Source organism: Durio zibethinus, chromosome 7 (genome assembly GCF_047325235.1).
Source record: "Durio zibethinus cultivar Kanyao isolate XHJ-2024 chromosome 7, ASM4732523v1, whole genome shotgun sequence".
Classification (NCBI taxonomy): domain Eukaryota; kingdom Viridiplantae; phylum Streptophyta; class Magnoliopsida; order Malvales; family Malvaceae; genus Durio; species Durio zibethinus.
In genome coordinates this window covers 18,077,674-18,149,762 of record NC_143168.1, presented here as the reverse complement: position 1 = coordinate 18,149,762, position 72,089 = coordinate 18,077,674, and the positions used below count along the sequence as shown (strand labels likewise).

Sequence of the window (72,089 nt, the reverse complement as noted above, 5' to 3'; positions counted from 1 at the left end):
TAAGCAACAATGATCATATAATGGGTATCATGGTAATAACAAGAACAACAATAATAATAATGATGATGATGTATGTAACAGACTATTTTAACATTTATAATACTTAAGGCTTTCTTTTCTTTAAAAACAAAACATCATCATTTTTTTAAAATTAATTTTTTTTAATACATAAGCCATTCATCTAGTTTAATGGTTTAAAAACAATTGGATTTCACCACAATAGCTTCAAACTTTCTAGTAGAAACAAGCCTAACGTAAGACTTGATCCAAAAACTACCTAAGCAAATAATGTATGGATTAAACCAAATAGAAACTTTAAAACAGTTTTTGGGCACTAAAGAAAAGCCAAGTTTTACACCTTTAGCATGGATTCAAGCCATTGCATAAACCAAAAGAAGGAAGAAACAACAAACACAAACCTCACTGAGGTTTCCAAACTCCATACAACCTTGATATACTAAGCATATACAAAAGTTAAACAGAAAAAAAAAAGCACAACAATTTTATAATGAAGATTAATTTCATGTAAATAGAGCACATAACGATGGAGTTTTAAGCTCCATATACAAAGGAGGACATTAAGAAACACAAAAAGGTGGAAACTTTGGGCTTCTACAAGTCATCCATACGTGTAGGCAATAAATGAAAAGAAAAAACTTGAGCTTTGAAAACTCAATTTTTTTTTCAAAGCACTATTATCCCTTATTTCAACTATTTAAAGAAAAACATTATTGATTATTCATTTTAAAACCTGAGGACTATTGTCTAAAAACAAGGTTTAGAAAGCTTGAAAGTTGAGATGGATTGTGACTAAAAGCCACTAGTTATTTCAGCTTTCATGTCTTCCCAATAAAAAAAGATCGACCAGCATGGCTGAAAAGCTCCTAACTTTAACCTTTCGACATTATTAGCATCTCGAGCCATAAGTGTAGCTAAGATGACATTTTGGTGCCTTAGAAAGGCCATGAACCCTACTTTTGTTTGGTTTTTATGAAAGTTTTACCATTTTCTTTCTAAAAAAAAAATAAAGCCTGATTATTTCATAAGAATCGATTACCATGTCTTAAGGGAACAAAAAAAATCAAACATTTTAAGTAATAAGGTAGCTGAAAGCCAAGCCTGAAACATTATGAGAAACAAGAAAGCCAAAAGCTTTTAATCTTAATGCACCAGAGATGAGCTCAGATTGAATGTAAAAAAAAAAAAACCTCTTTTAGATTTTTTTAACTTAAATGAAAGCCATTTCACATCCAAAAAGAAAGTATGAACCATTCTGAGAAATAAAAAGCTAAAGCTTTAAACCATATGAATAGAGACTTAAGGAAAAAGGGCACAAAAGTTAATCGAGTTTGGTTTTTATCTTTTCCAACTACATATGTCAAGCAAAACATACATTACATGCATTTAAAAAAGAAAGGAAATGAAGAAAAAAGCTAATTTTCCTTTGAAACTCCTAAAGGTGGCAACGTTTACTTTCTTTTTTGGCCAAACTAATTCGAAAAGTTTTTTTTTCTTTTTATTTTTCACCCAACTTCCTCATGTTTCTTTACTAAAACTTCTAACTTTCTTTTTTCTTTTTTTTTTTTGTTTTTACTCTCTTTTCGACCTTTTTTTTTACTTGAAAACTATTTCTTTTTCTCTTTTTTCCTCCTCCCAAAGCTCTCGACCCTTTCCCTTTTGTAACAATCGAATCAAGTGAATATCTTCTATACATTTTACTTATTTTCTCCCCCAGCTCCACTACCAGTTGTAGATTCTATATTCTTTATTTTCTTATGCAACCACTTCATTTTATTTGCATATTAGAGTACCTCTTGTGGGTTTTTTTTTGGCTAATCATTAGTCATATTGTAACAGAATGTCTTGCATGTCTTTACATGCCATGCATTCACATGACCTTTAGAAGCTATAGGTTTTTTCTTTTTTTCTCTTTTGGCCTAGTTTAGGCTCTTATCATTTTTTGCTTTTTTTTTTTGTTGTTTTATTCAATTTGGGTTTCCCTCTTTTTATAAGCCTTTTAATAAAGGGTATGTTTAGGCGATTAAGAAAGTTATCAATTTGGGCTCCATTATGGGCCATGCTATAGCTAATTTAGGTTGTAACATGAGCCATACAATGGGTTATTTTATGGGTCACTATTTAATGGGCTATGTAATGGGCTTTTAAAAGGGCCACATTATGGGAAATGGGTCATATATTAGGCTTTTAAATGGCTTTGGTCTATGTTGGCCACTTAAGTTCTTTTGCCCCAAAACTGAATTAAATTGGGCTTTAATTGACGTAAAAATGAGTTTGAATCAAATATGCAATCAAAACAGCTATAATGGCTCGAATAGATATGCTGGAATCAAAATTACATTTATGTTGTCAAATTGTTCAGGATAAAATTAATTGTCTGTAATAACATTCTAAGTTCGTCATTGGATATTCTAAATCAATTTTTGTAAAGTAAAACCCACATATATTATTCATTTTCAAAAATATTTTTTAATATGTTGATAAGATTTTTTATCCAAAAATATCATCTAATATATTAGTAAGATTTTCTTGAAAATTAATTTTTTTTCAAGATATATTTTTTAAAATTAATAAGATTTTATAATATATTGGTAAAATCTTATTTTTTGATTTAAAAAAAATCACAAACCTTTCAATATGTTGGTAAGATTTTTATTTCCTAAAAATTATTTTTAAAATTTTAATCTTGCAATATGTTGGTAAGGTTTTATTTTTGTTTTCTTCAAATTTTATTTTCCTAAAATTATTTTTAAAAAATTTTTTAAAACCCTCTAATAAGGTTTTGTTTCTTTCACTTTTCAAAAATTTTAAAACCCTCTAATATGTTGGTAGAATTTATCTCAAAATTAATTTTCAAAAGGAAAAAAATAAATTTCAAATCACTTTTAATTTTATTTATTTTCAAATAATCAAACTTCATGAAAATATTTTATCTAAAAGAGAAGAAAAAAATCAAATAAAAAATAAAAATAAAACATTTAGAAATAAAGAAAAAGAAAAACGTACCAAAATTTAAAAATGTCAATTCTAGTCAACAGGTCAAGCCAGTTTGGGTTTCGGTTCAAATCGATTTGGCTTACTCATCTTTTAAACAAAACAACATCATTTTTATGGGCCTATATAAGGCAAAAATAATTTTTTTATTTTCCTTTCTTCTTTTTCTTTTCTCTCTCTTTCTCTAATAAAGCTTTCCTCTTTTCTTGGATTTTTAGCCATTATTGTCGATCATTGCACCCCAACAAATTATTGTACCTTGCTGCCATTCGACTAATGTTGAAGCTTAGCTAAAATTCTTGATGAACTCCTTATTTTAGATTTGGGGTCATGTTCTAAAAAATTATCTCTTAATGTAGATATGAAGCCAAAACCATGACTTTTCCCTTATTGTTTTATTTTCTTCCTATCGTTTGATCTTTTTGAGTTTTTAGTATGTTTTTGTCCTCATCATTTTTCTTTTTCACAGTTCAATCTCTTAAAATCACATTGGCCATTGCTAACTACCATAGCTATTATCACTTTTGTCACTGGTGTTCCCTTCTGCCAATTATCGCCATTGAGAAACAAACCTTTGCGATCAACCTTTCACCTCTTTCTTCCTTTTTTTAGTTGAAGCTAAACCTCCTAAATACCCTATTTGAATCATAGAGAAAAGTTTAACAAAGAAGAAATTTTGAAAACTCAACAAAATTGAAACAAAAAAACTATTGCCAGAAACAATTTTGCCCTTTTTGTTTTTTTTTGCTTTTTTTTTTTATTAATGTTATCAAATTATGTATGGTTGTTGTAATGCAATTTTGTTGGCTTTCAGTTATGTTGCATTTGATGATTGCATTCCAAGTTTGGTGGGATTTCAAACATAGGTTGGGGATTTGATGGTTCTTGAAATTATGTGAGACTATGTATCTGTGAGTTAGTTTTTGGGTAATGTTTAAGGGATGGCTCAGTGTAGATGTTGGCTATTAAATTATAACTATTTTGTCTGTGTTTAAATGGTTAACGGTGATGAAGAGAGGGTGTCAAACTAATTAAAATGGTGGTTGGTGAATCAATGGTTAGGGTCAGTTTCTAATTGCAATTAGAATTTTCACTAATATTTTCCCTGATGGATTCTTATACTCTTATTCCCCCTTCAATATGTATTATTGGTTTGCTTAAATAAAGAACACATCCAATCCAATAAGGATCTTGAATCAAATAAGATTTTATATTTTTAGGTAATCTATTATGAACCTTATCGATTCAGTTTCAAGAATGATTCATCGCTAAAGGATTTATCACCAAATGAACTCAATCTAAATCTTTTAAGATTATCTCAAGATTTTTCCCTTTTTATTTTTTTTAAAACTAGATGAGAAATAAAAATGAAAATAAAAGCAAAAATAAAAAATAAAAAAGTTCATGTTTAAACTTGAAAGCCAAATAGAAATTAACAATAAAAAAAACCTTAAAAGCCAAAGGCCCAAAATAATCCAAGTAGCAACACAACTAAAGTTAAAAGTTAGATTCCATGAATGCATCTAAATGAATCCTTCAAAGCCTGAGAATAGTTTAAACTTGAACCTAAGATTAAATGGGGTGTTTACACTATAATTTCATGTTTGTTGTGTTGTTCATGTGTTATCAATGATTATATAGTAAAAGATTTTATTAGATAATCTTACATTCCTCTAACCAAACACAAAAAAATCATAAATTCCCTAAGGTCAATAACCCTAGGAATTACTTATTCTTATTTAATATCACTTTTCTTAGAAAAACATTTCTTCTGAAATTTAAGAATTCGTAAACCATATGCCCCCTTATATTTTAGCAAATTCAACTATTTTCTTCTTGTTACGCGCCTTACAGAAGAAATGTTTGATGTAATTTGAATAAAGAACTTGCTTATAAATTATATTTTCGTCGTTTTCAATCAATTCAGGCCGATGATAGATCTAAATGGACACTTAGGTGTACGTGGACAATTTCAAATGATGGAAAGTAAAAAATTTTGAAGAAAACTTTTCTTTGAACATTCTTAAAATTTTTTCCTTGAACCCCCGAAATAGAGCAAAACAGGAAACTTTGAAGAAAAATTTTTTCCTAGCACCCTAAAATTTTCCCCTAAACACCTTTTTCATTGATAAAATTAGTAAATCCTTTGTATTATATATATATATATATTATAAGTTGACACCTTTGAAAAAATATTAGATTCACCAATGATTCAAGCAATGGATTAAGTAATTTGAGTGAAAAAAGTGGTACCATTTTTTAAAAAGGATAAAGCCTAGAAGAGTACTATTACAAGAGAAAGCAATGGTGCAACTTGCAAAGCTTTCAATTCACTACTATTTAAATAGAATTTTGTCAAGGTCGACAACAACATTAATGAACAATTTTTGTTTTGTTAAGTGATAAACATCTACCATTTGAACTTCATTACTTGAAAATTTGAGTCCAAAATGGTAGGCCAAATCACATGGCTCTTCTATATCTAATTATATATCTTGATCATGTTAGAAATATTTTTAAAATATAAAAAATAGTATAATTAAATAAAGTACTTAATAAAAAATTCATATTAAATTATAAATAATTTAATGAATAAAGTTCAAACTTAAAATATCTAATTAGAATATTATACATGTAGGCAATCGACTACCATGCACATAGAAGTTAGTTGTCTTAGCTTTCCAAGAAAAGCAATTGACTGTCATCAACATGAAATCGATTGTTTTGACAAATAGAAGCTAAATATAGTTTTTATTCAAATTAGTAGTTGATTGCAAGCCTAGGGCAACCGAATGCTATGGCTAGAAATTAAACTAGTCGATTCCTAACCCTAGAGAAATCGACTGCTATTGATTAAAAGTCATATGGAATTTAAGTTAGGCCATAGCAGTCAATTGCTACCAAAGAAGAAGTCGATTGCTTTGATGGATAAACCATTTTTGAAATGAAAGAAGTCGACTATTGTATAAAGTAGTCGATTGCTGACTGCTGAATACATTTTGTATGTTGAAAAAAGTCAATTACCTTACTTTAGATAACATTTTGGAAAATGAAAATACAAAAGATTAGTTGATTGGCATATAGGTGGAATGACTACTTTGCATAAAAAGTTATATTTTCCAAAAACGTGAAAAATGGTTTCTCTTGGTATGAAAAATTTGATTGGATTAATGAACCAATTCATCCTTAATTATTCCAAAAGGACATCTTTATAATTAAAAAAAAAAAGTGATCTTTGATTAAAATAACACAATAAAAAAGTCATAATCTTAGGATTTAATCTCCATAAATAGATGCTGTTGTGAGTTCATTTACATAATTCAAAAGTTCAAATTTCTTTTTTTCTTTCTCTCATTCTTTAAAAAATAAAGGATTGTTTCTATGGTATTAATTGATGCAGAAAACCTTGTTAAAGATAAGGTATTTCTGTCTCATCAAGGGACTTATAGTGGTTTGATTTACCAGTGCAAAGTAAATTGAGCATAGGCTTCATTATGTGTTGGAAACATTTCATTTTAACATCTTTTGCATACCATCATTAGTAGGGAGGAAATATGTTTTAAGGATATTGACATTAACAGCACGTCTTGAAGTCATTTCCGTCTTACATTGAAGATTCTATTTTGTTTTGCTCAAGCTACTAAGGGGAACACTACAAGCAAATCATAAGTTCATCAATAAAGTCATATTATTTGTTTACTTAAATCCTTGTATTATCTAATAGAGCATATTTACAATTTACAACAGTGTCCTATTACTTTTCATAAACAAAGTTCATATTGTTTGTTGACTTTAAGCTTTGTATTCTTTGTTTGAAATAACACAATCAAAAGAACATTTTTATAATAATAATAAAAAAAAGTGATCTTGATTGAAATAACACAATTAAAGAGTGACAATCTTAAGCTTTAATTTGTATAAATAGAAATTGTTATGAGTTCATTTACATAATTCAGAAGTTCAAATTTCTTTCTTTCTTTTATCTCATTCTTTAAAAATAAAGGATTGTTTCTATGGTATTATTTGATGCAGAAAATCTTGTTAAAGATAAGATATTTCTATCTTTCATCAATGGGCTTTTAGTGGTTTAATTTTACCAATGCAAAGTAAATCAAACATAGACTTCATTATATCTTGAAAGCATTTCAATTTAACATATTTTGTATATGATCATTGGTAAGGACGAATAGCATGTCTTGAAGCGATTTCTACCTTACATTGAAGATTCCATTTTGTTTACTCAAGGTGTAAAAGGAAGAGTACAAGAAAATCGCAAGTTCATCACTAAAGTCATATTATTTGTTTACTTAAAGCCTTGTATTATCTAACAGAACGCATTTACAATTTACAACAATTTCCTAGTATTTTTCATAAACAAAGTTCATATTGTTTGTTTACTTTAAGCCATGCATTGTTTGTTTATAACATAACATGTTTACAATTTATGGTAGTTTCCTATTACTTTCCTGTCTTTCTCATTTTGTAGGTAGATCTAGTAATTTAAAATATGAGACAATAATACGACATGAATACTATATAAAAAATGAATACGAAAGTGATATGATTTAAAATTTTAATAATAATTATTTATAAGCTTAACAAAACTAAAAAATGAATATCATGTTTTTGTGTCGATACGAATTGTGACATATAATTTTCATATAAAACATAATACAAGTATACAAATTTTAATATTTTACACTATTACCTTACAAATTAAAATTCTCTCTTTTTCACTCAATTAAGAATTTAAACTCATATTTTTATAATATTTTTAAAACTGTTATTAATGAAACTAAAATTTAATTTAATTATTTTATAAAAATATTTTTAAAGAGTAATATCTAATAATTTTAAATTTTAAATTTTAAATTTTAAACAACAACAATCCTTTTTATAATTTTTAGATTCCAACCTCTCTTGCACTAAAAAAATAAAATTGTTGTTAATAATAGTTAGTGTTGAATGCTCTGAGGAACTCAAAAAAAATTAGAAAAGATCACCAGGTTGAAATAAGGTGCAACCATTGATTAATGAAAGATTGGATATCTAAAATAAAATCAAGTTTCAGTTGTCAAGGCTGTCTTATTTTTTTCTAGCGTATTTGTTAGAGCTTTTGATCTTTTTTTTTTTTTAATCTTTACGTTAGCTTCACAAAAATTTTGTACTTTGAGATGATGTTGCAAAGAATTATTAAAAAAATACCGTAATTGGCTCAAGTCACTTTCATTTTGCTTGAAAATTTAGAGCCGTACTGTTCACTCTTTCTTGTCCACAAAAGTTTATAAAAATTAATAGAATGATTGGCTCTTTTAATTGCATTTTAGTTCAAAATGTTTTTCTTTTTTTTTTACACATTTGACTTTCGGCTAAATAAAAAATGGAAGGTAAACTTCTATAATCCTATAAAATATTCCATTTACGTTGAAATTCCAAACTTTAATAACTTAGAAGTTACATCATTGAGATTTCATGTCATTTATAATATATATATATATATATGTATAGATTATAACATACAAACTTATGTGATAATGTTTGCCATGTAGATAGTTAGATGAACATCTTCTTTTTTTGACACATAAATAATACCTATTATATATTATTCAAACTTAAATATCAAAATTCTCAAAAAAATAAAATTTTATCCAAATTATGTATGATTAATTATCTATAATTTTTTTAAAAATAAAAATCTAAATAAATTGTAATTAAAATATAAAACTAAAAAAAAATCTTTTTTAATTAAGATTTTACCTAAAGATATCTCTTTTGAAATTTAAAATTTTCAAATGAATTTTTTATACTTTGGTAATTTTCTTTATAATCATTTAGTCTTTAATTTTTTTAATTAAAAAACACAAATATCACTTATTATATATATTTTTTAAATTCAAACGATATTTATCATTAATTTAAAGTTCAAACATCTTAATTATCATCCAACGCCTATAAGTGGTTTAAGGTGCAGAGTTTTTTTATTCAATTTGCAACTTTTTTGAAAGGTATTATTACTTTTATGATTTTATTTTTATAAAAAATAATATTAATTTTCAATTATTTTTCTTTTGACACACATTTATTACTTTTTATTTTCATATTTTTTCAAAATTTTTTCATAAATGAAGGTACTTAAATAGTATGAGCTAATTTATTATTCAATTATGTATAATATTCTTTTTAAAAAACAATAATATTTTTATATTCTCATTTTTTCCAATATTTATATCACAATTATAATAGTGAAGGCATAAAATTTTTTTTATTATTTAATTAAATTTTTATTCAATTGCTTTGTAGGAAAAATATTGGCACAGTAATACACTTTCTATATAATAAGGTTAAAATTTTACTTAAGACCCACTTCTTCCCTTTCTTTTCTTATTTTTTCATTCTTATCACACTTTGTCTTATAATTTACTTATTGGCACAAAAATACATATATAAACCAATCCTTTCTTTTCTTATTTTTCATTTCTATCATACTTTGTCTTATTATCTACATATAATCCAATAGTTATATAAGTTTGATATTTTAAGTAATGTGAAAACTCATGTGTCTCCTTTTCTTTTCATGTTTTTTTTTTTTTTTTTCCATAAGTTATATTTGTTTTCTAACTCAAGTGTAGTCTAAAACAAATATTGATTTGAATTTAAATTTATTTTTTAATTTAGATATATGTAAATTCATTTTTTAAATTTAAAATTTTTTATTTGAAAATGCATCATGCTTTTGTTTTCTAGGTTAGTTTCTCTTTCTTTCTTGGTTAAATTAGTAACTTTTAATTATTTTATATTGCTACTTTAATGGTTTTTATCAGGCATTGTCTAAATCTTGATATATTTTTTATGAAAAAAAAACTTGATTTATTGCTTAATTGCCTATTATTAAACTACTTTCAACCAATAGCATAAAAGTTTGAGTACAAGTTTAGGATTGTAAAACTATTGAGAGTTTTTTAAGGTCAAAATCATTAAAGTTATGTCATATTTTATACCCGTTATATATAGGAGGTAAATATATATATATATATATATATTTATACATTAAAAAGGACAGTAAAAAAAATAATTTATGTTGGAATCAAGACAACTTTATACTAACCTTTACAAACTTTATAATAATTATCAGATAAAAATGTTTATACTAATTATATAGATTAATACATATTTCCATGTAAATATGTAAATATGATAACTAATTAATATAGGCCAAATTACGTAAGAGGAGAATTAAGTAAGAACCCCATTTTTTAAAATCCTAAACAAAGTAAGCATAGCATTTTATAGAATTTAAGCCTCCTAGATTCAAAATTTTGGTATGCAATTTTAATGGGAAATGAGTTTTTAGTTGTATTATTTCATGATAAAAATAAAAAAATTTTGATGAGTAAGTCTCCTCACATATTTGAATTCAAGACTATTCAAGACTATTCAAACTATCATTTAATATGTAATAAACTAGTGATTTTTTTAAAAATTAGCTATTTAATCTTTTATCAAAAAATGATGCATTTGTTTCCTATTTTCCCTCTTCACGTACTTTTAATTTGATTTATTTTTTCTTTTTAAACATTTAATAATATTTTCTTTTATCAATTTAACAAGTTCGGAGTTTTTTTTTTTTTTTCACTAAGTATTTGTAATACGCTATCATTTTGAATTATAGGAAAAAATACACTTTAATATAAAATATCTATTTTAATTGAATACATTAATTGAATTTAATGCTTTTATTTCAAATTACTATGATAAATTGATTATTAAATAATAATAATTAAAATTCATGTATTTATATATATTAATCATATAAGAATAAAATCATTATTCATGCATTTAGAAATTGTTTGGATATTTAATTTTATTATGATTGTTGTTTATAGTATGTTTTAAATTTTATGAAATTTTTAATTAAAAATTTTAATTTTATTATGATTTGATATCTTAATGTACTATATATAGTTTAAATAAGTGATTAAATAGTATTAATTTATATTTTTATACACATTTAATTAAGTAAAAATAGTACGTACATTCACTACAAGAAAATGAAAGATTAATGATAGTTTTGTAGCGGCATTTCACTTACAAATGTCGTTAGATTTCATGTTTTTATAAAACTTAAGATGTTTATTATCAAAATGTCACAAATATTCAAATAACGGTGTTTTTACTTATAAACACCACCCAAGACTTGATATTAGTGGCATTTATTGACTAAAATGCTTTGAATAATTCTGTCTTAAAAATTTGAATGAATATTGAAGGCGTTTTTGGTAGAGAATGACTTAAATAATTTAGTTAAAAAAATAGATAGGGGATTACTAAAGGCATTTTTGGCAGACAATGCCTTGAATAATCCCTTCATAAAAAAATGTATGCGATTATTAAAGGCATTTTCTGCAAGAAACGCCTTTAATAATTCCACCAAAAAATTTCATAAGATTATTAAAGGCATTTTTGGTCAAAAACGTGTTCAATAAATATCCTATCAAAATTTAAGGATCATATGGTTGTTAACCATAAGGTTATAGGTTCGATCCCCCACTTTAGCTTATTTTGGGTTTTTAAAAGGATTATTCTAGGTATTTTCTAGATAAAAACGCCTTCACCAATTGATTTAAAAATTTTTGCAAAGAGAATATTGAAAGTATTTTTAGTAAAAAAAAAAACTTCAATAATTCATAGAAAAAATTTGAAACAGATTCTTAAAGGCGTTTTTGGCCAAAAGCGCCTTTAATAATCCAATCAATAAATTTTTATGAGGGATTATTGAATGCAGTTTTAGTCAAAAACGCCTTCAATAATCCATACAGAAAAGTTGGAATGGATTCTTGAAGGCATTTTTTACCAAAATGCCTTTAATAATCCACACAATAAATTTTTATTAGGAATTGTTGAAGGCAGTTTTAGTAAAAAAACACTTTCAATAACATTTTGTTAGTGATTATTCAAGGCGTTTTCATACAAAAATGCCTTCAATAATCCTATCAAAAAAACTTTGGTTTAATTATATATGTGAAGTCAGCTGTAAGTTTATGCCCAAAAAACATTTGAAGTCAATTGTAGGTTTATGCCCAAAAAACATTTGGTTTATATATGTGATACTATGAATTATATTTGAAATTAAATTATGAACATTATTGTATTTTAATAAATTGACCACACATTCGAATTTAAAACCGATAACATTGCCATATTAATATACTTTTCTCAAATAATCATACTCAATATATGTGTATTCATATAAAACAAATATATACCAATAATATTAAACCAATACCCCAATCTACAAACTTAAATTATTCAGTTAACATGGCATGTTAAAAACATTATAACTAATGATCCTCATATATTTACATTTAACCAACAATGTCTAACCTTAAAGTTTATCAATATATGATAATACACCTCACACCATTCTTTACAGACTTTATCCAGTTCCTTTACCGTAAAGCTTTCTTTACTCTCCCACTAAAAAAAAATTTAAAGTAAATGTTAATAATCGAGAACATAATTTAGCTTTTTATTTTTTTGAAGATATAATGACTTTATGAAATTTATACTAACCTTAAATGGTGTGGTTATAAAATCATATAAAACTATCTTTCGTATAAAACGAAGGACATAATATCTACATTCAATATTTTCAGGTTGATGAGGTACCTGAAAATTAAATTGAGTGGGTTTAAGAAATATTTATCTATACAAACTCAGCATAAAAGAATAAATTTCATATTTACCGATAATGACACCTATTTTTTCTTTGCCTTTTTTATTAAATGTAGATATTACCCTAAATTGAAAAGAAAAAAATTACTTAATACATAAATAAAATTACTTATGAAGAAACAGAAGATATATAATATAATAACATGTAATACCTCTTTATAAAAGTTTGAATTTCGAGGTTAGGCATCGTCGTTGGATTAGCTGAATTTAGTAAGTATAGCGTTAAAGATTTGGTATCAATCACAATAAGCACCCAATGATGACTATAAAATAATAACAATGATATACTCAGATTAGGCATTATATTAGATTTAGGTAAGGTTGGAACAATTATTTATATGAATATAACTTACTACAAATTATATGGAAGCAAATAATAATCAGTCAATTTTTTCATATATTAAATCACATGATTAGCACGATAAGTGACTATACCACTCTACTCATTAATGAAGTTGAGATCAATGAATCTAAATCTATGGGTCAACTGTCTCACCTTGACCTCTCTATATAGGAAACTACATGATAACAATCAACAATACTAGTTAGTATTACACCGTAATATAGATTAATACATATTAAGTGTGCATATTTGTATTTATAAGCTAACCTCATATAAGCAATAATATCAATAGCTGATATTTCATCCAGTTCATAAAATTCTTTAACCTCATCCACACCAATGCAAGAAAATGATGGTTTATGAAATAACCTTTTCTCAGACTCAATGGTTAGACAGTTTCCTTTAGATAAATGCTCGAGCAAATAATTAGATAACTCATCTATGGTAGCCTGAGCAAGGGTTATACTCTAAGTTCCAACATCCTGTTACAATATATAATGAAATATAAATATTAAAACTAAATCAATAAATATAATAAACAAATTAATATTAAACTTATAAATAAAATCATACTTCATGACTGGTAGCGAAGGTTGGGTTCCCTGTCTGACTTGCAACGGAAGCTTTTCCTATATGGATGATGCTATCTGACGGGCCTATAGGCATGCTATGCTACATTGCTACCAACATGGCCTTCAAAGCAATGAGTCTTTGCTGTTACTCATTGAGGTGTTGCTCTTGGTCATCAAGTCATTGTTGGTGTTGCTCAATGATTGCTTCATATTGTGCATTTGTCATTCATGGGGTTTTGGGTTGATTACTAAAACACTTTTATGGCAATACAATTTTATCAACCCCATAAACTCAACCAGGCCTTTCTTTAGCTCCTAATGGTAAAGATAATAGATTTTCATCATACTAGGTTACCAGTTCATCAAATTTAACTTTGACAGCATAATCATCCCGAAAGACAGTAATAAGATGAGCTATAACAACAAATCTATATAAACTAGTATAGAGTCATGCATACAACCATAATGCCAATCATACATGATATTAAACAAGTAGTTACACATACAATCTTTTTAACTAATTTTTCAGTTGCTTCATCTACAAAGGATCTATCTTTCGTAAATGTTCTTATTTCTAAACATCCCATCTAAAAACTTCGATGTTAGAGCTCGTTAATTCCTAATAAATTACCATAATATAAGAATCAAAATCTATGAAATGAATGTTCATAAATATTCATTTATGAATATAAAACAAGTGTGCGAATACTTACAAGCTCATATTTCACATTTGCATATCCCTTTCTCACTATCCGATGGTGATATATTTGTCCAACCTGAATGTTTCTTTGGTTTTCATTGATTTTCTACAACAAAAAGAAAATTATATCAACCACATATAAAGATATCAAATATATTGCATAAAATCTTATAAATAATTTTTTTGGAAATGGGTTTGCGTATTGAGAAATCTTCTGATAGTCGATCTTTAATAAAATTTCTTTAATCTTCAACATTTATTACATCTGCATATGACGTAGGTGAAACAGCCAATACATCACCTTGATCAGCGAGTGATAAAATATATATGATTGTCAATATACTTTTAAAGTCTTTGAATATTTTTCTAGCAGATTGTAACATAATTTTTTTACAGTCAATTGGGACATTGAACCGTTCATAAATAATTTAACACAATTAGTATGAACACATTGAATTTCAATTAAATGATCATTTAACAAATTTTATGAAATAGTTGAATAAACATACCACAACCGACTGCCATATACTATCTTTTAGATCATCAAAAACTCATCGCCAATTGGTGTAAATAATTGAAATGCTACTACAGACAATGGCACAAATATGAGTAGCAAACTTGGCAACTCTATCAAACACAGGCTGCCCACTTTGATTGAAGTCTACGTAAATTTTTGTTTCATTCACTTTAATTTGTTTAGTTCATCCCTTTTTTTTTTCTTTTTTGGCTTACAGGTGTGTCTTGTGCATGTTCAATAAAAGGAGAATTATGTTGTTTGGAATCCATAATACTTATGGTGTTGATCATAATTATATGAAATACACAAAAATGACTATTTAAATTTAACACTGTATGTAATAAAATACAACCAATATCATACTCGTACAGAAACACCATTCAACAAATCATTCAAAAATATCATTCAGCAAACCAATATCATACAATACCATTCAGCAAAATAATATCATACAATACCATTCAGCAAACCACAATATTTAAAGAAAACTACACAAAAATACTATACATGCAATGAAAGGTGCTTGGATGACTAAGGCTATAGTGAAATGAATAAAAATATATATGCATATGTAAATAGTAAGAAACCGAAAAAAAATACCTTTATTGAATAATATAAGTAATATAGTAAACAAAAAAATAAAGACATGCCGAAAAACAGAAAGGTGTACGTCGTTGAGTTATTGAAGGTCAGTGGTGACAATAGAGATAAAGAAACCAAAAGTCAATCTAAAAGTGTTTATGGGTTTTGGTTTAGTTGATTAATGTAACTTTTAATCATTTTTTGTACTAGTAGTTTGTGATTTCGATGTTCAAGACAAGGGAACGAATATAAAAATTATGAGTGAAAGCATTTTTCTGACAAAAATATCTTTAATAATCCCCTAAAAATTTTACTAAGAGATTATTGAAGGCATTTTTTAATTAAAAAATACATTTAATAATTTCAAAATATTTTTTAAAAAAATTATTAAAGGCATTTTTCTTCAAAAAATGCCTTCAATAATTATATACAAAAATTATTGAAGGCGTATGATACAAAAAATGCCTTTTATAAATTTCTCTTAAAAATTAGAGTGAAATATTGAAAGCATTTTAGTAAAAAATCACCTTTATTAATATTCTTTTGATAAAAATGAAGGGAATTATTGAAGGCATATTATGCAGAAACACCTTCAATAAATTTCTTCAAAAAATTAGAGAAAATTAGTGAAAGCATTTTTCTGGCAAAAATGCATTCAAAAATCCCCTTAAAATTTTACTAAGAGATTATTGAAGATATTTTTTACTAAAAGACACCTTTAATAATCTTAAAAAATTTGTAAAAAAAAATTATTGAAAGCGTTTTTCCTAAAAAAATTCTTCAATAATTTTTTTTAAAAATTAGAGTGAATTATTGAAGGCATTTTTAACAGAAAATCGCCTTCACTAATATTCTCCTGACAAAAATGGAGAGAATTATTGAGTGCATATTATACAGAAAACAGGTTCAATAAATTCTTTCAAAAAATTAAAGGGAATTATGAAGGCATTTTTCTGACAAAAATACCTTCAATAATCCTTTTAAAATTTTACTAACAGATTATTGAAGATGTTTTCTACTCAAAAACATTTTTAAAAATCTCAAACAATTTTTAAAAGAAATTATTGAAGGTGTATGATGTAAAAAATGACTTCAATAAATTCTTCTTAAAAATTAGATTGAATTATTGAATGTTTTTTTAGTAGAAAATTGCCTTCACTGATATTCTCCTAATAAAAAATAGAGGGAATTATGGATGGCATATTATGCAAAAAAATACCTTCAATAAATTCCTTCAAAAAATTAGAAGGAATTAACGAAGATATTTTTTTTTGCAAAAACACCTTCAATAATCCTTTGAAAATTTTACTAGTAGATTATTGAAGGTATTTTCTACTAAAAGATACCTTTAATAATCCCAAACAAATTTTAAAAGAAAATTATTAAAGGCATTTTTTCTAAAAAAAAATACCTTTAATAATTCTGTATAAAAATTATTGAAGGCATATGATACAAAAAATGCCTTTAATAAATTCTTATTAAAAATTAGAATGAATAATTAAAGGCATTTTTAGAAGAAAATCGTCTTCACTAATATTCACTGATAAAAATGGAGGGAATTATTAAAGGCATATTATGCATAAAATGCCTTCAATAAATACCTTCAAAAAATTAGAGAAAATTAATGAAGGCATTTTTCTAGCATAAACGTTTTCAATAATCCCCTTAAAATTTTACTATGAGATTATTGAAAGCACCTATAATATACCTAAAAAATATTTAAAATGAAATTACTGAAGGCTTTTTTCTTAGAAAACACTTTCAATAATCTGGTCCAACAAAATTGTCCCCAAACTTAGCACATCCAATCACCAACTTCAAGCTTCATCTTCATTATTCTACTCTTTCTCTTTTCAGACCAACTATAATTTGCTTTCCCTTTACTTCAGCTTTTAGCATTCGAGCTTTGTATTTTAGAACCCTATTTCGACTATTCATTAGTTATTTACTTTAGCTTTTACTTTATTCTACTATTTCTTTAGCTTTTGCAATTCGTGATATTCTTTTTGGTTTTAAAATTTTTTCCAAAACCCATATTTTTCAAATACCCATTTGGAACCTGTCATCCACTTCCCTTTCCCTTTCATTTTCTTATTTTTTTGGGTTTCCTCTAAACTTATTGTACCTTATTTCAACCACAACTACAAATACTCTAAGGTAATGTTTAGGTTAGTAGTAGAGTTTTAAATGCCTTATATTAGATAGTTGAGAAAATACTTCACAATAAGGAGTTTTGGTCTTCTATAAGTACTAGTCTTGTTATTATTTTTTGTTTAAAGCATAGTAAACTTAAGTTTTTTACATGTTCATTTTCATATAAATTATTTATATAAATTTGATCTGAGAATGTAAGACTTACTAAATGGATAAGAGTTGGATAAAAAAGTCAAGATTAAGTCAAGAGTATAGAGATGGAGTGAAAAAATTTTTTAATTTTGCATTTAAGAATACAAGTGAAGATAATATGATATTATGCCCATATGTGAAGTGTGCTAATATCGATTGACAAATGCGTGAAGTTATTTTTGAATATTTAATTTGTATTGGATTTGTATCAGGTTATGTTAATTGGTATTTTCATAGAGAGTATATACCGTCAAGGTCTTCCACTAGAGTTCTTTCAACTTCAAGGGCTCTCCAATACCAACATGATCCTTTTATAACAAATGATATTGAAGGCATGTTTTGAAATGCTTTTAACATTCATAACCAATATTTTAATAATTTATGTCCCTAAAATAATGGATTTAATCAGTTCAACATTGAAATGAATGAATTTAGTGAACATGGGATAGATGTAGGTGACCAACAACCTAGAGGATAGGCATCTTTTATAGGTTACTTGAATATATGAATGAAGAACTTTATGAGGGATCAAAGCATTTAAGGTTATCTTTCTATATTCATCTTTTTCACTTGAAATACTTATGTGGATGGATAGGAAACTCTCTAACTTTATTATTAAAGTTCATGAAAGAAATGTTTCCTTTTGTAAAAATCTTTGAATCTTATAAGGAATCAAAGAAGATGATCAAGGATTTGGGTCTCGGATATGACAAAATTCATAGTTGTCCCAATGATTGCATGTTGTATTGAGGTGATAGAAAAAATGAAAAATCTTTTCATTTGTGTGGTATTTCTCGTTGGGTGGACAAAAACTCCGATGAAAAGTTGAATGAGGATGGTGATGAGGTTTATGTCAAAAAGAAGCATATTAAAGTTTTATGCTATTTTCCATTAATACCAAGACTTCAATGACTTTTCATGTCTTTCAAAATTACAGATTTAATGAGGTGACATCATGAGAAATAGACGAATGATGGATCATTGAGGCATCTTATAGATTTTTTATCATGAAAATAATTTCATTTTAAGTTTTTAAACTTTGTATCTGATCTTCGAAATGTTTTGCTTGGACTAGCATCTGATGGATTCAAGCTATTTAAAATAATGAGTACTTCTTATAGTACTTAGCCAGTTATATTGATTCCTTACAATTTGTCACAATGGATTGCTATGAAGCAACAGTCATTTATCTTATCTATGATAATTTTTAAGGAAAAAGGTCTGGATAATTATATAGACATCTATTTATAATCTCTTATTAAAGACTTAAAGAATTTACAGGAAAAAAGTTGAGACCTCTGATGTATAAAAAAAAGAGAACTTCAATATACGTGTCGCTTTATTATGGACTATCAATGATTTTTTTGCTTATATGAATTTATGTGGTTATAGTACAAAAAGTCATTATGCTTGTCCATGTTGTACTACACAGACATGTTTAAAGTGATTATCTAATGGTAAGAAGTTTTGTTATATAAGACATTGTTGATGGTTGATGATAATCATCGATTTAAATTCCAAAAACATCTCTTTAAAGGAACTAAAGAGTTGAAGAGATTACTTTTACCAATTAGTGGATCTAATATCTTGTCAAAGTTAAAAGATATCAATTTCACTTATGAAAAAATGATTCTATTAAAGAAAAGAGTGAAGGATGTCTGGCCTCATATTTCGTAAGTTGGTGATACTGATACTCAAGTTAGTGATCTTGTTATTCAAAATGATGAAAAAGACGATGAAAAAGATGATCCCAATGAATTTGAGTTATGAGAAAAAAGTATCTTTTTTGAATTACCTTATTGAGAATATAATTTATTATGTCATAACCTTGATTTGATGTACATAAAGAAAAATATTTGCTAAAATTTTATCAGGATAATTCTCAAATATGAATAAAAGATTAAAGGATGACTTAAAGAGTCAGCTTGACCTAGTTGATATGAAGATTCACCCTGACCTTCATCTAAAGTTGCTTCCTAATAGCAAATATTGATTGCCTCTTACCCATTTTGAGATTTCTAAATTTGAGAAAGATGTGTTTTACAAGGTTTTGAAAAATGTTAAAGTTTTAGATGGCTATGCATCAAATATATTGAGACGTGTGAATCTGAATAAGTAAAAACTTTATTCATTAAAGTCACATGATTATCATATTTTGATGTAAGACTTACTTCCCATTGCTTTACATTCATCAATGTTAAAGCAAGTCACTTCTATGGTAATTGAATTGAATAATATATTTAAATCTCTATGTGAAACATGTTTGAATATGAAAGAGCTTGACAAACTTGAAGATCAAGCCATGATTACTTTATACCATTTAGAGAAGATTTTCCCTCATACTTCTTCACTATTATAATGATTTGATTATCTACCTTCCATATGAAGCAAAAGTCGATAGGCTGATTTATTATCGATAGATGTATCCTATCGAAAGGTATTATTTGTTAATAGATTGATTCTGTTTTTATTGTTGATCATGCCACTCTAGTTAAAAAGATATATGACTAATGTTTTATGCGATAGATTTTTGGGGACGTTAAAGTCTTATTGTTTAAACAAACACTATCCGAAAGGCTCTATCACTGAAGGATATTTAACGAAAGAGTGTATGACATTTTGTTCTCATTATTTGGAAGATGTTGAAACGAGATTTAATACACCATCGAAAAATATTGGTATACAGCATACTGACTTTATCTATAGTTATCCTTTTAAAAGTTTTGGACAAATAATAGGCAAAGCTAAAATAGTGGAGTTAGATGATAAATCTTGGGCACAAGCATGTTGATATGTTCTTTTCCATCATGACTCAATTGAAACATTTCGCACGTAAGTTTTTTGTCAAGGAAATTATTCATTCCATTAAGCATAATTTATTGTATTTTTGTTATTGTTAATACTTTATCATGATGCTTTGTAGTGAGTATAGAAATAATTTTAGAGCTCATGCACATTATCAATGATCAAACCCTCAAGAGCTTGATAAGTTGTTCATTGAATGGTTATGAGTAACTGTAAGTAAAGCCATACTTTTCATTATGAGAAATCTACATAGAATGCTTACGGTATAACTAATATTAATAACATATATATATTTATTTCATCTTTATAGGTTTGGAGTGGAAAGCTAATTAGTGAAGAAGTGAAGTGTCTTTCACAAGGTCTTAACAAGATTATGAAATGATACATAGGTTTCATCATCAATGGATTTAGATTTCACACTAAATCTCATGAGAGATTTAGAAGTACACAAAATTCATGAGTTGTTGTTACTTTATCAATTACTAGCTATGCTAGTGCCAATGACACAAACTCTTTAGAGGGAAATATTGACATTATGGCATGATTAATGACATCATTGAATTGGATTATTATGGCAAGTGGAAAGTTGTCTCATTTTGGTATGATTGGACTAATGTCAATAGTGTGAGGGATATTGAAAAAGATCAGTTTAGATTTACACTTGTGAATTTTTCTCGATTAATTCACACTAGACAACAGCTCATTGATGAACCTTATATTTTTTCATCTCAAGTCAAACAAGGTTTTTATTCTGAAGATCCAAAAGAATTGGGTTGGTTTGTTATTCTTCAAAATACACCTAGAGACTTATTTCATATGGGACTAAATACTAGAGATGATGTTGAACATGGAACTAAATGTTATCCTTTTGCTGAACAAAACTTGGACAAAAATATCTCCAGTACCTATGCTCAGTGGGTCCATGAAAAAGTTAATGAGACATTTATGAACCATGATGGATCATCTAAATTTTATAATTTGAGTGTTTAAGACATAATGTAGTAAATGCTTATATGTAAAATAATTTCGCATTCGTTATTGTATATTTATTGTATTATAAATCATATATTATCTTTTAATATAATTAAATCGATATGTTCTTTATATATCGTAGGTTATGGTTTCTTAACTTCTCAATGTCTTTATATATGTTCTAAACTAATATCTTTAATATATTCATTTTTATGATGCAGGTAAGCTATAATGCAAAAGAATGGATTAAAAGGAATACATATCAGAGATATTAGTTCAGAACCGTCTGTGGCACCTATTACTATTGGCTATAGACTAATCCTTTAGAGGGGAATGAATGTACTATCGATTCTAACTCAATCACTTATAACCTTTCAACTGTTATTGAATCTGATAATACAAGAGGTTCAGGTTTAAATAATATCCCGTCAATTGATTTTGCTTTAAATTTGAATATAGGTATCATATACCCCATATTTAGAATTCGATTATAATGATTAAAGTATTGGCATTTTGCAAATTAATTTTTATTTTTTGCAATTGATAACAATGGTCAACAAAGGACCAGAGGCCGAACAACGATGAAAGAATTGTTTGCACTACCTTCAAGCAAGCGTATTGTAGTGTCTGCAAACTCTGATAGGCAACCAATTGATGAAGAGACTCAACTATTGGCTGGATTTCTAGGCATACTTGCCCGTAATGGAATGAAATTGCTTATTCATTATAAAGCATGTCATAAAGTTCCAGCAAAAGTTAAGGCCGATGCTTTAAACTTTATTAAGGTATTAGTATAATTAATTACATATAAAAATATAATTATTTTACATTTGGTTTACTTATTCAAACTTTTCTTATTGTATTATTACAATCAAGATTTGTACTTGAAATACCAACTTCATTTGTGCTTAAGTCATTAAAAAAGAAATGGAAAGATTATAAGCATAATTTGAAGAATAAGTATTTTGATCAAAATACTACTACAGAGGCCATAATGGAAAATATACCATGTAATGTGATTAGGTGACAATATGAAGAATTAGTTAGATTTTGGTTCTCAAGAAAGGAGAGGTATTAATTTATAACTTTGTACAGTAGAATGAAATAATAAAAGTGTTTTATGCTTTAAGTTGGTGATATTTGTATTTCTACCATATATGCAATTATTTTTTATGATAGAAAAGAGAATAGATTGGGATTGGTAGTAGAAAACAAAAAAAATATAGCCACACAAGTGGATCAAAAAGTTTGCAAGAAAGCAAAAAGAAATAGTAAGCTTATGATTTTAAACTTATTCCAATGAATGAACTTTTTGTGTTGTTAAAAGGTAAAAATGTAAATTAATAGTTATTATTCTGTTTTAATAGTTTTGATAGTTTCAATACATGATATTAACCTTATCAAAAGTATTAAACTTAGTTGCCATGGTTGATATGTATGAAAAAGTTATTATTTATGTCTATTTAGGTAAAAATACAAATTTGTTGTTATTGTTCTATTTTAACAGTTTGGATAGCTTCAATACTTGATATTAAACTTGTTTGATTGATTGAACTTGGTTTTTATGGTTGATATGTGTGAAAAAATTGTTGTTTATGTATATTTGGGACTATTTTTTCCTTTAAAAAGCAAAAATACAAATTAAACTTTTGGATGGCTTTTAACAGTTTTGATGGCTTCAATCCATGATATTAAACTTGTCCAAACAATTGAATTTGGTTTCCATGATTAATAGGTGTGAAAGGCCAAAATGCTTTTATTGTTTATGTTTGTTTAAGAATATTGTGTTGTTAAGGGGCCAAAATATAATTTTATAATTATATTTATATTTTAACAATTTAGATAGATTAAATACATGATATTAAATTTATTCAAAATTTTTGAACTTGATTGACAGGCTTTATGTCCATAAATAAGTTGCAGTTGATATGTATTTAATAATAACATATGTTTTTGTATAGGAGATTGAGATGGGTAATAAAATTAGACATGTGAATTTTTTCACTTAACACACACAAAAAAGATAGATCTTACCTGAATATCAAAACATAAGAAATTGTGATAATTTGTAACATATATTTTAATAGAAAGTGAATATTTACTCTTTTTAACATATTATCAATTAATTATTAAACTTGATAATTTTATATGATTAATTTACAAAAAAAAAAAAGGCAAAAAAGAAAATGGCTGCCAAGATTGAAGTAGCATCTGATGGTTCTATCAACATGTAAGAATTGGAAAATTGAATTTTCACAGAAGTTGCTAGAAAAGAAATGCATGGACGGGTCCGAGACCTTAGATTGGTCCAACACCATCTACCTACTATGGATGTAGCTCTCAATAATTTACATTCTCAGTAAGTCAATCTTGACATTTTCATATTGATAAAAGAGTTGCAAACTATACAACAATGTTTCTAGCAAATAGAAGCAGAAAGAGAATAGGAATGTGCCAAAATTGAAGAAGAATATGCTAGAATGGAGCAAGAACATGTAAAATTTCAGCAGTTACATGATCAATTCAATCATCTTATGAATTTTTTGTAACAACAATTTCCAACAACTAAACTCAGTAGTCCACTAACTCAGGTATTATATTTAGTAAATATTTATATTTTTAATATAAAAAATGCTTATTATTAAGTATTAAAACTTGTATGATATTATTTAGTATGTTCTTAAGCACGCTAGTGATCAAGGTGAAAAAAATATCTTCATCAAATGGCAATCTTCCAAATCTACGCAGTAATCAATTTCATATATTTTAATTTTTTTTGTTAATGTATTAAAAAAATTTGAATGTTATTATACTAATTATTAAACTTTGTGTTAATTAGATACACATTTGAATGTGAATTAAGTATTTATTAATTTCAGTTTTTGAATTTAAGTTCATTTTTATTTCTTTTAACATTTGTTATTAATGAAAATAATAAATATTAACAAAAAATTTTTATAAAAAAATAAATTCTTAATTTCACGGTGTTCGTGTTCAAATTTAATCTTCATACTATTTTGATTTAATTATCTTGATCTAATCACTAAATTTGTCAAATTTTTACTATTAAAAATGCTAAAGTGATAGTTGATTTAATGATATGATTGTTGATTTGATGAAGTGAGCATTGACTTTGCTGACATGGCATTCACCTTGCTAACGTGGTATTCACTTTGCTAACATGGCAACTTAAATGGATAAATTCCATTGTCAAAATATGTAAATGGCCCTTATATTCATGCAAAATTTCAACTTTAGTCTTTCTAATATAATTTATAAAAATCTTGTCCTCATTCAAGTGGAATTTGATAATATTGCTCCAAGTAGAAATAAAAATCATTTTTATGTTTTAAAAAAATTAAATTTTAATTTTTTTAAAAAAATTAACATTTGGAATTTTTTAGAATCTTTTCATATTTTTAAAATATTAAATTTCATATTTGTTAAATATTTTAAAATCAAAATTTACTTTTATAAAAAATTCAACATTTAAAACTTTTTATAAATTTTCTTAATATTTTAAAAATATTAAATTTAATTTATCAATATTTCAAAAATTTTTAAATATAATTCATTATTGAAAGTTTTTCATATTTTTTTCAAAAATTTACATTTTTATTTAATAAAAATTTTTAATTTTTATATATATTTTTAATTTTTTTCAATATTTAAATGAAAAAAATAAACAATATGGAAGACACAAGTATTTAGAATTTATTCTATTTTGATATAATTGTGGTGGAAGAGAATTAAAATCTAGAGTAAAACAAAGTAATGGCAAAACACGAAGAGCTTTTGATTTCGATTTATTCTTCATTTCAAAAACATAAAAGACAAGTAGGAAATTTTTAAAATTTATAAACTCACTTTAAAAAGTAAAAAAAGAAAAAAAAAAAAAAAAAGAAAATTTTTTAAAAAGACATAAAAATAAAAATAAAAATTTTATAAAAATTTCAAAAAATTAAAATAAGTAAAATTAAATATTTTCATTAAATAAAAAAGTTAAAATTTTAAAAAATACAAAAACTTTAAAAATTAAATTTTAAAAAAATTTAAATATTGAAAAAAAATTTAAATTTTTTAAAAAATCTAAAAATTTTTTTAAAAATCAAAATATTTATTTTTTTAAAAAAATAAACTTGATTTTAAAATAAACAAAAAATATGATTTTATTTTTTAAAAATTAAAATATTAAAATTAACAATTTTAATATTTAAAAATATAAAATTTTAAAATATTCAAAATATTGGTTTTCTAAAAAAATTAAAATATGATTTTTTTTCAAAATTAAAAAAATGATTTTATTAGTAATTGGACCAACATTATCAAATTTACCTAATACAAGTATGAAGTTTTTATAAATTATATTATACGGACTATAATTCAAATTTCGTGAGAATATAAGGACTAGTTTCATAATTTGACAACTAATTTTATCCATTCAAATTGCTACATTAGCAAAGTCAATACCACGTCAACAAAGTCGGAACCCACTTTATTGAGTCAATTGCCACGTCAACATTTTTAATAGCAAAAGTCTAATAGAATTAATGATTAGACTAATATTATCCAATCAAAATAATATGAAAATTAAATTTGTATGAATTACATAATAGGGACTAAATTTTTAATTTTCGCAGAGTATAAGGATTTTTCCCATAATTAGACCTTTTATACAAAAAAGATTGTAGTAAAAAAATAACAAAAAGAATTACTTGTGTTAAGATTTAAACCACAAACAAGCTAAATGTTACGTTTTAAAAATGACTACATAAACTAACTAAACAAACTTCAAATTCAGCCTTCAAATTTTTATTACAAATGATTTTCAACTAGCTACACATTGCGAGGTACGTACTTGATCTCTCTTATCTTAAGCCTTAAATTATCATTTTAAGATTTGAATTTGATACTTTTAATTGAAATTTCAAATACTAACTTTTGGGTTGTTTGTTTTTTTAATACGTCTTTCAATTTTCCTTGAACATATAAAATTTGGGAAAAAAGCAAATATCATCTTATATCTTTTGTAGTTATCTAATTAACAAATTCAATAACCAAATCTATTATATATAAAAATTATCCCTCTTCTCCTGATTTTCTATACACATATGCAATGTCATAAAAACAAATTAGAGGATAGATTTGGAAAAAAAAAAAGCTAAAGCTTATCTAGAAGCTTCTTCATTTTTGTTTATGATTTCATTATTGATGAAATAAATTAAAGCTATCTAAAAGCTTCTCTCTTAATTCCCTTTTTTTGTCGCATCCTTTTTTACTATTTTTACTGTTGTTGAAATGGAAAGAGTTTCGATTAAATATTCTCAATTTCCCATGAGGTAGTCGTTGGATAAAGTGAGAAGATTCGAAAAGGAAAAGGAAGGGGTTTTCGGTTACTTCCATCTTCCATCTTCCACACTTCAGCTTCATTTAAGTTTTCTTCAAAGCCAATGGCCATGCTAGGAACTGCAAGCTTCAATGTCTCATTAACTACTTCCATCTTCTATATTTCATCTTCACTTAAGTTTTCTTTAAAGTTGTTGGTTCTTCCAATGTGTTTTTCTCCAAAAACATCCTTTTCTTTTAGAATTCTCAATACTTTTCCACTTTTCTACTTCATATTTTTCTATTTTAAAGTACCTATTTTTTTAATAATTTATTTTTTTATTTAGTTGCAGGGATTTATGCTTTGTCTAGCAATGATATCAAAGTGGGTATAAACCTTGAAGTTGATAAAGCTCATTGGTGAGTTTTAGGTACACTTTCTATTTATTTATGCAATTATCATTTATTATTTTGTTTCTATTGGCTAATGCAATTACTTTGTTAATGAGTACTAAATAGTTTAATATGTATGAAATGTGGTTGATTGTTTTGGTTATTTGTTTGTATTTAGTCTTTCTTATGTGAAATATTGGCTCTTTAAAAAGTTTCTTCATGTGAAATCTAGAAAGAAGGTTGCATTTTTTAAGATTAAAATGTGCAACTATATTGTATGTGACTTTTTTTTTTTCATTTTCAAAACATTTTTTCAGGAAAAAAGGAAAAAAAGTGGAGTTTACATTGGTGATGGCAGCAACAAAAGCATTAGCCATTTTAGTGAGATGATTTTGGTTTTGGGTTGGTTTTCTCCATCTACTTGAATTTTTTTCTTTATTTTAGTCTTGGTTCTTATGTGGGTTTGTTATTTCTTGTTATTTTTGTTATTGATTTTCACTTTGGTTGTTGATATTATTTTAGATTTAGCAAGGTTAAATTTGGATATAGTTAGTTTAGTAATAGTAATAATTTAATAGTATTTTAATTGATTTTGTTTTATTAATGGGGAAAAATTTTTTACGCGATAAATCTAATGTATAATGGTCTTAGAAGCAAGACCCAAAAGTTAGTTTTTTATTCTTATTGCTTATATTTGGATGTGTTATGTTTTGGCAATTTAATAATTATTCCATCCAAAACTGAAATATTAATATTTGGTTGTCAAGATTATATAAAGTTTCTTATTGCTTAAGATTTTTGTTTTAATAAAGATATAGTGAAGTTCAATTGAAAGAATGTTTAGGGGAATATGCAACCTTAAATGTGTGGCAAATACATCCTCAGACTTTTGATATTCATTTTATCAATGCTTGAAGTTTCTATTAATCAATTAGAGGCAACTTGAAACACAAATTAAGTTGTATCCTTTAGCACACGAGGGAAAGGTGAGTGAGAATGCTTATAATCACCTCATTTTCTTAAGTTGTTAGATTTAACATATAATAGTAGTCCACTGTAGCTTTTGTTGTTTTAGGTAGTCAGCATTATAGGCTTTGATGCCTGTTGTGTTAGAGTTTACACCTTATTTCTTACCAATGAAATTGAAGTATTGCATATCTGTATTAAGCACTTAAAAGTGCCAATTTTTTTGGTCTTTTTGGCTGAAATAAAAAGATTCATATGTAACTAAATTGAAATGATATGTAATCTTTTCAGAATTTTGACTATAAATCAGTAATAAAATGTTAAATTATTTTTTCATTTTTTAGAGATTCAATTTCTTTTACCTATCTCAGAGGAAGCTTCTAAGAGAAAAAACAAGACATAAAGGTCATTTGGCTGTTACAATAAAGGTACTTCTCTTTCAATCTTTATCTTTTAAGTATAATTTTAGTTTCAACCACATTAAAAGTCGTTTGAACATGGTTATTGGTAATCCGGTCTGTAATCCCCACACTCATCCTTTTTCCCTATTCTGATTTTTTAAATGGCTCTTCCACTTTGCATGGTTAAACTTAGAAAGTTTGAAAGAGATACCCTAGAATTTCATAAGTTATTAAGCCTAACGTTAGTACCAGTGCATTGTTTACTTTTGAAAATGCTTACCTGTTGAATGGAAATTCTAAGTTTCTTTACTGTTAATACGATGGATACTTCATTTACTAATTTTTTGATAATCATGGCCACTTTATCTTGCGAAGGCATCCAAAGAATATCAATTTGTATTTCATGATTCGAAGTTAACTTGAATTTTTTCCCTCTTAGCTATATATATATATGTATACACCTTGAATTTATACTCTGCTTTCTTAGATTTACAATTCTATAATAATCTATTTACTAGGTTAAAAGATATTGTTTGGAAACTGGCAAAGGAAGGAAAAGTGGAAGAAAAAGATAGTAGTATATCATACTAGTTAATAAAGCAAGTATTGCTTTTTTTAGTTTTTTTTTTAATAAATTGTAATTATGATGTGTTTTTGGCAATTGAAAAATTACCAAAAGGAACTTGAAGAAATGAAAACCTATGACTTCTTTCTCCCTCTAAATGTGTTATCTATATTCACTACATCTCTTAATTTGTTAGTCTTGATATTATCCATTTGGATTTGATTCTTTGATAAACAAGAAAGATTGGTAAGCTTCCTTTTCTATTTGGATACTATTTATTTCCCTTTTCTTTTTGCTTAGATTTTTTTATGTTTTGTCTATTTTGTTTATTCTAATGTTTTGTTGAATGTGTTGCGTTGTTTCATGTTGGGATGTTTGTGTTCATAGTTTGATTAAAGTTTGGTGGTTTTTCAGTGATTTGAGAATTAGGTTTTTATGAATAAGTTTGTCAATAAATGTGAGTTTTATTGAAATGGGGTTCTGAGTTCAATGTAACTTGAATGTGCTATGCATGGATTGAGTTTTTTAATATGATTTTTCAGCCATTTATTGATGCATTTATTACTAATATTTCTTCAAGACAATTCACAAGCAATGGCTTTCTATTCTTAAAATATAGGCATTTAACAAATTAGGAAATTGCTCTCATGATGATCAAGGCTTATTTGTCATATATGTTGGTTGAGGTATAATAAGAGAACATCAAAAGTATTCCTTAATTCCATTTACTTTTCTTCTTCATTTGTAGAAAGAAAAAATAACAAATGAAATTGCCACAGGAAAATCATGACTTATTAAATGTAATAAACTTATTTTCTTCTTGCAATTATTGATTTTGAGTGTGATTTTGACAATTTTCTTTTGTGGCATTGTCATGTCACACTATACATGGCATAATGTTACTAAAAGCTTGAGGATAACAACAAAGTAAAAGTATTCACCATTAAAATGCTATAAAATAGATATTGATTACATGCTTAACTATAAATGATTTTAATGGATTTCTTCTTGACATGTTTTAATCCTTAGTCTTCATGCTGGTTGATAATTTTAGACAATCATTTTCACTAATTTCATTCATTATAGAAACATTTATATTCCTATATGTAGGCACAGATGCCTTGGATATTGACAAATGGAAACCAACAATGTAAGGTAATTTTCTATTATTGATGTATCCTTTAAGCTAATTACTTAATTGCCTCTAAACTATATAGCTCATAGAAGCTACCTGTCTCTTTCATCTTTGCCTTGGTCCACATTGAAAAGTCTATTTTCTGCCAAACTATCCTTCGGCTAACCTTTGAAAATGGTTATTGTCTGTTTAGTCAAAGATTGTCGTCACTGTCCCATTGTTTGCAAGATTTTGGAGTTTTTTACCAAAGTAAACATACAAGTCACTTTACTATGGGAAAACATAGTTGTTTCATATCATTTTAATTATTCAATGCTTTATTTTATTTCATTATCATTTTAAATGTTCTCACATTTTTATAGATTAATTTAATCAAATGTTAATAATATACGCAAAGCAAAGCTTGGACATTCTTCTAGTTAATTAAAATGCTTTTAGTATATAAATACCTTTTATCCCTAGTCCTTTAGTAAGTGATGTTTGAATTAGTTCAAACCACCGAAGTTCCATTCATAATGACCATGAATACGAAAAATATGATGTTTGACTTACAACAATTATATATACCTTTGATGTTTTAATTTAATTATATCATCTATCATTAGACTTGTTCAAGGGTCGGGCTACTGCCTAAACTCGAACATTCATCCAAGTTTTGAGAGGGCTTGAACAAAAAGTTAAAGCCCATTAAACGGGTTTGGGCATAATGTTTACACTTATTTAAATGTTGGGCTAAGCTTTAGACAAAAGATTTAAAGCCTAAGCCTGACTTAGCCTAACCTAAATTCATATATATATTATTTTTATATATATGTAAATTATATATAAATTCACATATATAAAAAAATTAAAAATAATATTTATAAAGAAAAAATTAATTTTTTCAAAAAAAGAAAACTTTTTTGGATATGTTTTCTTCTTTCAAAATGTCATCAATAAAAATAGCCCACTTCTTAACATTTATGACTTTCGTCTAACTTCAATGCTAATGGATCCCACCCATTTTGAAACATGAAATTAAATTCATTTGCTATACTCCATTCAAGAAACTATCTAATTGCATGATTCACACTTTTCCTTATTTTCTTAGTTGCAAAACATAAAGTGAATTTATAATTTATAATTTATGGTATAACATTCTTTTATTATTTTTTAATATTTTTCAACAATCACAATTTCCACTATAAGTTTTATTAAAAGTGTATAGTAAATTTGTCTTTATATTTTTATAAATTTTGTAGTACATTGGAAGGCGTTAATTAAAAGGAAATCATTGTTGTTTTACTTTTTAAATAAATAATTAATTAAAAATTATTTAAAATATTTAACTAAATATATAAATAATTTACAATTAAAAAATCTTATAAAATGTTAAATAAATAAATTATTTCTATCTGTTATAACATTTAATTCTATAAAATTATAGTTAGACATAAACTTTAGGAATCGACACAAATATTTTTTGTTTAAGTGCAACTGAATACTTAATTGAATATATTCCCTTTTAAAAAATGACCATAAGCTTTACTCAAATTCTTTGAAGTAGTATATTTTAACCTACAAATAGGTTCAAGAGTATGATTACGTGCAAAGAAGGTTATAATATCCCTTCAACGGCCATCCAAAAGTTGATATCAATTTGATTTCATGTTATCCAAAAACCTAAAATCTTTAGCAAAAAATTTAATATTGAAAATTATCTTTAAATTATTTCAATATGTTAGTAATAAATTTAGAACATTCTCTCATCTCATGAGTATCTAAGAAGACTATTTGTCACACTTGAAGAGCCTCCTTCATCATATTCATTAATATTTTAAAAAAAACTTTATTTATGACGAGTGAAATTTTAAAATCTTGATATTGAAAATTTTTTATAAATTCTCCATTATATTGGTAAAATTTAGAAAGAGTTTATCACCTAAGAATTTATATAGAAATTATTGTTTGCAATTATCGTAACTGTTTTGGGGACTTTTAGAAAAAAAATTTAAAAATCAAAACAAAGGGAGTTATCACTAATCATTTTTTGGTAGGTGCAATTGGTCACTTATTAAAATTTATCCTTTTAATAAAATTTTAAAATTAATTAAAACTTATTAAGAAAATAATTTTTAGGGCTACAAAAACAAGGTTGAATTTGAGAGTATAACTATGCGTGAAAAAAAATTAGCACCCCTACAGCATCTATTTTTAAAACAATAATAATTAATCATGTGCTTTTATTTAATCATGACAAAACTGGTCTTACTTTTAGTATTTAAAAATAATTTTCTTAATTTCTTATTGGGAAAAAAGAAAAAAATTCTTTTTTCTTTATTTTTTTTTTTTTATCTTTTGCTTGAAAAATAAATAAAAACCTTGTGTATTGAAATTTTCAAAAAATAATCTAGCATTTTGACGAAATTATGAGGAACTTTTTCATATGGGGATCTCTTAAGACTTACTACTCAAATTTTTTAAAAATTCCACCCTTAATAATTCATATTTATCTTCAAAATTAATATTTACAAGGCATATAGTAAAATAATACTTATAATTTAACCCATATATATTATAAAGATTCATTTTTTATTATTCTTTTTATTAATTAATTAAAAATAAATGAAATTATTTATTAAAAATTATTCTAAATACCCTAATATTTTGACAACATTTTAGAAAAACCCTTTTAGCTAGAAATTCCTAAATAATCATAACTCGAACTTATTTATCAGAGAATTTCATTTTTTGCTTCTTTTTTTTCAAATAATAATTAATTATCACAAATAATAGTATCCATAGATAATTTTATTACTAAGAGGATTTATTTTCCCTTTCATTATTGTTATTATTTTTATTTCTTTTATCTTTTAAGGGAATAAGTAAACGAAAATCTTTTGTATTGAATATTATTCTTAATACTCTATTACTTTGGTAGCCTTTTATAAAAATATTCTTACCTAAAGGTTTTAAAGAATCGCTACTTTGACTTTCTTAATATCTCATCCTCGAATATTTTCATTTTTTAACATTACTACTTCACTTAAAAGTTACACAATAATAAAATTTTTAATAAATTTATTTATTAAAAATACATATTTTTTATAAATATTTTATATTTTTATTTCTTTTAAGAAAACCATTTTTAAGTTAAGAAAAAAAATGAAAATCTTTCTACTAAAAAAAGTTTCTTAATATTCCAATACTTCAGTAATTTTTAGAAGACCTTTTTCACTTAGGGAGTTTTTGAAAATCATTGCTCAGATTTTTTGAAGTCTCATCATCAAAATTTTATGTTACTTTTAAGATTATTGTGTGAAATACAGATGATGAAGTATGGTTAAAGATGACATATGCATGCTAATTAGAATGCTAATACATGTATCAAGTTATTAAACAATCAAAAGCAAATCTAAGCAAAAATGATCATATAATAGGTATCATGGTAATAATAATAACAATAATAATGACATTAATAATAACAATAATAACAACACCAACAACAATAATAATAATAACAACAACAACAACAATGATGATGATGATGATGATGATAATGATGATGTATGTAACAAACCATTTAAACATTTATAATATCTAAGGCTCTCTTTAAAAAAAAAAAACATCATTTTTTTAAACATCATCTTTTTTTTAGATATAGAAGCCATTCATCTAGTTTTATGGTTTGGAAACAATTGGATTTCACCATAATAGCCTTAAACTTTCTCACAAAAGCAAGCCTAATGTAAGATTTGATCCAAAAACTACCTAAACAAATAATGTATGGACTAAATCGAATAAAAACTTTAAAACCAATTTTTGGTACCAAAGAAAACCTAAGTTTTACACCTTTAACACTAATTTAAGCCATTGCAAAAACTAAAAAAAGGAAAAAACAGCAAACACAAGCCTCATTAAGGTTTCTAGACTCCGCCAACCTTAATATACTAAGCACATGCAAAAGTAAGAAAAAAAAAAAAAGCATGACAGTTCCATAATGAAGCATAACCTTTCATGCAAATATAGCACGTAAAAATGAAGTTTTAAGCTCAATGTAAATAAACCACATATAGAAGATGACACCAAAAAACCCTGAAAATGAAGAACTTTAGGGATTTTACAAGTCATCCACGTATGAAAGCAATAAGTAAAAAGAAAAAAACTTGAGCTTTGGAATTATTTTTTTTTCAAAGCACTATCATCTTATGTTTTGACTTTTTTTTTTTTGCTAAAAAAAACTTTCTTTCTTTTTCAGCTTAAAACCTAAGGACTATAATCTGAAAATAAGGTTTAGAAAGCTTGAAAGCTAAAAGGATCATGACTAAAAGCCACTGGTATAGGCTTTCAACTTCTATGTCCTTCTAACAAAAAGAAGATTAGCCATCATGGTTTGAAAAGCTCTCAACTTTAACCCTTTGACATTACTAGCCAGCCTAACCATAAATACAGCTATGATGACATTTTGGTACCGTAAAAAGGCCATGAACCCTACTCTTATTTGGTTTTTGTGAAAGCTTTTTCATTTTTCTTTTTAAACAAAAAATATAGCCTATTTATTTCGTAAAAACTAGTTACCATAGCTTGAGGGAACAAAAAGAAAACACAAAACATTTTAAGCAATAAGACGGTCAAAAGCCAAGCATGAAACATTTTGAAAAACAAGAAAACTAGAAGCTTTTAATCCTTATACACTAAAGATAAGCTTAAACCAAATGTTAGAAAAAAAAAAAAAAAAAACCTTGTTTTAGATTTTTCTAGCTTAAATGAAAGACATTTCACTTACAAAAAGAAAGCATGAACCTCTTTGAAGAACAAAAAGCTAAAACTTTAAACCCTATGAATGAAGACTTAAGGAAAAAAGGCACAAAAGTTAACCAAGTATGGTTTTTATCCTTTCTAGCTACATATGTAAAGGCAAAACATACATTAAATGCATTTAAAATGGAAAATAAATGGAGAAAAAGGCTACCTTTCCTTTGAAACTCCCTAAAGGTGGTAACATTTGCTTCCCTTTTCGGTCAAACCAATTCGAAAAGCTTTCTTTTTTCTTCTTTTTTTCACTTGACTTTTTCATGTTTCTTTGCTAAAACTCTCAACTTTTTTATCTCTTTTTTTTGTGTTTTTGCTCTCTTTTTGGTCTTTTTTTTACCTGAAAGCCCTTTTTTTATCTCATGCTTTCTCTTTTCTAGAGCTCTTGACATATTTCTATAGCAATCAAATTAAGTGAATATTCCTTGCACCTTTTGCTTATTTTCTCCTCTTAACTCTACTACTAGTTGCGAACTCTGTAGTCTTTGTTTTCTCATACAACCACCTCATTTTATTTGTATATTAGACCATTTCCTATGAGTTTTTATTGGCCAACCATCAATCCCATTATAGTCGAGTGTTTCACATGTCTTCATATGACATGCATTCACATAAGCTTCCAAAACTATAGGTATTCTCTTCCTTTTTTTTTGGCCTATTTTAGGCTTTTAGCATTTGTTGCTTTTTTCTTCTTGTTTTATTCAGTTTATGCGTCCCTCTTTGTTATAGGCCTTTTAATAAAAGTCATGTTTAGGTCACTTAAAAAATTGATCAATTTGGGCTCTATTATGGGCCATTGAATAAATCATGTTGTGGCTAATTTTGGTTGCAAGATGAGCTATATAATGGGATGTTTTATAGGTCATTTTCGGCCTATGTTGGCCCTTTAAGTTCTTTTAGCCCAAAATTGAATTCAATTGGGCTTTAATTGATACAAAAATAAGTTTGAATCAACTATGCAATTAAAACACCCAAAATGGCTTGAACGGATATGCTTGAATCGAACTTACACTTACGTTGTTAAATTGTTCTAGACAAATTAAGTGTTTATAATAGCATTCTTAATAATTCCGTCATCAAATATTCAAAATCAATTTTTATAAAGTAAAACCCATATATATAATTATTTATTTTCAAAAATATCTTTTAATATGTTGGTAAGATTATCTATCCAAAAAAATCCTCCAATATATTAGTAAGATTTTCTTGAAAATTATTTTTTTCTTCAAGACATATTTTTTAAAATTAATAAGATTTTTCAATATGTTGACAAAATCTTATTTTTTTAGATTTTTAAAAAAAAATAAAAAATCTTTCAATATGTTAATAAGGTTTTATTTTTGTTTTCTTCAAATTTTATTTTCTTAAAATTATTTTTTAAAAAATTTTAAAACCTTCTAGTAAGGTTTTGTTTCTTTCACTTTTCAAAAATTTTAAAATCTTACAATAAGTTGGTAAAGTTTATCTCAAAATTAATTTTCAAAAAGAAAAAAATTAAACCACTTTTATTTATTTTTGTTTTCAAATAATCAAACTTCTTCAAAATATTTCTATATAAAAGAGAAAAAAATAATCAAATTAAATAAATAAAAGAAAATAAAACATTTACAAATAAAGAAAAAGAAAAAAATACCAAAATCTAAAAAAGTCAACTCCGGTCAATAGGTCAAATTAGTTTAGGTTGGTTCAAGCAGTTCACTAGGTCAATCTATTTCAAATTGATTTGCCTCACTACTCTTTTAGTCAAAACAACATCGTTTTAATGGGTCTATATTTAGGCAAAAATAATTTTTTTATTTTCCTTTTTTCTTTCTCTCTTTATTATCCCTTTTTCTTACTAAAGCTTCACTCGCCTATTGGATTTCTAGCCACCATTATTGATCATTGTGCCATTTTCAATTATCATACCTCATTGCCATCTGACCAATGTTGAAGCCTGGCCAAAATTCACCACGAGTCCCCTGTTAGCCTCCTCACATCAAATTTGGCGTCATATTCTCAAAAATTATCTCCCAATGTTTTAGATCTGAAGCCAAAACCATGACTTTTCCCTTATCGTTTTATTCCCTTCCCATCATCCGATCTTTCTATGTTTTCAATATGTTGTTGTTCTCATCATTCTATTCTTTTTCACCATTTGGATCTCTCAAAATCACATTGGCCACCACCAACCACCATAACTGTCGTCACTTCTGTCACCGATGTTCCCCTTTGTTGATTATCGCTATTGAGAAACAAACTTTTATGGTCAACCTTTTGCCTTCTTCTTCCTCTTTCTAGCCAAACCTAAAGCCTCTTAAATACCCTCTTTGAATCCTAGAGTAAAGTTTAACCAAGAGGAAACTTTGAAAACTCAACAAAATCGAAACAAAAAAATTACTGCCAGAAACAATTTTGCTTTATTATTATTATTTTTTTGCTCTACTTCTATTAGTGCTATCAAATTGTGTATGGTTGTTGTGATGGATTTTGTTGGCTTTCAGTTATGCTACATTTGATGATTACATTCTAGGTTTGGTAGGATTTCAAATCTAAGTCAGGCGTCTAATGGTTTTTGAAATTATATAAGACTGTGTATATATGAGTTGGTTTCTAGTTAATGTTTTAGGGATGGCCCAATGTAGATGTTGGCTACTAAATTATAGCTAACTTTGTATATGTTTGAGTGGTTGATGGTGATAGGGGTAGGCTATCAAGCCGATTAAAGTGGCAGTCGATGAATTAGTGGTTAGGGTTAGTTTCTAATTGCAATCAAAATCCTCACTAATATTTTCCCTAATGGATTCTTATACTCTTATTTCCCCTTAATATTTGTTACTGGCTTGCTTAAATAAGGAACAAATCCAATCCAATAAAGATCTTAGATCAAACAAAGATTTTATGATTTTAGATCATCTATTATAAATCTAATCAATTTAGTCTCAAGAATTATTCTATCGCCAAAGGGTTTATCACCAAACAAACTCAATCTGAATCTTTTAGGATTATCTCAAGATTTTTTTTCATTTTTTATTTTTTTAAAACTAGATAAGAAATAAAAATGAAAATAAAAGTAAAAATAAAAAAATAAAAACAAGTTCATGTTTAAAATTGAAAGCCAAATAGAAATTAACATTAAAAAAAAAACTTAAAAGCCAAAGCCCTAAAATAATCCAAATAGCAACACAATTAAAGTTAAAAGTTAGATTCCATGAATGCATCTAAATGAATCCTTCGAAGCTTGAGAACAGATTAGACTTGAACCCAAGATTAAATGGGGTGCTACATTATAATCTCATGTTTATTATGTTGTTCACATGTTATCAAGGATCATATAGTAAAAGATTTTATTAGTTAATCTTACATTTCCTTAACCAAACATAAATTTTAGATTCTCTAAGGTAAATAAACCTTATGAATCACCCATTACCCGTCAATTGCACTTTCCTCAAAATCTTTCCCTCCTAGAATTTAAGAATCTGTGTGTTGGGAAAAACAACAATACCTACGCGCAGCAATCACACACAAAATAACAAGCTCAAATCAAGAATAAGAACACACAAATATATTTGGTTCGGCCCAACTCAAAATGGCCTACTCCAACTTAATCCACTATCAAATAAATCTTTACAATTGTGAGACTTTTAGAATGAGAAAAGTCTCCTAAAACTCCTTACTCAAAACTTAACCCAAAACCCAATTACACCCTTTAATAGCCTACTCACTTAGCTATTCTCTTGGTGTCTAACTCTCTGAGGTTACAAACTAAAACCAAAACATCTTATTTATAAGGGTGAAACCCTTTATACCTTTACTAAACTCCCGATGTGGGATACAAGACAAATTCAAACTTACTTAACTTTCGATGTGGGATTCTGAGATTCAAGGCAAATCCCAACACTGTGAACCTTATGCCCTCTTATATTTCAACAAATTCAATTGTTTTCTTCTCATCATGTGCCTTATAGAAGAAATGTTTGATGTAATCTAAATAAAGAACTTGCATATAAATTGGTTTTTCGTCGCTTTCAATCAATCGGGGCCATCAATAGACAAATGGACACTTAGGTGTATACGGACACTTTCAAATAATGGAAAATAAGAAATTTTTATAATTTAAAATTCAAATCTCAATAAAAGAAACAATATTTTTTGTATAATTTTCAGTTTCCAACCTCTCTTGCACTAAAAAAATAAAATTATTTTTAATAATAGTAAGTGTTGAATGCTCGAAGAACTAAAAAAAAAAAAAAAATTAGAAAGGATCACCAGGTTGAATTAAGGTGCAGCCGTTGATTAATGAGAGATTGGATATCTAAATTAAAACTAAGTTTCAGTTGTAGGAGGTTGTTTTATTTTTTCTAACCTACATGTCTGAGCATTTGATTTTTTTTATTTTAATCTTTATGTTATCTTCACAAAAATTCTTGTTACTTTGAGATGATATTGTAAAGAATTATTAAAAAATTACTGTCATTGGCTTAAGTCACCTTCATTTTACTTCGAAATTTAGCTCTGTACTTTTCACTCTTACTTGTAGACAAAAGTTTATAAAAATTAATAATAGAATGATTGTCTGTTTTAATTGCAGTTTAGTTCAAAACGTTTTTCATTTTTTTTTTACACATATGACTTTCGGCTAAATAAAAAATGGAAGGTAAACTTCTATGATCTTATAAAATATTCCATTTCTGTTGAAATTTCAAACTTTAATAACTTAGAACTTACACCATTGAAATTTCATATAATTTATATATATATATATAGCATACACACACAAACATACATATACACACATATATATATTATAACATACAAGGATAATTAATAAAATTTGTCATGTAGATGCTTAGATGAATATTTTTCTTTTTTGACACGTGGACAATATCTATTATATATTATTCAAATTTAAATATCAAAATTTTCAAAAATAAAAATCTTATCCAAATTATATATGATAAATTCTTTATGATTTTTTCTTAAAAATAAAAAATCTAAATAAATTGTAATAAAAATATAAAACTTTAAAAAAATTAATCTTATTTGATTAAGAGTTCACCTAGAGATATCTCTTTTTAAATTTAAATTTTTTAAATGGATATTTTTACTTTGGTACTTTTCTTTATAATCTTTAATTTTTTTTAATTCAAAATTACAAATATCACTTATTATATTTTTTTTAAAATTCAAAAGATATTTATCATTATTTTAAATTTTAAACATCCTAATTATCATCTAACATCTATAAATAAATAATATAAGATGTAGAGTTTTTTTATTCAATTTGTAACTTTTTTGAAAGGTATTATTACTTTTATGATTTTGTTTTTTAAAAAAATAATATTTATCTCCAATTATTTTTCTTTTGACACACTTGTATTACTTTTTATTTCTTAAAATCACAAAAATGAAGATACTTAAATATTATGAGCTAATTTATTATTCAATTATGTATAATTTTTCTTTTTAAAAAAATATTTTTATATTCTCATTTTTTTTAATATTTAGATCAATATTATAATAGTGAAAGTATATCAAATTTTTTATGATTTAATTAAATTTTTATTCACTTGCTTTGAAGAAAAAATATTGGTACAGTAATAAACTTTGTATATAATCCAATAGTCATAAAAGGTTAAAATTTTACTTAAAACCCACTTCTTCCCTTTCTTTTCTTTTTTTCATTTCTATCATACTTTGTCTTATTGTCTAGTTATTAACAAAAAAATACATATATAATTCAATAGAGATATAAGGTTGAAATGTTAAGTATTCAATAGTTATATAAGGTTGAAATGTTAAGTAATGTGAAAACTCATTTGTTTCCTTTTCATTTCCTGTTTTTTTCCATAGTTATATTTGTTTCTTAACTCGCTTCAAGTATAGTCTGCAACAAATATTGATTTGAATTTAAATTTATTTTTTAATTTAGAAATATATAAATTCATTTTTTAAATTTAAAATTTTTTATTTGTGCCATTTCATTTTCATATATTTTAAAATACATCATGCTTTTGTTTTCTGGGTTAGTTTCTCTTTCTTTCTTAGTTTAATTTGTAACTTTTAATTTTATTATATTGCTACTTTAATGGTTTTTTGTCGGGCATGGTTTTGGAAATTTTGTTTGGCTTTGTCATCTTAATATATATTTGAAAATTATCTGCGATGAGAAATTAATGGACAAAGAACAATGAAAGAAGTCATTTAGGTATTGCACGAGGTACATAATTTTGCACATAATGGCTAGCTTTTCTAATATCCTGAAGCATATTATATGCTTTTATGCTTACAGTTTATTCTTATCATCCATTTTCTTAACAAAAAAAATCTACATGCTTACATTAATATTGGATGAAAATGCTTATAATTCAGCAAATTCAACTGTTTTTTTTCCATCATGCGCCTTGCGGAAGAAATGTTTGACATAATCTGAATAAAGAACTTGCTTGTAAATTGGTTTCTCACCGCTTGCGACCAATTCAGGCAATGGTCCTATCATATCTGTAGGTCTTGGATTCACAAATATGGGGACTGAAATTCTATTCTTACTTCCATTGGCGACTACACGATGTTCAACACTCCTGTACCTGCCATTGCTCATTATTTGCAATGCATCTCCAACATTGATCACAAGGGAACCCTTGATTGGAGGAACATGGATCCAGTTATCACCCTGGTTTCCTCTTACGTAAAGTCCCCCAATCTCATCTTGAAGGAGAATTGTGAGAGTCGAGACATCAGAGTGACGCCCTACTCCAACGGTGAGTTCAGGGTTTGGACAGATGGGATAGTAGTTAAGGTTAGTCCTCATTGAACCCATCAACAATGATTCTTTTGTTTCATCAATCTCATTCACATTCAGACCCTTCATTAGCACCTGCAATAGCTGTTTAATGACAACTTCAGACTTCTTCGTGTAATCTAGCACTTGCTCCCTTGAAAAAAAAAAAAAAAAAAAGAAAAAGGCCCATTAATATATTTGTTAGCAAATTGCGTGCATGTCAGTATGATTTATGGTGCAAGAAAATCTAACAAGTAATCAGACTTGTTTTCTACCTGCAGACAGAAGGCCACAGTGCAGAAGCCTCTTCTTCGGAGACATAAAACAAGCTGAGATAATCTTTCCACTCGAGAGCCTTCTCTGCTTGAGGGGTAAAACTAGTGCCAAACCTCACATTATTGGAAGATGAATGTCCCTTGGAATACTTATTTTTAACTTCAGCCGGTAGCCCAAAGAACCTATAAGTGGCATCTTTAACATTCTCCAGCACTTGAACGGGTACAGCATGGTTAACAATCTGGAAGAACCCCCATTTCGAAGCAGCATCACAAATTGATTTTCCCGCTTGGGGGTCTTCCCACTTTGACATATCAATGATGGGAATGGTTTCTTGGGCTAAGATGTTGGTCATGCACATCCTTTCTTCCAAAGGTTGGATATATTGCTTGGGGAGGGCTTTGAGACCCATTTCAGACAAGCCCTTCACTCCATTCCCTTGGTTAATAACAAAATCAATGAGAGCAGAGGAATCGTCGAATGGTTCAGAACGTGTAGGAGCCATTGGTTCGAGTAATTTGAGTTAAGAGGGAGGTGCGGTTTTTGAAGATAATAGATTTTTGAAGAGTGTTACAAGAGAAAGCAGTGGTATGGTGCAGCTTGCTTTCAGGGCACAGCTATTTATATAGAAATTTGCCCGAGGTCTGACAGCAGCAATGACTTCGGTGTCATTTGAATGTGTTTGCAGGCTCACCAACTCTAGCAATAAACGTATTCCGAGCTCGTAATTTCCACCCACCTTTTGTTGCGCTAAGCCTACCAGGAATATTTTAATTAGCTGAAAAAGAAATTTGTAGTCCTAAATGTTAGGCAGAGTTACATAGATTCTCAATTTTGGAATTTCTTGGGCCCTTTTTTCACCTTTTTTTTTTTTTGTTCTAAGTCCCTTTTTCACTTTAGTAGAATTTTTCTACGACTTTCGTCGTCTCTTTTAATTTTGCAAAACACATGCATCTACCCTTTCATTGTCTTGCCAAAATTTTCTCTCCTTGAGGAAAAAGATAAATTCTCCCTACCACTTTTCTGTCGGTTTTCTTCATTGGATGATTAAACATAAACATGAATAGCAATTAACAGCCTAAAAACTTGAAGAATAAGCACTTTGTAGAATCACCTTGTTTGGGCCGCTGACCTGCTTAGGGTAAAACGCTCAAATCAAGGAGAAAGAGAAAGATATCGGTTAAAAATAAAGATTTGGAGTAATTTTAGTATTTGCATGCGATGCTTAAATTAAAAATTAAAAATTCGTAATAAAGAATAAAAGGAAGGAATATACAACATAAGTAATAAAAAGTTAAATGGTGAAATGGTATATGAATAATCCTATTTATGCTTATAATAAAAGATAACATGGATAATCTAAACTGCTTAGATCAAGATGATCTAGCAAACTGATCTGATATGGATAATAACCGTCTATTCTGAAAATGACAAATTAACATTTAGAGAACTTATTAAATAGATTGATGAGATAATTAAACTAACATAACACCGTGAAATCAAGTCCGACTGATACATCAACTCCTTTTCAAAATTAAAAATGCTATTGATTGTCTATTGACAAACTCTAATAAAAATAATGTATATATTATCTTTTAAATCTAAAAATACCCCTAACAACCTAAGTATTTTACCAACCATAGTTGTCAATAATGGTAAGCAGTTTTACATTTAAACTTTACAAGTGTAAAATATAAATTATACATAAATTTTTCAAGTGGAATTGAATATATGTTAAGATTTTTTTAATTGTTTGATGACTTCTTTGAAATAAAGACTTAAGTGTACAAGTTGAGACTTGTAATCAACTTTATGGCAAAGATTATTTCTGTGATAATGTAAACTTTTTTTTTTTTTAAAACGAAACATATAATTTAATAAAATGTGACAATTTTAACAAACACGAAATCTTATATAATTAATACTCACATTTTAATTTTTTTCACGTGAAAGATAAATCAATGTGAAAAAAAATTTGATATAATCAATTTAATTATTACATTTTCTTACAAAACTATGTATAATAATAAAAGTTAAAATTATAATACATAAAAAATTAAAAAAATAATAAATAAATCAAACAAAACAATTATTGATCATCAAAATAAAATGAAATATGTAAAAGATAAGATTTGAATTTAAAATATGATCATATTATGATATATGCTTTATGGTTTGCGATAGAGAATAGTTATCGTTCAATGAACATTATCTTAAAAATAAATTTTGGTTGGGTCCGTCGAACCACAGAGGTAACATGGGCGGCACACCCAATGACGTACTATACGGGTTCTTTGTCAATAGAAAATATTTTCCGCTTGACTATTCAAAATACTATAACACAATATCACTTTTTGACCACCGGATAAAATGGATTATTGACCTTCAAAATATATTTGCCGTGTACTACCAAATAGGCATCATGCTCAATCCCATTTAACCCTTCAAAGTTTAGAAATAGAGTATAAAATTATGAGTTAAAGTTTAAACTTTAAATTAATTAGATATTATATTGTACAAACTAATTGAATTAAATTTAAATTTATGTAATTTTTTTAATTTTTATTTTTACATTTACTTAATTAAAAGAAATATTATTTGCATAAACTTTTTTGAATTAATAAATTTTAAAGATTAATTTTAATATGATATCAATTAATCTAAAACAAGTCAATAAACAATTCTAAACAGTACAGGTGGTTTCGTACTAATCAAGAAAAAAAAAGTAAAATATTACAAGTCATTAACATTGCCAATGTCACGAAACTAACGTGGCTTTCTTACGAATCAAGAAAAAAAAAAGTAAAATATTAAAATTGATAAACATTGCCAATGCCATGGAGCCATCTCCATTGACAAAATGTTTGTAAAATTAATGTATCATCAATGAAGAGAATGGAACCCGTCCCCACTTGAAAAAACTTTATACATCACCATGAAGTAAGAAGCAAAGTGCCCTTAATTTCCTCAGTCAACTTTCAAGATTCCCAAAAACAACAAAGTGATTCAAAATTCTACCACCAATTGCATAATTTTTTATATACTAATTATGTAGTTCTTTTTTTTTTTTTTTTTTCTTTTGGTAGTTGACTATAAGCAAGCGCGCTTGGCGGTCGTCTTGTGAGTGGGTTTCTCCGTTTTCTCATTAATAATAGAACGTCTAGTCCTCCAATGAAATGATGTCATTGGTGCAAAAGTTGGACCAAAACCACAAGAAAGGAGACAGACAGTATGAGAAAAACGACGAATGTTTGCTGTAGCAGCCTTGGTAGTTTGGCAGCACATGTTTGAGTTGTTGGGGGTGTAAACTAATTAAATTGGGGATACAAAAATTTAATTTAGAATCAATTAATTTAAAAAAATTATTATATTTATATGTTCAAAACATCTTGAATTTAATTAATAAGAACTTTATTTTATCATCATTTTAATATTCCTCTTACGTATTTGGCATTTGCTGTAGCCAGCAATCAGTCTGTTCCCCTAATTCAATTCATTTTTCTTATTGTTTTGATTAAAAAATGCAAAACAAAGAGCATATACGACAAGGTGCAAGGTAGGTATCCTTAATTATTCACTTTGATTAATTACATACTTGTTTAGGTATTTATATATTAATTATACACACGTCACGGGGAGATAGAATAATAGAATTCTAGTTTCATCTCAAGATCAAATGGATGTTGAGTGTTGACGAAACAATACTGTTTTTTTCTGCAATTCACGTTATTCTTTTATCATTTGTAAATGTCACTTATTCCTATCTTACGTAAATTTTACTATGATTCATTAAAACCATTGATTTTGATATTTAACTGCATATCTAGTTTGCCCTATGTATCATTATAACATATGTTATAGTATTTGCCATTTCTTTGACTAAAGAACAAAAAATATATATCCCCTTAGGCATTAGCCGCCTCAATAAATAAGCAAGCTCAAAGTAACCAATAGAAAAAGAAAAAGAAAAAGAAATGTAGATTATTAGAAAATAAACCTTATTCATTAAAACAAAGAGTTAAGCATTTTATTAATAAATCACACAACTATTTTTTTATTTAATGAGGTTGAAGTTAGGTAAGAATAAGAAAAAAGAACTTTTTATGCATGCAATTGTGCGGGAATTTGTAAGTGAATTCATTTATGGGAAGGACAAAGAAGCCTACTTCTTCACCGTAATGCCCCAGACATACAGCATTACTGAACAAATAGAAAGAGCCATGAATGATGGCATTGGATGGCAACAGGTGAAACTGAGCAGATTTATCACTACAATGAAATTGTTGGATTCAAAAGAATATTTGTTTTCTATGAGGAACAGGCTCCAGCTGTAAAAGAAGTCTCCTGGGTGATGTTCAAATTCAGTGTTAATTCAAGTTTGGTTCTGGATGATGAACCGAATGTTAGGACCAAGGTACTGCATATTTTTAAATTTGGCCCTATATTTGTAAACCATGCAAAAGTTTTGCAATCCAATTTTCCTGATGTTGCATTTTGATTAAGCTTGTTTCGGATTGAGAGGTACGTTCCGTCCAGAGAAAGGAATCATAGACGAACGTCCTGAGAGAGGATTAGCTGCTTCTGACTAATAGTCTCCATTGCTGTGTTGTTAATGGAGGCTTTGCTTGGGTTGTACAAAATAGAATTTTATATTGAGACAACCACATCCGTTCCCTGTTATCTTACATTCGTTTAGTTTCTTTTTAAAGTTCCTTTTTTTTTTCTTCTTCTTCTAGTTTGTTTAATTTTGTATGGTCCTACATGGTCAGAAAGGCCTCGAAACCACCAATGGCCTGCTGTTGCAATTGCTATGGTCGCTCATAGATCTTGCAATTTGTATATTAATATTATGTGATACTGACAATTCGTCTACTAAAAATAAAATTTTTTGTTTTATTAAACCCATACATAATTTTTATTAAAATTAAAAGCCGTGTCACATTTGTCTTTTTTTTTTTTTTAACATTTTCGTTCAGTTAGTCTCCTGCTTAGACACAAGTGGTCTTGAGTTGGAACCTTCCCTGTAATTTTGTAAAACTATCCATTGAAAGAACTGAAACTCCCAACATCCTTACCCTAATATGAACGGTTAAAGCAACCAATCTGTCTCCTATCTTCACAACCAAAAAAATAGAAGAAAAAGAAAGACCTTAAAACTAATCCTGGACCCTTGGCTTGTTGCTCACCAAAAGTTTGTTGCCTATACTTTGGTCTGGCGCGGTTTGGCCCAAGATAGTGACAAAATTCAAAGCACTGGAAGGTAAGTGGCCAAGAGCAAACCAAACATGCATGCCTTAAAATTCAAAGCTTTTTATTTTGGCTTTGCCAAAGAAGGCAATTTTCAAAATGCTATGTTCTTGACCCCTCAAAAATCAAATTTACTTCCACCATGGAGGGTAGTTTTTTATTTTTTTTATTTTTTTATTTTTTTTGGTACATGGAGGGTAGTTTATTGGACAAGCTACACAATTCAAAACCATAAAGAAACATGAAGAACTTGAAACACTATCATTGATTTTCTATGACATTCTTGTCATCCATTCTATGAAAATGTAAAATCATAATTTTTCTTGGCATTTAAATTCGTATGAAATGATAATTGAGAAACTCAAACATTTAAAGATAAAGCACCAGATGGATTACTAATGCTAACAGCATGTTGAAGGAAGAAAGAATTAGAAAAGACTAGCCTTCTTCTACCATTTGGATGATACGATAAATCTGTGTAACGAGAACTGAAGATGGATCAGTTATTTAAGACTTCACCATTGCATTAGTCTCGGTTCCTCAGTTAGTGTGATCCTAAGTCAGGAAAAAGCTTTAACTCAAGCAGGAAGCTTTAGCTTCTAATGGTTCTTCCACCTGAAACAAACAGAAAAAAAAAAAATCAGTACCAAATCAGAAATCATTTTAAAATGCTTTATTTCCCACATAAAGCATCTTCCAGCATTCAAAAGCAAATGATAATTCTTTGTTAGAATTTAGAGAAAGAAATGATCAAATGATAGATATATAATAAATCTAGTGAGAGGTTTGGACAAACTTAAATGTTTTATATTTTTTTGGCGATTAGGGAGAAAAGAGAATGCATTGGTCTGATGAAAATTTCAGGAAAATCCATAGTCCTCAAATTTGAAAACTTTTTGCCTTCTCTAACATAAAATATCAAGCAAAATAATTTCGTGGTTTATTCTAGCACACCATTCTTAGGTTTGAATTTATGGGATTAGTAACATACTATTGATGGAGCACAAAGAGAGCTGATTGATGATATAGAGATTCAGTTATAGATTGGTCCATGTACCTTTAATGTCCCATTTCAAATGATGGATATAACTCTTGCATATAACTATTTACTTGAAAGACCTTGGATTCATACAACTGGGATTGTACCTTCATTTTTACACCAAAAGGTGAAATTCATTGTTGAAGGGAAGCAAGTTTTTCTAGATGGTGAGGAAGATTTGTTAGTGAAAAAAACCATGACCACTCCTTATATCGAGGCTGCGGAGGAGGCGACTGAATGCTCACTTAGAGTTTTCAAAGTAGCAAATGCTACTTATGTTAGAGAAGGGTCAAAAAGATCAATCTCTCTATTATCGAAAACTACAGATATGATAATTAAGCAAACTATCGGCAAGGGTTGGCAAGTCAAGCGAGACCTAAGAAAGGCTTTACAAGGAATCAAGAAGGCATCAAGCATAAGTGAAAACAAAGAAAGATAAGGTTTAGGCTATAAGCCTACTACTGCTAATAGAAAGAATATGATGCTAGAAAAGAAAGAAAAGAGAATGGCACACCTCAAAAGGCAAGAGTCAGTTGATGGAAAAATAGTATTTTTCTATCTGTATGAAACATTTTGCTCAAGCGAGCATGCCTACTTTGGATTATCAAAGGTTGAAAAAGGGGAACCAGCAATGGGATTGGATGAAGCCTTTTCTCAAGTTTAGATTGAAGTAGATGATGAAATTATGCAAGATGAAGAGATATCTTTTTTTTCTTTTTCCTTTTTAGGTTAAGAGACCCACGAATGATGTATTGTTTTCGTTGTCCTTGAACCTTTTAACTTAAAATTTTCAATTGCTTCTGCCCAAGAGTATACAGAGGTCTAATGTATGGGCTTACTTTCATTATCCTAATAAAAGTACAAATGCAATGCATTTCACATTTACCATATTTTTTATTTCTTTTTTTTTTTTCATTGTTATTCATATCTTTCTTACTTTCACCAAAATCAATCTATATCCTTTTGAAATTGTACATATTTTTAAGTCTTTAAATAGTGAACATTATGGATGACCAAGATAATAATGTTGGATTTGATTTCGAAAGTTCAAGTCATATTAGTAAGTTTGATAATAATGTTGATTTAGAAGACTATGATTTACCTCAGCATCTATTAAAATGGATGGAACAAGAAAAGAAAATTATAAAACCCCATCAAAAATCTGTTGACTTGTTAAATTTAATGGATGGTGAAAACAAGAAAGAAGTCAGAATCAATACTTCACTATCACTAGTCGAGAAATAAAAGTTGGTAGATTTGTTTCAAGAATATGTAGATGTATTTGCATGGTTTTATCAGGATATGCCTGGGCTTAGCATAGATGTTGTTGAGCATAGATTGCCTTTAAAACCAGAGTGCGAACCAATACAGCAAAAGTTAAAACACATGATGCCAAAGATGTTGTAAAAGATAAAGGAGGAAGTAAATAAGCAATTTGATGCAAGTTTTTTTAAAGTAGCCAAGTACCCTGAATGAGTAACCAATATAGTCCTAATTTTAAAAAAAGATGAAAAAGTTAGGATGTGTGTAGACTACAGGGACTTGAATAAGGCCAGTCAAAAAGATAATTTTTTGTTGCCTCATATTGATACTCTTGTGAATAACACTGCTAGACACTCTATTTTTTTCATTTATGGATAGATTTTTCGCCTATAACCAGATCAAAATGGCCCGAGAAGATATGAAAAAAATCACATTTGTGATAATATTGGGAATATTTTGCTATAAAGTCATGTCTTTTGGATTAAAGAATGCTGGCATCACATATCAAAGAGTGATGGTCACCTTTTTTCATGACATGATGCAAAGAAGATAGATGTGTATGTTGATGATATGATAGCCAAGTCTCAAAAAGAAAAATATCATGTAGTTAATTTCAGAAAACTCTTTAAAAGGTTATGAAGATACCAACTTAAACTGAACTTGGCTAAATGCACATTTGGTGTTAAATTTAGAAAGTTGCTAGGGTTTATAGTTAGCGAAAGAGGTGTAAAAGTGACTCTGATAAGATTCGAGCCAATCAAGAGTTGATAGTATTGTTCACTCAAAAAGAAGTGAAATGCTCTTTAGGGTAACTAAATTACATTTCTCGCTTCTTATCTCAATTTACTTTCAAATGCGATCTGATCTATAAAATGTTTCGTAAAAATAATCAAGGTAAATAAGACGAAAAATGTCAAAATACCTTTAAAAAGATTAAAGAGTATTTGACAAACCTACCAATGTTGATGCCACCAGTTGTAGGAAGGCCATTGATCTTGTATCTAATGGTATTATGACATTGTGCAGTATATAGAATGCCAAAATTATCTTAAGCAAGCTTTAGAGAATGGTAAAAAAATTATTCAAAGATTAATAGTAGGATTTGTACTCGATGGAAAAATCTTGTATAAAAAAAGTTGGGACCAAGTATTGTTAAGGTGTGTAAACGCTATTGAAACACGAAAGATACTTGAAGAGTACATGAGAAAATTTATGAAATACACGCCAATGGGCATATGATGATCAAACAAATTATGAGAACAGGCTACTACTAGTCTACATTATAAAATGATCGCATCAATTATGTTCGAAGGTGTCATTAATGCCCAATTTACGCGGATAAAATTCATTCCCTTCTAGTCCCATTACATGTTCTAACACTGTCATGGCCTTTCTCTATGCGGGAAAGGGATGTGATCGGACCTATAATCCTGAAAGCTTCAAACGGACATCATTTTATCTTTGTCATAATTGATTATTTTATCAAATAAGTGAAAGCAGCTTCATATGCTAGTATTACGCGATCAGTGATGTATAGATTCATAAAGAGAGAGATAATATACCAACATAGGCTTTCAAAAAAGATCAACTCTGATAATGCTAGCAACTTGAACAGTAAAATGATGAAAGAGTTGTACACGTAGTTTAAGATAAAACATCATCATTTAGCACTGTATAACTCAAAAATGAATGGCACAGTAGAGGCTGTGAACAAGAACATTAAAAGGATATTGGGGAAGAAAGCTTTTGGTAAAAAAAAAAAAAAAGCTAAACACACAAGAAAAAGAAAGGAAAAAGGCTAAGTAAAAGAAAAGAAAATGAAAGATTTTTAAGAGAAAGTTTTAAAAAGGTGATAGCTTTTCACAAAACTAAAAGAAAGAAACCAACTTCCAAAAAAGTTTAAAAAGGAGAGGTAAGATAACCCATTACCATGGTCACATAAGAGTATATGTTTGCCATTCTCTATCAATGGTTATGACACCATTTTCGCACCTGCTATTATATCTTTTGTAAAATGTTCATGATTGTTCCTTGCATGCTTTAACTTTGATGTGTATGTTAATGAAGTTGAGATGCTTTATGTGTTCTATGTTTTTTTTTTTTTTTTACAAAAAGATTGAAACTTTATCTCATTTTTATGGAATTACCGAATAGCTCTTGCATTTTCTAATGGTAGCAGCAATCGAGCTTACTTCACAAACTTTTCCACCATTACTTTTTTACTTTAAAGTTATTACTTTTCCATCTTCTATGACTAGCTTTGAGTTAGCCTAGGCTAAGGCAAATAAAGACTTAAAAATCAGCTTGGAATAACCAAACTGTGCTACTTGGCTTTCCATAAGCAGTCACGTTTTGGATATCTTCCCACACAGCCCTACTCATTTGATGTGGAAAGAAGATTTTAATAGAAAATGATTTCCAAAACAGGGAGTGATAAGTTATTAGAGGGGGAAGAAAGTTTTAAAAGTTTGAGTTTTTCTCTTCTAACTCTGTGTTTCACGTGAGGGGTCTTGTACAAACCATAAAGCTTCAAGCTTTTTGTTATTTTCTTATTGCTTTCTTCTGCACGGGATCTATTTTAACTCATTCTTGTTGTTGATTATATAAATGATGGGGGTAACCAAAAATAGGCCATATGTAGGCAAGCCTCACGTGAACTGCAAGTTGTTCCATTAGTATATTTGTTTGGTTAGCTTCCTTGCATGTTTTTATCTATTTGCATAAATCATTCATAGATATTAAGAAAACATCCCATGTACTATATGGCCCACCATTATTTATTTATCATTCTTGGTGTAGAGAAAGTTTCATATGCATTGCATAGTTTTCTTGGGTATGATGTCTATTGCATGTTCTAAAAAAATTTAATAATAGGAGTAATAATAATGCTAAGGTGGATAATGGAATAATAATAATTTAATTAGGGTATAAGAATATTTAAGCATCTTTTTTCATAATTATTTTAATTGGATGATGTTAGGTTTTGAATGTCTAACCCCTTTGTGGATGTATTAACCTTTAAATTGATATGCTTATGTTTTTGGAATATATTTTACGTATTTTAATTATTATTTGCACTTCAAAGATTTTTTTTTACTAATAACAATAATAATAATTTTATGTTAAAAAATATAATCAGTTATAAAATTTTAATTATTTTTAGAACAACTATAAAAACGAGCTTATTCCAAAAGTCTGCTTAGATGTTGGAGATTTTTTAGGAAGTTCATAAAGTTACTAAAACCCTAAACTCTTTTTAGAATTTTATAAGATTTGCATAAAAACCTTTTATGAAATAATTTGTTCCTGAATGCTGCCTAGATGTTGGGGTATTTAGAAAATTTTATTTCATTAAAAACTTTCATACATTTTCGCAACTCAAAGTAAATTTGTTAAATTAACAAGTGTAAAATAAAAAAATTTTAAATAGATTTTTAAATATAAAAATTCACACCCAAACTTTGCTTAGATATTAAAGAGTTCAAGTAATTTCTTTATATTTGAAAACCCAATTCTTAAATTTACAATTGATCATCATTTTGCATATGCTTCGTTTTTAAATTAATGTCCTCTTTATACTGCATATATATGTTTGTTCTAGTTATGAATGTTTAATATTAATTATATTATATTCCCTTTTTTTCTACATCAAAAGTTTTCTTAAAATTTTTAGTTTTGGATAAATAAAATTAAAATAGTATTTCGTAAAATATAATTAATTAGTACTCTGCTTAGATATTAAAAAATAATCAATAATTATCATTTGCAAATAATGTTATTTTATTATTTTTAGAAAGAATGTTATGATAAATCTTAAATGAAAAGACTATCTTTGAATTCTTCTTTTATTGTTAGAGACTTTGAAGGTATAGCTTTAATTTGAAGATTTTCCTAACATTTTTAAGTAAAGATTTTTTAAACTAATTCTATTTCTCACAAAATGAAAGAAATTGTAATTAAATTTCATATAAAAAAACGTTTTTGTCTAAAATTACAAATATCGCATGATTAATTTATCAAGTTATGGGCGTTATGAGAATACTAATCATTTTTCACATGTAACTAACTCCCGAACTCGACCTTATTTTCGCAAACCCAAATCGTCTTTTTAATAAAATTTTTAACCATTTTATTGTTTTATTAAAAAGATAAAATTTTTGGGTGACTAATCACACTCTAAAAAGATTGATGATAATTTACCGTGTTTTTATAATTTTTAAATTCTTATATCTAACGATTGAGTCTCCAAAATGATACGTTACGACAATGACCCAGACATACAGCATTACTAAACAAATAAAAAGAGCCATGAATGGTGGTCATTGGATGGCAACAGGTGAAACTGAGCAGATTTATCACCACAATGAAATTGTTGGATTCAAAAGAATATTTGTTTTCTATGAGGGACAAGTTCCAACTGTAAAAGAAGCCTCCTGGGTGATGTTCAAATTCAGTGTTAATTCAAGTTTGGTTGTGGATGATGAACCGAATGTTAGGACCACGTTACTGCATATTTTTAAATTTGGCCCTATATTTGTAAACCATGCAAAAGTTTTGCAATCCAATTTTCCCGATGTTGCATTTTGATTAAGCTTGTTTCAGATTGAGAGGTACGTTCCGTCCAGAGAAAAGGAATCATAGACGAATGTCCTGTGAGAGAATTAGCTGCTTCTGACTATTTGTCTCCATTGCTGTGTTGTTAATGGAGGCTTTGCTTGGGTTGTACAAAATAGAATTTTATACTGAGACAGCCTCATCCGTTCCCGGTTATCTTACATTCGTCTAGTTTCTTTTTTAATTTTTTTTTTTTCTTCTTCTAGATTGTTTAATTTTGTATGGTCCTACATGGCAAGAAAGGCCTTGAAACCACCAATGGCCTGCTGTTGCAATTGCTATGGTCGCTCATAGATCTTGCAATTTGTATAGTAATATCATGTGATAGTGACAATTTGTCTATTAAAAATATTTTTTTTGTTTTATTAAACCCATACGTGTCACATTTGTCTCTTTTTTTTTTTTTTTAACATTTTCGTTCAGTTAGTCTCCTGCTTAGACACAAGTGGTCTTGAGTTGGAAACTTGCCTGTAATTTTCTAAAACTATCCATTGAAAGAACTGAAACTCCCAACATCCTTACCCTAATATTAAGGGTTAAAGCAACCAATCTGCCTCCTATCTTCACAACCAAAAAAATAGAAGAAAAAGAAAGACCTTGACACTCATCCTGGACCCTTGGCTTGTTGCTCACCAAAAGTTTGTTGCCTATACTTTGGTCTGGCGCGGTTTGGGCCAAGATAGTGACAAAATTCAAAGCACTGGATGGTAAGTGGCCGAGAGCAAACCAAACATGCATGCCTTAAAATTCAAAGCTTTTATTTTGGCTTTGCCAAAGAAGGCAATTTTCAAAATGCTATGTTCTTGACCCCTCAAAAATCCAATTTACTTCTACCATGGAGGGTAGTTTTTTTTTTTTTTTTTTTGGGTACATGGAGGATAGTTTATTAGACAAGCTACACAATTCAAAACCATAAAGAAACATGAAGAACTTGAAACACTATCATTGATTTTCTATGACATTCTTGTCATCCATTCTATGAAAATGTAAAATCATAATTTTTCATGGCATTTAAATTCGTATGAAATGATAATTGAGAAACTCAAACATTTAAAGATAAAGCACCAGATAGCTTACTAATGCTAACAGCTCGTTGAAGGAAGAAAGAATTAGAAAAGACTAGCCTTCTTCTACCATTTGGATGATACAATAAAATTTTTGTGTAACGAGAACTGAAGGTGGATCAGTTACCTAAGACTCCACCATTGCATTAGTCTTGGTTCCTCTGTTAGTATGAGAAAAGCTTTAACTCAAGCAGGAAGCTTTAGCTTCTCACGGTTCCTCCAGCTAAAACAAACCAAAAAAAAAAAATCAGTACGAAATCAGAAATCATTTTAAAATGCTTTATTTTCCACGTAAAGTACCTTCCAACATTCAAAAGCAAATGATAATTCTTTGTTAGAATTTAGAGAAAGAAATGATCAAATGATTGATATATAACAAATCTAGTGAGAGGTTTGGATAAACTTAAAATGTTTAATGTTTTTTTGGCGATTAGGGAGAAAAGAGAGTGCATTGGTCTGATGAAAGTTTCAGGAAAATCCATAGTCCTTGACTTTGGAAGCGTTTTGTCTTCTCTAACATAAAATATCAAGCAAAATAATTTCGTGGTTTATTCTAGCACACCATTCTTAGGTTTGCATTAATGGGATCAGGAACATACTGTTGATATCCTGTTTAACATGTTTAAGAAATGAATCGAGGTCACAAAATATACAAAACAAGCAATTCCTTAAGAAAATGTGAGGAAGAACAATGCATGAAACATACCTCTTGATGTAGTAGTAAAAGAAGTCAGCATAAAGAGCAGTCTGGACCAAGCCTGAAAGCCAAGCTGTTCTTGGCATTTGACAAGAATTCTTGTTAACAATATTACCTTAAAAGAGAATTATGTAAATGGAATGCTATAGAAACTTACGTATCCAGTGGAATTTGTAATTCTCGGTGAAGAACCGATAAACCCAATTAATGAGATATAAGGCTCGATAAGCACTACATATGAAATTAAACAAATATATTCACTGAATCAATAAACCAAATGCACAACAAATGACAAAATCAAATAACTAAAAACTAAAATATAATTTGATCATAATTGAAAATATATTTGCACAAAAAAGTAAGAATGACACAATATCCCATGCTACAAGGTCAATTTTATTCAGGAATTACTACTTTTAATGCAATAAATCTATGTTAAAAAATTTAATGTCATGCACAACATATAATTCAAATTATGGATGGATAGAAGCAGTGTACAAGCAAAGCAAGCTGCAATCTACTATATATGAATAGTATGGTTTCTACTACATCTTAAAATGACAAACCATACCAATTAAACTTCATCTAATCAACTCAACTACCCTAGTGTTCTTCTTCCCTTCAGTCAGAACTAAAAAAATCACAATAGCTGACTTCAATCTATCAAAGCATTATCACAAACGACATACATTGGATTTCAACCTATTGTCCTATTATACAATGAGGGTCAAGTTTGGGTCAGACTAGGCTTCAAGTTAACAAAATAATCATAGTTTGAACATGCAAGCCACATTCTACAAAAAAAAAAATAATAATAATAATAATAATAATAAAATAAGAGAACAAATATTAATAAGCAATTGCAATTGCTTGTAAATGAGATGAAAAATTAGATAAAGAAGAGAAGCAAAGAAGAAAACTAAAACTATATGGTTTGTTTGCATCTCAAGAAATTTTCGATACTAATCTGAATGACGAACACTGAATCTGCTAACCCCCAAAAATAAAAGACAAAAAGGCTTCACACTAATGCTTGAGATATCCAAGTTCGTGCATCCTACCTCAACTTGGACTCAGATGAAAATATTTATATGTTAAGCCTATCTCTAAATGACATAAAGTGTAGCCCAGAAATCTGGTCCATTCCAGATTCACCCTAATTACCAGCACAACCTGATTGCCTCGCTTTGAAAACTAGCTATTACATGCTTGCAAGAAAAGTAAAATAGGCTAGTTGCACTCTTATTGTTGTGCCTGCATCACTTTTGAAACTGCCATTGTACTGCTTCCAGTTTGAGAGCACCAGCAGTCTACTACTCTCCATTCCACAAAGTTCATATTGGACATTCCGTGAATGTCAGGTATGCTCCAGAAAGAGCTTCAACTGAGGCATGATAAAAATCTTCAAAAGAATTATAATTAATTGATCGTGAAATCAACTTAACATGCCATTTATAGTCTAGCAAAGTTACATACAAATATAAATTTATCTTGCTTTGAACAAAGCCTGTCCAGGCAAGTTCTTTATCCCTTGCAAAACCTTACCATTTCTAGTTTTTCCTTTTGAAATATTCATGAAGGCCAAATGCTAAATTTAACTATAATACTTGGGAATACCTGAAAAAGACATGAAACTGGCTGGGCCACAACCAGTAATTAGAGGCCCCTCTATTATTTGGTCCAAATGGTTTATGTCAATTTCTCCCATGAACTATGCTATCCAGAAAATTCTACAGCCTCTGTGCTCAACTTTAAGAAGCCCATTCACAACTGTTACAAGCCTATATTGAACCTAGCCTTTCATATACCATACTAGTTCACCACCATCCTTCCAAGCTAGCATCAATTAATTGAGTAAACTCCACAACAATTTTACATTTCTTTGCTAGCAAAACTTCACTCCTCTTTTTTTTTTTTTTGGCAACACCTATGCATAATTCAAAGTTTATTATACCGCTCTTTTCCTCAGCCCATCCTACCAAAGCATCCAAAATTCAAATAACTTTAACCATAATTTAGTGAGAAAACTTTAAACCATAAAAGCATCAATACACAGATTCCATAAGATTGAAATAAATCAAACCCTTGATGTTGGCTTTGCATGCCAAGGGACTGCACACAGCAAGCCTCCTAATCTTTACAATCTTACCACAGAAAGAAGATACTTCTTGAAGTTGGATGCATCATGCTCAATTCAAACCCACTTAAAGAGGCCACTAACCTAATAATTTATCACATGGACCTCGAAAAGGGCCACCAACACCACTATTAGATAACAAAGCTACAACCTTAGAGGAGTCTATCATATGGACTAATTCATTTCCCAAGACCTCCCTTGCAGTTGTCATTCTAGTCAGGCCACCTATAATTCAGAACAACAGCCAACGGCTCCATACTCAGTTAATAGATGATACTCTACTTCATGGCAAAAGTATACACAAAAAACAAGTACAGCTGAGAAGCACCAACCTCCATTAACAGAAGATACTCTGTATGGGAAAAGAAGGGATGGGGGTAGTTGTACCCATAGAATAGCATCCAAATCAAAGCAAGATAGAATGACCAATATAATAGCATTAAGTAATGCAGCATTGCTAAAAATAAGAGGACATACCCAAGAAGAAAAATGTAGTTTCCAGTTAAGTTATCAACATTCCTTGACCTTTGCAGTACTACTAATTGAGGTAAGATTGCTACTGCTTCAAGATAGACGGAGAACGTCCACAACACCTATCACATGAGGTCAACTTCACATTAGAATAAAATCCAGATTACAAAAGAATTTCTTTTAGTCAAGCAGAGAAATAAATTTAAAATATATATATAGCAAACTATGAATGTAAGGACATAAGAGCCATTTGCAGTAAATGAGTCTTATGTCCCTTAAAAGGGCAAAAAGATCATGTCTACTTAGTTTTAAGCCATCCTCCACTTCCTTCTCCATCCAAGTTCAAAAGGGCCAAAGGGATTTTGATGCAACTTTATTGTTTTCAGATTAGTCACCGTTATCTGCAGTGCACAGACAATCTACCTTCAAACCCTATGACATTCACAATACTTATCCGTCTAACTGCACTTCATTCAAGAAGAAAACCTCGAGGAAGCACACTGATTGAATATCATGTATCTCAAGATGAAATTCATTTCTACAACATTTTGTTGCAACACCTTACTAAACTTCATATGCAAGAAACATAATTCAGCCCTAGAGTAAATTCTTTTACCAAATAAGAAAAGCAGGTCAACATTAAACATACAAAAGAGAAGAGCAGACAGTTTCATACCTCCATTACATTAAAAGCAGGGTGAATCAGAAGGGCCAACAGAAAACATGGGGGAATCAGAAAGTAATGTCTAAAAGTATCCTGATCCTTGCTGTAGGTCTGCTTCACAACTTTATGGTAGCGCATGTACCAAACAATGCAAATTGAAGTTCCAATGAAAACTAGCTTCATTACAGTGTTGTAGAAAGATACATACCTTGTGAACAAATCAAGGTACCGAGTAAGAAAGACTATAACATACAATTCCTGAGTCTTAAGTGAAATTCCTGTAAACAAAAATTTGTTTAGGCTTTAGACATGATAAAGGGAAATATATTCACAGAAAAATATAATTTACATAATATTCAGATCTAATGCTCTTCATAGATGTGGGTGCATGTCTGCTTGTATGCAAATTTTATTCAGATTTATATGCTCTTCAAGTGCATCAGAGAGGAGACCAGAGCAAGTGTGCTTGCGTGTGTGCATGTTGTGTTTGTGTAGAGAGAGAGAGAGAGAGTAGGCTCATTTTTATCAATGTCTCATTGAAACAAGAAGCAAGGAGAAGTTAGTTTTGAACAATCCTTTTTATCAATGTCTCAAGCAAAATCCAACTTTTTCCATTATTTTCGTATCCGTAATAGTGCGAAAGGAAAGCCTGGCTCCAAGTTGTTCAAGAATAGTGGCATTGTTGAGTTTCTCAATCGTTTGCCTTAGGATTTATCAATGTCTCAAGCAAAATAAGAAACAAGATAATATATTTTGAAACATTCTTTTGAACTGATTTATCTAGCATCAAAGCATGTTTTCCAGATTATATTGCACAATTTCTATACATTTAATATGCATTTTGAAGAGAAGACTCTCTAAGAATTAAGTTTGATACAACCAATCATCATCCAGGTTCATAAATCTAGAAAATAATGTCAATAAGATTTCCAATTATTTCCAGCTAAAATTCAACCAAAGCTCAATTTCTAAGGTACAAATTTATGAAATATAAAATTCAAAAGCTTTGCCGTTATGGCATTTTTCTTTCAGGTAGTATATCCAGGTTTATGAAAAAATTTCAAGCAAAAGACACATAACATAGAGAATATTAAGATTGGTGGAAGTTAGTGTATGCGTGCGCACAGCTAAGCTTCCCAAGAAAAACAATTTTCCTTATTCAATTTAGCAATACGCCTCAAAGAAAACAAGCACAAAGCAATGAAAATGGCCCAGAAAAAGGAATAGAAAGCAGAGAAAATTGTGAATTAAGACCGTGCAAAATAGCCATTTTAACCAAGATTCCAAACATTCAATCTATGAAATTAAAAAACTTCCCACCAAGAACCATTGAGAACTACCAATAGTTTTATGAAAATAAATTTTCATACAGGGGAAAATTTTCAAACTAATCTCTAGAAAAAGTTTCTGCAACAAAGACTTCATTTTACTTCTTGAAGACAAAACCAAACAATTTTAATTTCATTTTTGACACCTAACCAACAAATTGGAAACCAGAAGAAAGGAGTGCATAAAGAATTTCAGATACTTCTTATCCGAATCCTGCCATTCCAGAACTAACAGTCTCACTTTACCTTCAGGAGAACTTAAAAATGACAGTTAATATTTGAGGGAAGTCCAAGATTGAGTCACATAAAGAACTAAACTTAGTATTGCTGAAAAATGCATTTTGAGGTTTTTGACAGATAAGTCTAATCAGATAACCAAAATCATCATTCTTTAGCAACCACTACATACTTAACTTCTGATCCGAAATGGGAATGTACAAATTTGGCCAGTAGAAGAACAATGTCTAGAATTAGAAATTCCAACCAACAAATAGTGAAAAAATTGAACAAGCAAAACAAGGGAAGTGAGATAAAATGGAAGTTCTCAGCAAAGGGAAAGAATGGGCTTTGTTGGGAAAATTCTCAAGCATTAAAATTTTCAAAATTAACAATTATTTCATTGCTCCATCAAGCACTACGAGGGAAAACCACCAATAATGTCCATAATTTTATTTTCTTTTTCTTATTGTATTCAGAGAATGACTCCACTGACGTAAAACAATAAAAAATTTTCACAACTGTTCTCTTCTCATTCTCCATTAGTTAAACTTGTTAGCTTCTCTTCGAAAAACTTCAAGGGTCTAATTTTTACTGCTCTTTGAAAAAAATTTCCATAAAACAGAGTTTTGATTCTTTTGTTGGAAATTACTTAATTAGAAAAGTTTTTGAAATAATGATTATATAGAAGTAGGCATCGAGAAAAACAAAACAAAGGCCTAATTTTTGTCAATTGCTGCACCACTTAAGATTAGGGACAAATTCCTAAAAAAAGAACTTGTTTTATTACCATGCATAAAAAGTTAAAAACATATGTTGATGTGCAGACAGTGGTAAAAAAAGAACCAAATAACTCTTCCATCAATCATTACAAGAAATATAAGAAACAGAGGACCAACCACCCATGATCTAACCAAACAAATGTGCCAATGAAAACAAAAATCTATTTTTCAAAACAATCACTTGTATTCTTCGAAGCAGAACTATATTTTTCAACAACAACCAGCTAAACAAAATAGGGATCAAACATAGAAAATAAAATAAGAAATAAGAAGTGAGCAGACCATAAACTAAAGTCAACACAGACAAAAAATCAAATATATATATAGAAAGTACAAAGGGTTTGCTTGAAAAGCTTTTGAATTTGAGTTTTTCATGCAAAAAAAAAAGTTGAAAATTACAAAAACAAAGCACTCTTTCGAAGCTGAAAATGAAAAATAAAATCAAAGAATGGGTATTTTCAATATACAATGAAAAGGGCATTCAGCAAAAACGTTCCAAACTGGAAAAACCCATGTTCCTACTAATGTCAGCTACGAATCATTATTAAATTAACAAAATCGGTATCCAAAATTTCTTTTATTTCACGGAAAAAATTGGAATTTCAAAAAAACAGTAGAAGTAGAAACAAAAAGAATATACCTGCACAAGATTTCATGGTACGGATCTTGAGCAGAAGCACCACAATGCTGAGGAGATGGGTCATATCCCCTGCTAACCTGAATATGTTCATGACTGCTATTTAGAATTTTGTTACTTCTGCTTTGTTTTTCTCTTGTTTCCTTTGTCTATTGGAACGGTGGCTTTTCCTACGGAGACGCCTTTTAAGGTTGACAACAACCCGTTAACATTGACTTTTGCCTGCCGAGCCGATGGCAATAAGTGGTTTTTTTTTTTTTAATCTAATAGGAGAGTATTCGGTGTAAGAAGATTATTTGATAAAAAATAATGATTTATGTATTATGATTAAATAATTATATTTGATAATTATTTAATAATTTTATATGACGATAATTTTAAATTATTAAAAATGATTAAATTATTTTATTAAAAAATAATTTAATTACATTAAAAAGGATTAAAAATTTTTATCATTTGAGTGAAGTGATATTTAAAATAACAATAATCAATATTACTCATTTAGTATGTAAATTAAAATTTTTTTAAATTAATTGTAATTATTTTATATTAAAATTTTTATATTTTTAAACTAATATTTATTATAAAAAATTCAAAAATATTTTGCATGATTTTTTTAATTTTTTGAAATTTATTTATAATATAATCTTTTATTTTTAATATATTAGTTTTATTTTCTAATTCAAATATTTTTTATATAATTTATACTATAAAAGCTAATTTACTATCAATAAATATATTTATAATTTAATAATTTAATTATATTTATTATGAAGTAAATAAAATATTTCTAATATTTTTTTTACAAATTATCTTTAAATAATATTAAAATCATTAATTTATATAGTTATTATAATGTGTATAATTATTTCGATACTTTCAAACACAATAATGTTTGATTTTTAGTAATACCAACCGAGAGTGACTAAATGTAACTTTTTTCTCTTTACACCCCTTTGTTTAATTTCTTGTAAATAAAATCATTTAAATATCTTTCTCACAAATGTTCAAATATCTATATCAAGTAAATTTTATAACTTTTTGAAAACACATTTATGAGAAGGTAAAAAGTGAAAGTTTATGAAAAATTACAAAAATGAAATTTTATTAAAATTTTTATGAATTAGTGTAATAGAAAAAAGTTATTATTAGAAAAAATCATAATTTCTAAAATTAATAAAAAATTTACATTTATTATTTTGATCTTAGAGAAATAATAAAATCTTATGAGACATTAATTAATTAAAGATAAAATAGTAAATATAATAAATTTAAAATTTATCATTTTTTAATAAATATTTTTTGTATCAATTATTAAAATTTTATAATAGCTCTAACTAAACTAAATTTCTTAGATAAACCTTTCCATCTACTTATTAGAATAGGTTTCTCTAATTTTCCATATTAGATTTTGACAAAATTGTGTATTATTTAGTTATATAACTTATAAAATTTTAAATAGTTTTCAACTTTTATATGTTGATCAGACTTAATTGTTCTTTCATCATCCTTTGTAATATCAAAAGATAAAATGTTTAATTAGGACCTCATAAGACTTTAGTCTTTCTCTAAGATCAAAATAATAAAAGTATATTCTTTTTTATTAATTTTAAAATTTATGATGTTTTCTAATAACTACTTTTTTATTATGCTAATTCATATAAATTTTAACAAAATTCTTTTTTTCTTGTAATTTTTAAGAAACTTTCATACTCTCAGAATTTAATTTTTGAAAAGTGTTATAATTTTTTAAAAATGCATTTTCAAGAAGTATTATGACTTTTCGGAATACTGTTCATAAATGAATTTTCGAAAAGTTATGAAATTTATCGAATATGAATATTCAAACACTTATGAGAATGATATTTAAGAAATTTCACTTACAAAAAGATTTGAAAAAGCAAGTGGGTGTAGAGAGAAAAAATCGAGTGCATTTAGATTTTCTCGTACCAAACACAATGATCTTTAATTACTAAAAGTTAATGATTCTTAACCATGCAAAGTGATTTTAGATCTGAATGATAAAATCACCTAAATAATAAGATCACTACAATAATTAAATTACCATGATGATATTGAAAATGATACCAAACGTTATCTAAATGACTTTATTAACAAGTTTCCCTTTTTTTTTCTTTGTTTAGGTAATTATTGTATTATTTTTATAATATAATTAAAAATATCTTTAGTTTACTTTAATTTAATTTTTTGAATGATTTTGAAACTTTATTTTTTATATTAATTTAGTATATTTTGAATTTTATTTTGATAGTACTTTTCTTAATGATCAAATTTTATTTTAATTATTGTAGGAAAAATATTCAAATTTTGTTTTAATTATTATTTTAATTTTTTATTATCATCATTTTTCATTTAAAAATCTATACAATTAGATAAAAATTATCCCCTATTCTTTAATTTACTATACACATCAACATTATATTTAAAAATAATTACAAGGGTAATTGAGGGAAGGAAGAAAGCATGGAGAAAAAAAAAGGTCAAAAAGGAAGATTTTAAAACTACCAAGATCTAAAAATCTTATACTCGCATTATGCTTCTTCTTCTTCCTTTTCTCTGTCTAGCTTTTTCCTTTACCAAACTATCACTGACAACTCAAAAAAATGGCATGAAAGAATCCTCTTGAGGATGGACAATCCTTTCATTGACATTTCATTTATTGTGAATAAGGATTTCTTAAAAAATTATGGTTATAACATTTGATTTTATTGTTTTTGTTAGCTAAGGAGAAAGACTTACCCATGTAAGCAAAATTTGTTTTTGTTTTAAAGATCTCAAGATTTGTTTTTGTTTTCTTATTTTAATATGAAACCCAATCAAGCAACTGGGATTGTTATTTATGGTAGTATTATTTATTTATTTATTTATTTTATAATTAATGCTATTTATAGGTTTTATTCTATTTTAGATTTTTTATTAAGGAATTATATACAAAATTTCTTCTTATTTTTTTAGTTTTTCTTGCATGCATTTGGGTTTGGTTTTTTTAGTACAGATTGAAACCCATCAATAATTTATGTTGAGTTTTGCTTGATTTAATTGAATAAGGAAAGTTGTGCTTGACTTGAGATTTGGTTTTTTTTTTTTTTGTTTTTAGTTTGTGTAAAATATTCATCGTAAGGTTTGCATGTTGTTTTGAATGTATTTTTTGAGAAGATTTTGTCTTTGCATGTTAGTGCTTGTGTGGAATTACCTGTATGCTAAACCTGAATTTTGATTTTGCTGGGCTAAAGAGCTTTTAGATCACCTCGAAAGTGTTCTTGCTAATGAGCTAGTTTCAATTAAGAATGGCCAACACTTTTGTAAAAGTTAAACCTCAGGTTAGCACTACATGTTCATTAGGATACCAGTCTCTATCATTATTCTTATTTCTTTATATTACATGAATTAACTTTTGCATAAGTTAATAGAACACTGTAAAGCAGGATTATTCAAATGAGTGAAAACTTAAAAAGAATAAATTTGGATTTTGCCGGGCTAAAGAGCTTTTAGATCACCTCGAAAGTGTTCTTGCTAATGAGCTAGTTTCAATTAAGAATGGCCAACACTTTTATAGAAGTTAAACCTCAGGTTAGCACTATATGTTCACTAGGATACCAGTCTCTATCATTATTCTTATTTCCTTATATTGCATGAATTAACTTTTGCATAAGTTAATAGAACACTGTAAAGCAGGGTTATTCAAGTGAGTGAAAACTTAAAAAGAATAAATTTTTAGCAAAAATTTTTTATGCAATCTAATGTACACATTTTTTATTTCTTATTTGTTCTTTGGTATAAGTAAACTTATTTAAACAACCAAGGTGAGACTTTTCCAATCATGTGAGTTACTTAATAGGTATAAAAAGGAAAAAAATTTTATTATTATCTTTTTTATCTTATAATTATCTTAAAAACTCAAAATAACTTGAGTTAAACATTACTTTGAATGTCAAAATCATATAAATCTTCATTTATAGGGCTTAGTGAATCAGCATCAAAACTTTCATTATCGTCTTAAATCATATATAATATGTGCTAAATGTTAAAGTATGTTTTTTTATGCAAGAAAATACATAATAGCTAGAGTAGCTTCAGCTACAGGAATAATTATGGTTTGTTTCTCACTATTCTTTCATTTTTATTTTAAAATTGAATTTATATCTTCTGATGTTGTAATGTTCATGGCTTGTATTTGGCATGCAGTAGAATCTTGCTTTGTTCTGAGAAATTGATATTTATGGCCTTCGTTATTTTTCCCCTCAGACACTATCTTCATGTGCTAATTCCAGTGTTGAGGAGATTGTTTCAATAGAACCTAGCAGTCATCTTTTCTAACTTTATTTGAGTTTGAGATATCTTCTTTACACTTAGACATTTCCTCTTGCATTTCAGCATTGTGATATAATTGTTTGATTTTACAATAAAACCTTAAAGAGATAGTTTATATAAACTATGACTAGGCTTTACATTTATGACATCTTGCATCGTGAACAATAGATCATTAAAGTTGTAAATTATTTTTGAATTATGCTAAATGCACATGTTACTAGGATACTGAAAATATGATCTTTTAAAGTTTTTATTTCATTTTATATCATTGTATATAAATCATTATTGCATATTGTTTAAGTATACAAAGAAAGAAAGGTTGCATAGCTTGTGAGGAGAGCTAAAAGGGTTAGTTTCAAGGCAATTGCCCTTACAATGGATACTTCAAGACTTGGCCTTAGGGAAGCTGCTATCAAGAATAGGTGAGAAGAACCGAAAAGGCTAGTTTTTCTAGGTACATAAATAACAAATCTATGAATATAAATATATCTTTATTATGACTCCTTATATATTAGTATTATGATGTTTATTTTGTTTATGTGGTACATGATATGAAAAAAGAGAAAAATTCAACAAAATTGGAAAAAACAGTTGAAAATCACAAACATGTCAAGATTTAGAGATTGAACTAAAGATTTCAAAGATGTTATTTAGCTTACCACCATTTGATTAGGTTACAACAAGGTAAAATTTTCATTTTCCTTTTTTTAAAATTTTTAATACTCTTATTTTCTAAATAATTCATTTTATCTTATAGTTTCTCTTTAATTATAAATTTTTTTAGATTTAGATTTTTGTTTTTTTGCCTTTACAATCTAAATTGACAGCAATTATGGCATCTTTCATAATCCATAAGTCACAATAAACAACGCTGGTTACTAAATTTGCATTCATAATGGTAATTGTAAAAATTTTCCAAAATTTTGATTTTCTTTTGAAAGAAGAAATTTTGAGTAATTTTTTATTTTTAATTTCCTTTTTGTTTTGTAATTAGTTAAAAAATATAGGAGCTTTAGATCAGTTCATGTCAAAGCACCAAAAAAATTACATGGATATTCACCGGGCAATTGAGTAAGAGAGGGATAGCATTAAACATGAAGTAATATTAAATGTTTTAATTTTTAACATTATAGTGTTTTTTACTGACAAAAACCGTCAATTATTCTTTAGTTTAATTATTAGACCAAATCTGACATTATGGTTGGCTTATAACTTCAATAGATCTAACTCAATGGTAGTAATGCATTTAATGTGAAAAAAGTTACTTCTTTTTATATGTATTTAACGGTTTAAAAATTTGTAGTTGTTTTTCGTGTTTTCGTGTTCTTAATTGAATTGTATAAAATGAAAAGATGTGAACTTTGATGATTAGTTATATATGCATTTTGGTTTTCTGCTTACCAAGCCAAATGGAACTAATTAGATTTTCGAGGTTGTAGTAGTTAATTCCTGAGAAGAAATATTTGATTGCACTCAGTTTTTGGTTGCTTTTGATTCTTAAGAAAATGGTTTGATTTTCAATTAAATGAAGATCACTGATTGTGGGGAATAGTTTGTTTGCATCTAATGTTACCGAGTCAAATTTGGTGTTAATTATTGTTTTTATTAAAGCTTGCAATGAATGATCAAATTAATGTTATTAAAAATAGCATAAAAGATGAAGAGGCAAGCTTGAAATGTTAGCTTAAAATCAAGGATACCTTAAATGTTGATACTATATCGCATAAACAAGGAGTGTTAAGGTTAAATTCTTTGTTTATTTTTATTGAAATGAGTCAATTTTATGACTTTGTTTATTTGTTGGAATTGTCTATGTTGTTTTAATTTATTCACATTTTTAATCTTGATGGCCTTCAATGGTGTTGTTGATGGCCTTAAGCACCGTCCCTTAGATCTTTCTATGTATGCCACAATATATAAGGGTAATTCATTCTTAAATGTTGTAATTAGAGTAAACTTTGATGCTTTAACTAAGGATGCAATGAGGTAAGTGTCTGCTACCTTTGTATCTAAAAAATATTTGTTGAAAAACATTTTTAGTTCTAGTTTGTAGGTTCTTAATGCAAGATAGGCAGCAAAAATAAAAAATAAAAAAGTTAGATATTCAGGCTAAATAGAACGAATTGGTGCTCTTTAATTTTAGCATGTTAAACTTTTTTACGTCATGCTTGGTTTTATTACAAATATATAAAATCACCTGATGGCATTAGTGCTAAGTATAGAAATAGACTTTGCATTTACATGTACCTACATGATCCTTATGACAAAATTTAGGAATTTGATCTTGATAAGATATAAAATTTACATGTGAAATTGGCCCTTCAAATAAAAAGAATCAAGACATACAGAACATTGATATAAGGACTAAAGAATGTCCACCTGTTAAAGTAATATAAACAATAGTTGTAGGCACTAAAAGAGTGCTCAGTTATAGATTGAACCTAGAATGTTTCCCTACTAATGCTCAAGCTTATGCATATTTTGTGAAATTTGAAGACTTTGCTCCAATGAAACCTAGAAATTCAGACTGCAAAAGTCTTACATACTTGATTATAGCAATGCTATGGTAAATGTAGTTAAGAATGCCACGGGAGTAGATACTTTATGAACCCAGCTACATGAATGTTACTTTGAATTTTGTTCTATCATTCATATTTTATAGGGCATTAAATAAAAAGAGAATTTTCAAGCTTACAAGTTCTAATGTAAAGATATGCTTTTACTAAATGCTAAAATTTCTTGAAGATGTTGTTATAACATAAATATTTAGTTCTTTGAGTGTAATCCTTCACGATGATTCTTTTTACCTATTACCTTGCAATGTATGGTTGACTAAGCTAACAAATCAAGAGATTGGTTTTTATATTCTGTTGCTAAAATCAATTCATTGCTTGATAGTGGTTATACAATGATTTGCCAAGCATATTTTGCAACTAATATAGAGCCAATCAAGTTTTAGGAATTTGTTTCTCGAATACTCGAGGGTTTTAGCTATCAAAGGTATTTTATGTTATATATAACTTTTTTTTAAAGTTTGTAGTGTAACCATAGAAGAATGTTTCTTCTTCCATTGACCTTGGACTATGTATTTTATTTATTTATAGTTTTATTTATTTGTAGTTTGGGGAGTTTTTTGTTTTAATTTTATTTATTTGTAGTTTAATTCTTTTAACTGCACATATCACTCTAACTTTTCATTCAAACAAATACCAATTCAATAAAATACAAAAAAAAATTACAAAAGACCAAGCAAAGCTGGGCAATAAGCTTATCTTTTTTTTTTTTTTTTGCTTATGCTTTGTAAACTAATATCAGATTTGATCATTCTTATCGTGTTTGCAACTTATGGTGGCATTGCATTTGCTTGTGTTGGACAACTGGTTTAATTGTATTGATTTAAGTTTAGCTAATCTTTGACTTTAATGTTAGATTCTACATGAGTTTCTTGGTTTACTAATATTCTATAAATTCTATTGTTACATATTATACAAGTGATTTCTAAATATTTGTTAGTAAGATCTCTCATTGGACATGGAGGTTTTAACTTTGTCAGTGAGATGGTGCAAAGTATGTTTTATATTATAATAAAGTTTTACAATTAACATTGATGGGCTATTTATTATTGAATATTTTGTAATTGTTTCGAATGATGATTTCTTGATCATAATATCATAGTTTACTTTTTTGCATATGGAACCCTTACTATGAAAGATTTGGCATTTCAAATGCATAATAAAGTGAGTTGATTTGACATTTTAAATGCATTTTTATTATGTAATTTATAAACAATTAATTTTTATATATTTAATTTTTATAATTAATAAAATATGATTATCCCAATATCAATACATATATTTAAATATATAAAAATAAAAATTATTAATTAAATTTTATTTAAAATAATTTAATTTTAAATTATACTTTAAAATTAATTAAATAAAAAGATTTATAAATAATTTTAAGAAATCCTTGACGAGGTGAAGGCATCAATCTAGTGATTAAAAAGACAATCATTACACAAAAAAATTGTTAACACATTTTAATTTCTAACATTTTGCTTATTTCTTACAATGTGATTTAATTGTTAATTCTTTTTTTCTTTTCATTTTTTATGTTTGTCAACTATCTTTTATTATCCTTGATTTTTGCTATTACTTGGATGATTTGACTTGTTTGATGATATGATCACTCCATTTAAAGTTTTCAATTTATATTATTGTACAATAACTTAAATTAGATATATCTCTTTGCATAAATACATCAACCATGTGCGTGTACATTATCACAGAATACATATGTTTTATTTACTCACTAGTTTTTGCCTTACAACTTAGTCTCAAAACATCAGCAATCTATAAAAAATTTACATTTGTGTTTTTGGTTTTAGGGTTTAGGGTTTAGGAATACCATATAGGATTGCTATTATTTGCAATCTCTGCCAATTGCAAAGTTTTCTCATGCAATTATTTTGTGATTGCCATTGTATGTTACTCTTCTTGTTTGTTTTTGTGTGAATTAAAAATATTTTGGATTAGTGTCATGAATAATCTTTAAATTATAGTAAAATATTTAATATGATATTTGAATTTTAAAAGTTTTTAATCTGATACCTAAACTACGAATCTATTAACTAATATGGTATTTTGAAGGTTGTTTACCTATCACGTGTTACCATTTGGAGCTAACCACATTTTGAATATATACTATATTAGTTAATAGATTTATAGTTTAGGTACCATATTAAAGATTTTTAAAATTCAAGTATTATATTAAACATTCTATTATAATTCAAAAGCTATTAGTAACATTAATACAAGCACTTTTCAAATATTTATTCATTAAATTTAGTTCTATTAGTGCTGAGCTATTCAATGAGGTCAAGAACTTAAAATCACAAAGTCAGAGGTCAATTAGAAGCAAAGGCAAAAAATTTCTCAAATATTTATATTATAACACTCAAGTCAGTACTCTAGAAGAAAGAGAATGAAAGAAGAAAAAGAGAGAAATTAAATGTCCATACCTAGAATGAGAGAACTATTTATATTTGTAGGGTGAGAGTGTTTGGCCTAGATGGCTCGAGCTCTGAAAGCTAAGCCTAGGCCTGATAGCATTGGCTCAACCTAACATAGTGGGTAAAAGTCTAATTAAAAGATATAAGTCAACATGCTTATGTGCCTTCAGGTGAAAAGTCAAGCTGGCAAAGATGATGTAGATCTTTAGATTTTAGGTCGATTTGTCATGGCAGCTCGAGTTAAATGACTAAAGTACCCTTACTTTGCTAATGAGTCACCTTTTAAATAATCTAAAATCTCAAATGATTATAAGGTCAATTTGGTCAATCTATTAACATCGAGCCAAGCTAAAGGTCAATTTGGTCAATTTATTAACATCAAGTCGAGCTAAGA

General features: G+C 27.6%; 2 protein-coding genes across 2 annotated transcripts; both read right to left on the bottom strand.

The window, feature by feature from the left end:
• Positions 1 to 41,352: 41,352 nt before the first annotated feature.
• LOC111277730 (feruloyl CoA ortho-hydroxylase F6H1-3-like) lies at positions 41,353 to 42,799 on the bottom strand. The gene is made up of 2 exons (XM_022864139.2): positions 42,193 to 42,799; positions 41,353 to 42,071 (listed from the first exon to the last, which is right to left on the bottom strand). Exons 1-2 carry the CDS (start codon positions 42,696 to 42,698, stop codon positions 41,498 to 41,500), a joined length of 1,080 nt encoding a protein of 359 aa, XP_022719874.2. The 5' UTR covers positions 42,699 to 42,799; the 3' UTR covers positions 41,353 to 41,497.
• A 12,476-nt stretch (positions 42,800 to 55,275) lies between these two features.
• On the bottom strand, positions 55,276 to 62,619 carry LOC111276888 (ER lumen protein-retaining receptor-like). The gene is made up of 6 exons (XM_022862835.2): positions 62,356 to 62,619; positions 59,402 to 59,667; positions 58,732 to 58,847; positions 56,275 to 56,348; positions 56,127 to 56,190; positions 55,276 to 55,643 (listed from the first exon to the last, which is right to left on the bottom strand). The coding sequence occupies exons 1-6, from the start codon at positions 62,444 to 62,446 to the stop codon at positions 55,607 to 55,609; spliced, it is 648 nt and encodes a 215-aa protein (XP_022718570.1). The 5' UTR covers positions 62,447 to 62,619; the 3' UTR covers positions 55,276 to 55,606.
• Positions 62,620 to 72,089: the final 9,470 nt, after the last annotated feature.

Coding starts and splice junctions, on each gene's coding strand:
- LOC111276888 (XM_022862835.2), bottom strand. CDS start 62,446: ATGAACATATTCAGGTTAGCAGGGGATATGACCCATCTCCTCAGCATT. Junction 59,668..62,355: donor TACCATGAAATCTTGTGCAG/GTATATTCTTTT, acceptor TTTTGTTTACAG/GAATTTCACTTAAGACTCAG. Junction 56,349..58,731: donor AACTACATTTTTCTTCTTGG/GTATGTCCTCTT, acceptor TTTCATATGTAG/TGCTTATCGAGCCTTATATC.
- LOC111277730 (XM_022864139.2), bottom strand. CDS start 42,698: ATGGCTCCTACACGTTCTGAACCATTCGACGATTCCTCTGCTCTCATT. Junction 42,072..42,192: donor CTGTGGCCTTCTGTCTGCAG/GTAGAAAACAAG, acceptor TTTTTTTTCAAG/GGAGCAAGTGCTAGATTACA.